Source organism: Acipenser ruthenus, chromosome 4, assembly GCF_902713425.1.
Source record: "Acipenser ruthenus chromosome 4, fAciRut3.2 maternal haplotype, whole genome shotgun sequence".
NCBI lineage: Eukaryota > Metazoa > Chordata > Actinopteri > Acipenseriformes > Acipenseridae > Acipenser > Acipenser ruthenus.
In genome coordinates this window covers 8,690,214-8,762,302 of record NC_081192.1, presented here as the reverse complement: position 1 = coordinate 8,762,302, position 72,089 = coordinate 8,690,214, and the positions used below count along the sequence as shown (strand labels likewise).

Sequence of the window (72,089 nt, the reverse complement as noted above, 5' to 3'; positions counted from 1 at the left end):
TAGTGTACAGTACGAGTATATAACCCTACAACAGGTACAGCAGTTTGTGCTGTAAAATGTATATGTATGTGACGTACTTGTTTACTTTTCGGTATGGTATCGACAATAACACAGTGGGAATAAAGAATACACACTTTTTTAAGCTTACACGGGTGTCAAGTCGGTACCTTGTTGTAGGATACAAACAATAATTTGTTTTATAGATTACGAAGAACTGTGAAAATAACCATCTCCATGTTTATCTTATCTGTTTAAACAGTGCAGGCACACTCAAACAAGAGTGACCTGTTCTTGTGCAGTGGTGTGGCAAACCCCATTACAGATAGCTCCATTAATTAAACACAAATGTATACACAGAAACTTTGTTTTTCCTTTGCATAAATACAGCATGTTTCAAAACATGTATTATTTGACTACCACGTTGCAGAATTCCAGGACATTGTTTCAGTAACTGTTGTATATATGTATTCGTGTTATCTTATGTAATAAAGGGGCCAAATAAAAAGCTGCATATGTGAAATATATTGTATATATTTATTATATTATATTATTATTATATTAGGCCTATATTGTATAATGTCATATATATATATATATATATATATATATATATATATATATATATATATATATATATATATATATAATATTCGTGTCATATATACACAGGATTTTCATGTTTGGATAGTCGCTCATAATTTAAATATTAATTCGGATATTCGTTCGTTTTTCAAAAAGTAACAAAAGCCATATATATATTGCTCTGAACGCAGGCAGACAGCCTAGCGGCAGGGGCGTGGCCCTGGCCCTGTGTGTGTACCTTTATTTTACAGATATACCTTAAACACGTTAAAATAGAAAAATATCCAAGGAGTAAAGAATAAGTTGTGTAGGCCTTACTTTACCCCAGTGAATTAAATACAAAACAAAGGATGCCAAATAGCAGTTCAAGTTAAACATTGTTTTGTTTATTCCCGAAATAAATAGTACATAAACTTGACAACGCATTTTATTTATTTATTTATTTTTATTTTTTTCATTCCTTGCCATTGCCGTTTCTTCACAGTAAACAGTGGCCATCGATACGTTTTCATAAAGTAATAACATGAGGTTTACTTGTGCCTTTTTCTAGGTGAACAAGCAACCGAAAACTGAAATCTAACTTTAAACAAGTCAAATAAAAAAAAACATGGAAATGGCGTTTTACAGTGAAGGGGGAACAAACTCGCCGTTTTGGTTCTCGTTTATTACATTCCACATAACAAAGTCGCAAGTAGATTTTTAATATATATATATATATATATATATATATATATATATATATATATATATATATATATATATATATATATGTATATATATATATATATATGTATATATATATATGTATATATTTATAACGCTACACAACATTTTCAGGAAGTTGGGTACTGTTTAAGCAAGGCATTTCAGAATGCTTGCCATTTTATCTGTCCCATAAGATTCTGGCTAGCTCTAAAGCATCTGGTTTATTTACTTTTTAGTGTCTAAAACTTTTAAATAGGCTCAATAGCTGCTGTGTTGATTCTGTGTTTATTTTTACATATATATTATTATTATTATTATTATTATTATTAATCCCACATATCACACAACACTTTTTCATTTGTCAATTTTTGAAACGGCCATGCAAATTCTGGTGAGACAGTTAAAAAAGCCTTTCTCCAAAAAATAAACAAAGGTTTAGACACAGTTTACCTATTTTTTTTTTTTTTTTTTTTTTTATCATTTAAGTTAGTTACATGTTAACTAGTGATTCTTCACCCAAGGATAGATTTTGGTATTTGCTGTGTTTTCATGGGGAGCATTTTTATAATGATGTGGTCAGTTTTGAAGTATTGAATTTATGGTAGCACAAGGGCAGCTTTGCTAAATCATTATGTAGCCATTACTTTCCAATGTGTCTCAGTGGTTCTTGACACTAACACACATGTGGGTCGCTGTAGTTCTACATGATGATACATGAAGCAAAGATTATCATTAAAGGTTCTACTGTAGACCTTACTCTACTGTAGTGTGAACTGTCTAGACGGGGATAGTCACACATTTTACATCTAGCTCAACCAATTGGAATGTGATGGCAAAGACACTGATAAGCACAGTAAATTGACAATAACAGAATCTGGGGATAACACCAAAGGCATTGATATATATATATGTCAGACGTAGATGTGTTCATGGGGTTATGTATGTTATACTGTAGATGTACTTTGTTTTTATTACATAAGCATTGTAAATTGAGTTTTAAAAATGTAATGTACCGTGATTTAGCAAAGTTTACCAAAGACTTGGCAATCGAACAGTAAAATAGCCATGCAAATGTACTACGGGAAACTCCTATAAAGGTAGCTACATTAATCGATATGTTTGACCTTGATATTCAATCAGATAAAACTATGGGCAAGTGTAAACACATGCTGACCCAGTTAAAATGAATCCCTATAATATCTGAAGATAAAATACGAACAGGGTTATTTTCAAAAGACACAGAATAAAAGCTAGGATGTGAACTAGTTTTTAAAACCTGGTATATTGTATTTTAAAAGCATCACAAGTTGTGACCATAATTTTGACTTTATTACCATCAGTGATCCAAACCGGGTGTTAAAAACATTTAGCAACCAATTCTTAAGACTGAATACTGCCACCATAATAATAATAATAATAATAATAATAATAATAATAAAATGATCATAGAGGGCAGTATTACAAAATTGTTATTTTGTCCCTTAATAATGTTAAGTGAAGTAACTTGTTTTTCATTTATGTAAAATAACATTTTCAAGAGCATACATTCTGAGTATTAAAAGCTGTCATACCATCATGTCATCATGACGTAGATTGGTGAAATATATAGACCCAACCTTAACCTGTTATTCTAAGTATGAATGGAAACAAATCACTTTTTTCCTCACTTCTCACTTTCAGCCACAGTACAGTATTGAATGTCATTGTAAGTTACACCCACGTAATGACCTTTAGTTATGGTGGAAAAAAAAAAAATGTTCTCCAGCTGTGGCCAAAAGCTCTGCATCACCTAGAATTTTAGAATTGAGACATAATTTAAAAAAAAACAACAACATATGAACATAATTTAGAACTTTTACCATGTAATCAAAAAACTACAAAATGAAAAAAGTCTACTGGAAGCCATAATAGTAGTACAGTATTTCATGTTAGATGTCACTTTTTCCATTTTTGTCAGTTTTTCATTAAGTGTATGGGAAAACTACAAAGCAGTACGTAATTCAATATGTTACTGTAACATTATTGAGCAGGTTTCATTCGACTTTATAGGGTGATGCAAAACTTGTGGCTGTAGCTGTACGATGGAGCGGCTTGAGTAGTAATGTTGCTTGGGGATGTCAACCACTGAATACTGATACCTGGAGATTAATTAACGCACATTAATCTCATTGCTGTGTCTTGAGCCTTTCAGCACACTGTAGTTCAATCCCGGCCGTGGCAGCATTGGATTGAGTGCCTGAGTGCAGTTATTGTTTAAATAGAAAGTTAGTCACTGAACCACGTAATGGTATTAAAGCACTAAAAATGAATGGAAGTTTTTATGTTCTGACACCGCAGACTAGATGTACTCTCACACACAAGTACATCTAGTCTGCTGTGTGCTGAACATGCTTTCACTTCTCTAAATACACTAGCAGCTCTTCTGCTACAGACAGCAACAGTACAACAACAAATTAAACCCACCAGTTTCGACAGGAATTCAGGATCTCCGCAAGCCCATGAATTAAGCTAAGAATGATCATATAAGACACTTTATTTTTTAAAGGAGTAGGCTGGTTTTTTTGTGCGTAGTATGTAAAGCCTTCCAATTTTTCTTGTTAGTTTGCAGTTTTTGGATATGATGACAGTTTTTTTTTATGTTCTCTTCACAATTAACAGTTAATTTCCAAGAAGGGCTTACTGTAGCTACATATTTATAATTTTATTTTTAAAAAAAACTAATTTATTTCAGTCTATTTAAAAATAGGTACTTATTCTGTTTTCTGATCTCTGTGTGCTGCTGATCAAGCTTGAACCGCACATTTTATTGTGTTGGTTGTATTTGTAATTTCTAAATTATTGCCCCAGGTAAATTGTGGTGACTGTCTCAATGGGTACATTTCCTGGTTAAATTTTCTTTACAGTTAAGGATAATAATATTAATAAGTAATAAAATTAATTTGAAATTAGTTGCATGTAGTAATTGTATCAATTTAATATATGATTAAAACTGAGATTAACCAAGATAAATGTTTTTAATCACAAGATTAATCACAATTAATTATTTTTAATTGCTTGACAGCCCTAATGTATATTATTATTATTATTATTATTTATTTCTTAGCTGACGCCCTTATCCAGGGCGACTTACAATTGTTACAAGATATCACATTATTTTTACATACAATTACCCATTTATACAGTTGGGTTTTTACTGGAGCAATCTAGGTAAAGTACCTTGCTCAAGGGTACAGCAGCAGTGTCCCCACTGGGAATTGAACCCACGATCCTCCGGTCAAGAGTCCAGAGCCCTAACCACTACTCCACACTGCTGCCCTGTGCTATATGTTAAGATCCCAATCCGAAATACGCCACTATCTAGATCGAGTCGACCAGATCGGGTTGGGGTTAATTCGTGTTCATGGTGGGGTTGTCTTGCAGATGACCCAATTGCAATGCAGAAAATTTGCTTAACCTGAACCCGATCTGCAGAATGTGATCCGAAAACACAAGCAGTGAGCAGCAAGGTCACAGTGCGCGCCGGTCTTCCAATGAAAGCTACAGTACCACTTTAGCGGCGCAGTACACAACAGAGTACCATCATTTGTACTGTATTCAGAATAAAATAACACATCAAATAGCAACCTAAATATTCTACATTTGTTTAATTCTAACAAATAACATTAATAAAATAACCTGAATAGTGCAACTGGTCCAAAGTGCTGTTGCTGCAAGAAGACTAACAAGTACGGCGCTATATAAGAATACATTGATTGATTGATTGAAATATTGTAACCTGGCCAAAACAATAGAAAGTACATTCCAACAGTTGGAGCATATCGTTGGAATGTATTTTCTATTGTTTTGGCCAGGTTACAATATTTCAATGACTCAATCAATCAATTAATGTATTTTTATATAGCACCTTTCATGGCAATGCCTTCCCAAAGCGCTTTACAGGGAAAAAATGTATTACAAAGTACAATGTCATAACTACAGTACAAACATGTTTACAAACATTACAATATGATTTACATAAAAAAAAAAACTCCCTATTACCAAAAGCTAGGAAAAACAAATCTGTTTTTAGGAGTGTTTGACATTTCGCAAGAGAATGAGAGCCTCTAACAACTAGTGGCAGTGAGTTCCAAAGTTTAGGAGCACTAGTGGAGAAACTCCGACCTCCCAGAGTGACACACTTGGTCAAGGGAACAACCTGGTCAAGGGAACAGCCAGCAGCTCTGAGCTTGAACAGCGTAGCTGACATGTAGGGATGCGGCAAGGCCGATAAATATTTAGGGCCAGTTCCCCACACAGCCTTGAAGGTCATCAGAAGAATCTTAAAAATAACCCGATAGTTGAAGGTATTCAATGCAATGTTTCCAAGACAATGTAATATAGTCAGTTTGTTTTGTACTTGTCAGTATTCTTGCAGCAGCAGCATTCTGGACCAGTTGCACTATTCCGATTATTTTATTAATGTTACTATTTGTTAGAATTAAACAAGTACAATATTTAAGTTGCTATTTGATGTGTTATTTTATTCTGAATTCAGCAAAAATGATGGTACTCTGTTATGTACTGTGCAGCTAATGTGGTACTGTAGCTTTAATTGGAAGACCGGCACGGACTGTGAGGTTGTAGCTTTTTAATTAACCCCAACCCGATATGGTCGACCCAATCTAGATGGGGGCATATTTTCAGGTTGGGGTCCTAACATATTTCTCGCCTAGTAATAGCAGGTATTCAAACTGAGCAGTGTCTGGAGACGAGTCATATGTTTTAAACATTTACTGGTATGATCAATTCTGTTGTACAGAAAATGATACTAAACTAAAATGTCTGGATTCAGACGATTTGTGTATCTGCGTAAAATTCCATCATCTCTTGATGGACACCTTAAAGTAGCATAAAATGTGAATGTGCTTGTTCTGCATTCTGATTTCTGATAAAAGGTTTTTGGTTATTGTGAAGCACAAATAAAGCCATCTTGAGGGCACCTCTGAAAAAAATTCAGAATATCTAATATGTATTACCAGCAGATTGGCAGGTAAGACAAACTACATACAAGCACTCACAGACCTACAATGCTGTGGAGTACTGAAGTGCCTGGCAGCATGTCACAGTACTGCATGTTAATTTTACAGGTGTAACAATGGCAGCTGTTAGAACACATTCATTTCGCACTGAAGGTTTGGCTCGGACCATATCTGAAGGGACATTGATTGATTTGGATGATGAAGGACCCTTCAACAACAACATTTTGAAAGGTATATTCTCTTAACTATTGCATGGACTTTCATTTAATTAAAACCCCAATACAAACTAATTGAAGTCTCATATGACATAGTTCCTGTTAAAAAGTCTATAGCAGTATTCCTTGAGGTTAGAGGATAAATTAAAAGCTCTGAAGTCTAACATTACTGGTGTACTGTATTTTCCTTTTCACAAAAATTCTACAATCTACTCCCTGCAGGTAACAATTCTGAAAAATAGTCAAAATTCCCAGTCAATAGGGTAATCAGTAATGACTTGTTCTGTAGTTACGTAATGGATAAATAATGATAGGTGTCGAATCGGTAAAATAAAATCTCTGTTTTGAGTGCCGTTAGGAAGAATCGTAGAATAATCAATCAAAAGATGAAAAGGTGACATCAGAAAAGGCTTTAAATACAAATAGAACCTATCATGACTCTTCAATATCTCATTCATATATTCCGGAACGTTATATATATATATATATATATATATATGTACATTCATTAATATACATTGTTTATATTAATCTTTCACTTGATGTAATCAGTGAAGTAGTATTCTTTAAACATACACTTTTTCTCCACAGGAAGTAATGTTGATGGGTCTCAGGCAGGAAATAATTTAGACTGGCTTATTTTAAAGGCCGATGATAAGCCTGCCACTCAGAGCTCCAACCCATTTTGGCATGGACTCTCAGGCTCAAATCCGTTCCTGGATGATATTGTCCATACAAATGAAAATGAGAAAGCAAATGCACACGTGTCTATATTGAAAGAGGATCCCTCTGCAATATTTGGTGATGACAAAACAGAGTCAATCGGCTCTTCATCTGATGAAATGGATGTCAATTATCTGCTGAATTTTCAAACAGCCAACTCAAAGTCCGGAAGGTGCAAAAGCACTTCTGATCTCTTGGATATCCGAAACGAAAAAGAACCCCCTAAACAAAGCAACATTGCTGCAAGCCAGTTTTTGACTCCAGATTTTGAGTGGCTTCAGAATGACAAAGAAGCATACAAAATGGCGTGGCTGAGTCACAGGCAGCTCACTAGATCATGCCTTGATTTGGGAGTGATAAGTCAGAGCCCTGGTTGGGCTCAGACCCAGGCTGCAGAGACACATGTAGTCTGTAAAGTTGGCTATAATGGAGGGTCTGTACAGTTACCTGACTCTGATATCAGCGCCCATATACCTCAAGGCCACGTTGCACCAGGAGAAATTCAGGAACTTGCCTTAAAGGCTGTTCTTGACCCACCTCAAGGACTAAACAATGATTATTCAACAACAGTGAGCCCGCTTTTGGAAGTCAGAGTTAGCAACCTCAGCACAAAGGAATGCATTTCATTAGAGATGAAAATTGCTGCTGAGATCAGGAATGACCCAATGAGCCAAGTCATGACTGACATTGTCTGTCTGTGTGGCCAGAAAAAAGAAGGACCCTATGAAAAAATGCAGAACTGTTACATTTATAAAGACACATTGCAAGTGAAGTTGGAAACATTAAGCCCATGTATGTATATTATTGCAGCAGCAAAAGCAACATGCCTTCAGCCTCCAGCTTCGTCGGTTTGGGATTACATCTCTAAACAAATCACAATTGGAGTTTATGGTCCAAAGCACATCCACCCATCTTTTACAGCAGTATGCGCAGTTTTCAGTCATAATCAAACACCGGAACAACTTGCTGTCTCAGACATGAAAAAGGCTCACAAAAATTTGCCACCAGTTGTGCTGCAGCTTTGGGGGAAGAATCAGTTCCATCTTCAAAAACTCCAAGATCTGCAGATTGAAGCTTTCCCGCTTGATTCTAAATTTGAAGTAAAAGCCACGGAGCAAATTAAACAGATAAAACTTGTGCAGTTAAAAATGGGAAGAGTACTTCGTCCCCAGTTTCCGTTGTCTATGGCTGGCACAGGAGAACATGGCTCCTTTAACCTGGCAATCCAAGTTAAAGATTTAAACCATGAAGTGTTGGCGCAGTTCAGTGTAAAAACCCCTGGTGCTGCACCAAAATCTGCTGACAAATACCACCAGAGACGAAAGGAGGTTGGACGATCTGCTCCTATACCTGAGACAACAGTTTTAAAATGCCCCAAGTTTCAGGATAGGGCAGTTAAGATATCGCGCTATGGGGTTGCCTTGAAATCTGTGCTTAGGCAGCCAAAGATTGAATACCTATTGGAGTATTTCAAAGGAGATACAATTGCACTTCTTGGATTAGAAAAGGTGAAAGCAATAGGAGTAGCCAAAGTGAAAGAGTGGTACATTGGGTTTCTGCGAGGGAAGGTTGGCCTAGTGCATTGTAAAAATGTCAGGGTAATTTCGACAGATCAAGTCATTGACTTTACTGATGTGACACTCGGCACCAAAGTTCTCCTTGATCAAATCGTACTTCCATTTAAGAAGCTGACGTATATGTACTCTACAATTCAGTCGCTGTCTACTGAACAAATCCCCAGTTGGAAGGCCTTTGCTGAAGCACTCGGGTACCCTTGTTTGTCGCTTGATGACATTGGCAGAACTCGGGCACAAAGTGAAGCAGACAAAGTGGCTTGCGTTCTAGAGAAGTTGAAAGAAGACTGTCATTCAGATAAAAGCAATAGGAAATTCCAGCATGAGCTTTTAACTGTAAGTACTGTAGCTCATGTTTAATATGTTGTTTTTTCTGAAGACTCAAAATTCAACTGAAGTGTCATAGTACCTTAATACATACATAATGTCACAATTTTGCCACAAATTAAATGTACAATACTGAAAAATGTTAATCAAACTTTAAGATTTGGAGAGGGAGGTGAGGGACAATGGTACTGGATACAGTCTTGTGCTTTACTTCTCCAGAAAATCACATTACATCTCCATATTTGTTTCCTGTCCTTATTTGTTTTCTCTGTGCATAAATATTAGTATTTTTTGTTATGAAATATGTGACAGTTCATACATCTGCAAGCAATATTACATTACAAAACATTACTTTGTGTTGTGTCTTTTATAGGCACTTTTGAAGATAGATTGTCAAGGACTTGTTGCGCGTCTTACTCAAAACACAGTCATCCTGACAACTGCTGTAGAGCTTGGAATCCGATGGAGGGAGCTTGCTGAAAAAGCAGCAAGACTAACAAAAGCTCAGATTGATGGTTACGAAGCACCTCACCAGGGAAAGAATGGAGAAGTTGGCACTGAGGTTAGTCTGCCCCTTTATGTACGTAGTCTGAATCTGTTCAATTTGTTGCATGCATTAAGAACAGCAATGGCTTGGCAAAATTTGCTTGACAATTGAAACGGGGGTAGAGCTCTTTTTATTTTTCTATCAATCGTTTTACCATCCCTGCAAGGCTGTTATTTTGATCTAACCCAGTCATTTAATAGTGCTGTTGCACTGCCTTTTCTTTAAAAAAAATGAATAGATTTCAGATGCCTTACTGTTTGTATTCTTCTTTTCTTCGTAGGCAATGTGGAAACCTGCTTACGACTTTATGTATACATGGAGCGCACATTATGGAGATGGATACAGGGATATGTTGCAGGATCTTCACTTGGCATTAGACAAAATGAAAAGCCCCATCACCAGGCAATGGAGACAGCTCACAGGAGCGCTTATTTTAGTGAACTGCATGGACGTACTTAGGGCTAACGCTTTCCCCACAACCGATGATGAACAGCAACACACCCTTCCCTTATTGTAGGGTGGTGTACAGCAGGCTGGGATTATTGTTACAATTCATAGCTTATTCTTTTTTTTTGGTAAGGGATTTGAGAGAAAGAAACTTCAAATGGTTTTTGGGAGGGGAACAAATATGTATTAAAAAAAGCATTTTTATTTTATTTTTTTCTCTTTATATAGGTGTTAACTGCAAATACACTGATTTGATCAAATATATTAAAATGCTATTTTTATTTTACTTTAACCTTTTACGATGTTTGCAGATCTTCAGAATGGCTCTGATGTAATGTTAATTTGAACTACTGTACAAAAACTTGGTCCTCCTTTTTTCCTGCTTTTCATAATATTATAGTGCAAGAAGTTGCTACTCTCAATGTAGTTAGCTACTGCGTTCACCAAGTCTCCTCCCACTAGTACGTTACTGAAAAAAAAGTGTCTGTTAATTAGTGTTCTAGGTTGTAGTGAAGCTGATCACTTACAGTAATATATACTGTATGCTCTTGATGTATTTTTAATCATTTTATTTTAGACATGGCATTTGGCTAAAGGAAATGCAAACGGGCAGTCCAGCTCAAAAGAATGTCAGATTAAAAAGTGTGATTAATAGATTAATCGGTCGTAGAGCGGAAGATTAATCGATCAATAGAAAATGCCAACATTAAAATATACAGTAGAAGCCTGTTACTTCGAACCCCTTTGATCCGAATCGCCTTATTAACCGCACTGCAAGCACGTCCCCGACAAATTCTAAATGGTTGACAAACGAAAAAGGGCAGTACTTACTCTAGCAAAAAAATTATTGAACGGTTGGAAAAGGCTTTTCAACTTGCTAAGGAGTATGGTTGACTTTCCCACACCATTACTGACACAAAAATTGGAAAACAAAAGCTTGAGAAATTGTCGAGTACCATGGAATCAATCGCCACCACAGCACTGAGAGAACTATGTGACTCTGTCAAGACAATGCAAGAGAAAAAGCATGCACATGTGGTTCATGCAAGAAAGGGAAAAGGGCTCTCCGATTTCAGGACCAGCACTTCAAGATAAAGCATTGTTATTCAATAGTCAACTACATCCAGAGGACATGTTTTAAAGCTAGTGATGGATGGCTGTGCAGATTTTCTAAAGACACGGCATCGGGCAGCTTTGCTTAGCAGGGGAAAAACTCGGCGCAGATACAACAGAGTTAGAACCGTTGAGTCAGAAAATGCTTCAGTGTAACACTAAGGAAACAGGGTGTTTGGGGCTTGAGAATAATGCTAATGTATAAATAAACTTTTAGAGTACAATATACTGTATGTACATGTATTTCTGTTTTTTTGTAAACTTGCGTTCATTCGAATATTCATTCATGCAAACTATTTCTATGTCCCCTAAGCTGTTTGGATGACCAGGCTTCTACTGTATTTCATTTTAATTGATGTTTTTAATATAAACATATTAAATCTAATTATATTTACATCACTATCCCATAGAACAGTCTGATTATACTAAAAAAAAAACTTAACTGCTACCTGTACCTTGGGAAGCACTCGTTAGTGTGATGAAACTCAGTATAAATATCTGTTGCACAAGTGCTTGAGGATGTCAGATTCTAGGTCACTGCTCTTTCAGTGGACCGTTGTACAGTACAGTACAGTAATGTATATACGTGGTGGGGAATAAGAATGTTACCTTTTAAACATACATATATTATTTTATTTATTTTCTTCACAATGGTGGTGTTCCTCTAATGAATTGAGGCAAAAAAGTAAAATGTAATCTGTTATTGACTCTTGTTTAAGGTTTTAATCACAGTGAAGTTAGTTTCATCAGTGTGAGCAGCTAAACAATCAAGATTTGTAAAACTAAAACAATAAGGTTGTATAAAAGTATACGCTGTATATAATGGTTTTATCCGATAGGTAAAGTTAATATTGTGTATCTATTTAAAAAAAAAAAAAAATTTAAATTAAACAAAATCAGTAGATGGGGAAAAAAAACCTCTAATCTTTTATAGATGTAAATTATTTTGCATAATGTTATTTTAAAAAGTATGTGTGAATGAAGTATTTATTTTATTTTTATTCTGCTTTGTTTTTTTGGTTTTTTTTACACTGTTCAAAATGAATAAAGTAAGTTTCGTTAATGTCAAACCAGTAGCAAGCCTCGTCTGAGTGTGTACCACTGGAAAATAAACACGGAAACCTTCACCTGTTGAGAACGGATGTGGTATGGACCTAATTGCTGGCTCCAGATTTAATTTAGCAACATATTTTATAACAAAACGTTTGGTTGGCGCGAACCATCCGCTTCAACGTGGGCTTCTGTTGCTACCTGCTCCTGGTGCATATTTTCTCCCTGGAATATCGTTAAATTGCATGTCTCTGTACTGTATTTTTAGCCTACTGTTTAAGTTCAGATAAAAGTAGCTATAGGAAAAATTTGCTTGCCTTTCATGCTGTTTACTGTACATCTTTAGGGATGTATTTCAAATATCTATTTATAATTTCAAAAAGCACTCAGTACAATATTTTATAAGGTAAAACTCGTAAGACAAAATGATCAGTTAAAACTTTATTTCAATTTCTAGTAATAATAATTTTTTAAACAGATATTCCCATCACTTTGAGGAGAGCTTTAATGAACTTACACATTTGCTGTTGTCACTACTGAAACTGCTGATGTCACTAATCCATTCCAGATATACTGTAGAAACTTCATATCTTCTGTGTTATTGAAACTACTCAGATAAACATCTTCACTTAACCAGTGATCTAGGGTGGCTGTCATTTTGGGTTCATGTGACTTCCAGTTAGCAGATGCGAAAGACCAAACGCTTCAAAACACTAGCTTCATAGATGGTATACAACTGAATTCTGTGATTTTTTTTTTTTTTTTTTTTGTGGACTAATTCATATAGTGGGAAACCAGAAAAATTACCCCTTTTTTCTATTAAGCTGAAATGAGTTTTACTTTGAAATGTATGCCCTCTGCGTAAAATAAATTTCATATAAATTATCAAACCATGCTCTTCAAAGCAGGTAGCATAGACTTCTGTTAAATAGAGTTTTATATAGATATAGGCCCAGATATTCAAAAGGTTTGCACACCTCACAGAGGGTTATGCGTGTCGCAAATGGCCGTTATGCGCAAAATGTGCCTGTGACAGGATGGTCGAGTGGTGACGTCAGGCCAGACTGCAGGAAGAAACACAGGCGCTGCAGATACGGTGCAAAGGCACTTGCGCCGTTTTAGTTTTAAATAACAAAAATAAATAAAAGGTTTAAACAAAAAAGACACTTGCTCACAGAGCGAAAATAAATATTTAAACAAAACAAGTCTCAAACACAAACAAAACAAAACACAGGTCAGGCTGGGCAATTGCTGTCACTGTTCCTGTCTTAAAATTTTTTTAAGTTTGGTTTTCTCTCTCGCTCGCTCCTTGCTCTCTTGTTCCTCCTCTCAAACACCCACCCTGAGGGTAGAGAGCTGCAGGTTTATATACAGGTGACCATCTCCCGATTTAGCAACAAATGAATCACTTAATTCGGGAGATGGCCACCTTCTGCACAAGGTTTTTTAATTATTCCTGGCAGAGGACGAGTACCCACTCTCGCCTCTGCCAGAACACATTTTAAATAAAACAATAACAAACAAAACGCACAGATACGCCGTCATATTTACAAAACAATAAATCAATACAAAAACAATACCGACGGCGCTTTGCCATCATATAAATACAATAATAAATCATAACAATAATCATAATAATAATAAACCACAAATACAAAATAAACTGCACAGGGGCGGAGGGGGAAACCCTGTTTTAAAAATAAACAAAATTCATGTACAGGGCTCCTTGCCCTGTTACAGTGCCATATTCGAAACTTCTTTTTGCGTGCCACAATCCGTTTTGCGCTGTGCACAAATATAATGTATGCATAGCACAATTTGGCAGGAGTAGCCAACAATTTGCGAGATCCTGCTATGTTCAAAAGTATGCGCCAAGCACAAAACCAATTTTGTGAGGCACACAATAACACCTTTAGAAAGCAAGCCTTAACTCCGCAAACATCACTCCAGCACTCACTCACCCAATCACTGAAGTGAAATGCAGGCGCTTTCCGAGGTACTACAACAATGGAAAACACCCAGCGATCATACAAGGTTCCATCCACATCTATATAGTGATTATATTCAAAAGAACGATTGTGAAATCAGCATCACTAGTGTTAATACATGTTTAAAAAATAAACAGGGAAGCTGCAATCATGATCGTTATTTCGGACCGAAAGAAAACTAATCACTCTCCCAAGCACGCTTTCTTGGTGCTGAAAGAATAACTCCCAAAACAGAATCACGAGTACAGCACGGTATCACAGTGCATACTGTCGGTGTGTAACATAGACCGAGACGGCAGATACTAAACAACTACCTGAATAATGCAGGAAAGCTTTAATAGACACATACAGCAATATTGTGTCTGTCTCTTTCATGCTGACACTTATCCAGTTAGCAAGTTGCTACAATATATTTTTATTTAAGTTATATGTTGAATAGCCTACACTATCACATGGTCCATTGTTTAATTTCTCCATTTAGTAGCTTATTTACATATTTGTGGGGGTGGGCAAGCAACTTCGGGGGGGCCAATGCTACCGTGTTGAACTGTGATTCTGCATTCAATGGTTACATTTGAATGTAGACTCATCTGAGGAATATTGGTATGTACTGTACACCTATAATAGCTGCTTGGCAGGGTATTGTTAACAGTCTGTTGTTATGTAGTATTCCAATTCTGCACATTCAAGCGTAGCTGTTGTGCATTTCTGCTATATTGGTAATGAATGCACAGGTGGTTTTGCAACACACAAATACATTTGCGAATTGAGCAAAAAACTGCTATTTCCCAACTTCGCGCAACTGTTTTGTGCCATGTTGGAAAATATCAATTTTTGGTCAAAAGCACAAATTTTTGCGAGGGGATTGCACATCGCTTTGAATATCTGGGCCATAAACTTGTCCCCGGAATACTCAAACTAAATTTAAAGTTTATTTTCTGTGCTCCCTAAATTATTCAATAATTAACAGTTTCTATAGGTTTGAAAGATATGGTATACAGGAACTATTTTTTTTTGTAACTATGTTACACCCTAACATGTATAGGTGTGTAAATGTACATTGATACCTTTTGAAATTAATATTTTAGAATGCCTAGTATTCTTCCGTATTGTTTCCAAGGTACTATCCCCAGAGAGCCTGTCATTAATGAGATACTGCAGACATTGCAAAACCTTGCTGTCATCATGCACTGGAGGTGCACTGAAGACCACTTTGCCAGAGAATACAAGGCATCCTCACTAAATCTTGTCAGTTTCCTGAAAAGGCTAACAGCAGTGTTTGTCATGGGAATTCTTTCAGCATTGCACATGACTATTCATCAGAGGAGCTCAATGCAGTCCTTAAACAAATGCATTCTCTACAAAGGAAATATTCTCTCATTGCATTAAGAAGCTCTGTTTCTCATACATTCGTTACATTTTTACATTGTCTACAATTTGGTACCTTTTGCAACTAGTATGCTGAATATAAGATAGATGAATAAAAAAAACAGCATCTATGAATGGGATCAAGCTACATGGTTACACACTCATAATATGTGTAATATAGCAGTCTTGTAACTAAAAGAAAATGATTTTAAAAGGTTTGCTTATTTTTTAAGTCACTAAAGATAGATGTATTGCTGCTCAACCCCTTCTATGAAATTGTTTTTTTTTTCAATACTGTACTTCCAGCTTACAGGTATTGTCTGTTTCCGATAATAGATTGTTCATACTGCCATTAATTATTATGTTGTTTTTTTTTTATAATTGTTGGTGCTTAAGACATTAATAATAAAAAAGATATATCTGCACAGTACTCCTTTGCAGTACCACCCCCCCTCTCCTGACTGTCAGTTACATCCTGTCTACTGTTATTAATTCTTAATAAGGGTACTTGTTAATGCAGGTGTAAAGAGACTGACACAGCAGCTGATATTTAATACAGTGCCGATAACATAAAAAGTCAATGAGGTATAAACGATTCTGTAACTAGATTTTACTAGCACCGTTGAGCTGACAAATGGCTTCATTAAGAATTCATCTGTGGGTTGGCATCAGTGTTAACCTCATCACATAGAGTATCAAAAGGGACTGTATCATCTGTTTTGTGAATTCATTAATTTTATATTTGATAATATGCAACTAAAGGTATGGAATTACACACACACACACACACACACATATATATATATATATATATATATAGGTTTTTATTTGATTATACCAACCAATCTAAATTGTACACACATATATTTTAAGCAGGTTTGTAGTATGTAAAAAAAAGAAAGCACAACTTCTATCTTGCATTTTCTTGCTTATTTTTTTCATAATATGCTAAGTCTGTTAGGTAACTGTCATGCAACACAACTAACACACTGGAATGATCTACCCGGGTCATAACCTACCTGGGCAGGACCCGGGCTCATACGGGTCAGGTATGCGATCTCACACTGCTTTTGATAAAACAGGGCTGACCTGGGTGACAGACACAAGTGCACAATACGTGTATTAATGCCCCGGAAACAACTTGTTACTGACGCTTCCATCTAATGTTTCTTCATCCCTACTGCAATTTGGCTCATGGTGTGTCTCAAGCAACAAAAATATGGCTAAACAGAATAAACAGAAATGTTCCTTGCGGAAGTCGTCAAGCATTTTGTCTCGCTCAACCCGGGTCAAAGCAAGTTAACCCGGGTCTGACCCAGGCACGTGGTTTCACACTACGTGGAATTGTGACCCGTGTCCGGACCCGGGTAGGTGTGCTAGTGTGAAAGGGGCTTAAGTAATAACTAATGTAACTGGTTTGTAATGGTGTAGGCAAAAGAAGGAACAATAGAGGTGGATAGAGGAGGCTGTGTGGTCCAGTGGTTAAAGAAAAGGGCTTGTAACCAGGAGGTCCCCGGTTCAAATCCCACCTCAGCCACTGTCTCATTGTGTGACCCTGAGCAAGTCACTTGTGCTTCGTCTTTCAGGTGAGACGTAATTGTGACTCTGCAGCTGATGCATAGTTCACACACCCTAGTCTCTGTAAGTCACCTTGGGTAAAGGCGTCTGCTAAATAAACAAATAATAATAATAATAATAATGGGGCAGTTTCCATGGAAAAAGAAAGTCTCACCTTTTTCTCACTCTATTCTGTTAGTACTTTCGGGTTGAGTGTGTTTCCAATGTAGTTTTCTTTTAACCAGAGAAATTCTCCTTCCAAATGCAAATATTCTTAAATGTGTTTTGACTGAGATGTTAATGGTTGAAGACTTTAACATAAAAATAAAGTTGAAACCATAAGTGTCACTATAATGTTTAAGAAAAGGAAGCAGATTTATAGCACTGATTAAGTAGTTAATCAGTATTTAAAATCGCTATTACATTTTAAGTAACAGTTTAAATGAAACAAGTGAAGATAGTGCTTAAATGTTGTCAATTAATTTTATGTATATGGCCTGTTTGTGTTGCTATGGCTGCCGGAGGATCAAGAGGCAGAGAAACTGTCTGTGTAAAAAAGGCTGCTGGGCATGGCAGGAGAGAGAGGAAGAGAGACCCGAAGCTGCTTCACTGAATAGGGATGGAAGTCTGCAATGGCAGGCATAACATGTAGTTCCATTATTCTTGTATGAAAAAAAATTACAAATAAATTTAATTGTGTATATATATATATATATATATATATATATATATATATATATATATATATATATATATATATATATATATATATACACAGTACTGTGCAAAAGTTTTAGGCAGGTGTGAAAAAATGCTGTAAAGTAAGAATGCTTTCAAAAATAGACATGTTAATAGATTATATTTATCAATTAACTAAATGCAAAGTGAGTGAACAGAAGAAAAATCTAAATCAAATCCATATTTGGTGTGACCACCCTTTGCCTTCAAAACAGCATCAATTCTTCTAGGTACACTTGCACAAAGTCAGGGATTTTGTAGGCATATAGTCAGGTGTATGATTAAACAGTTATACCAAACAGGTGCTAATGATCATCAATTCAATATGTAGGTTGAAACACAATCATTAACTGAAACAGAAACAGCTGTGTAGGAGGAATAAAACTGGGTGAGGAACAGCCAAACTCAGCTAACAAGGTGAGGTTGCTGAAGACAGTTTACTGTCAAAAGTCATACACCATGGCAAGACTGAGCACAGCAACAAGACACAAGGTAGTTATACTGCATCAGCAAGGTCTCTCCCAGGCAGAAATTTCAAGGCAGACAGGGGTTTCCAGATGTGCTGTCCAAGCTCTTTTGAAGAAGCACAAAGAAACGGGCAACGTTGAGGACAGTAGACGCAGTGGTCGGCCAAGGAAACTTACTGCAGCAGATGAAAGACACATCATGCTTACTTCCCTTCGCAATCGGAAAATGTCCAGCAGTGCCATCAGCTCAGAATTGGCAGAAAACAGTGGGACCCTGTTACACCCATCTACTGTCTGGAGAAGTCTGGTCAGAAGTGTCCTTCATGGAAGACTTGCGACCAAAAAGCCATACCTCCGACGTGGAAACAAGGCCAAGCGACTCAACTATGCACGAAAACACAGGAACTGGGGTGCAGAAAAATGGCAGCAGGTGCTCTGGACTGATGAGTCAAAATTTGAAATATTTGGCTGTAGCAGAAGGCAGTTTGTTCGCCAAAGGGCTGGAGAGCGGTACATGAATGAGTGTCTGCAGGCAACAGTGAAGCATGGTGGAGGTTCCTTGCAAGTTTGGGGCTGCATTTCTGCAAATGGAGTTGGGGATGTGGTCAGAATTAATGGTCTCCTCAATGCTGAGAAGTACAAGCAGATACTTATCCATCATGCAATACCATCAGGGAGGCATCTGATTGGCCCCAAATTTATTCTGCAGCATGACAACGACCCCAAACATACAGCGAAAGTCATTAAGAACTATCTTCAGCGGAAAGAAGAACAAGGAGTCCTGGAAGTGATGGTATGGCCCCCACAGAGCCCTGATCTCAACATCATCGAGTCTGTCTGGGATTACATGAAGAGAGAGAAGCAACTTGGGCTGCCTAAATCCAGAGAACTGTTGTTAGTTCTCCAAGATGTTTGGGCCAACCTACCTGCCGAGTTCCTTCAAAAACTGTGTGCAAGTGTACCTAGAAGAATTGATGCTGTTTTGAAGGCAAAGGGTGGTCACACCAAATATTGATTTGATGTAGATTTTTCTTCTGTTCACTCACTTTGCATTTTGTTAATTGATAAATATAAACTATTAACATGTCTATTTTTGAAAGCATTCTTACTTTACAGCATTTTTTCACACCTGCCTAAAACTTTTGCACAGTACTGTATATATATATATATATATATATATATATATATATATATATATATATAATTTGTAATTTTTTTCATACAAGAATAATGGAACAACATGTTATGTAGTTCATTGGCTGCTGTTTAAATTCCTTTGGTGGATTTGGCTGTACTAAATCTACTTACCCTTTTGTCTGTTTATTTCTACCTCAATCTGTTGTAAATGGTATGCTGAGAAGTGTTGATTATCTGAATAATTAGGCTATCACAAGACTGTGTGGTTGGTAGGGCCCCAACAGTGGGGATTTTAGGGATTCCATCTCCAAGAGTTACATTAAATTGATCTTCTAAATATAAATTCAAATAAAGAGCAATTAACTGATGAGAATTAAAGCATTTTAAACTGTAGTAATTTGGGATATAGGCTATACCGTATCAAGTGACCAATGTAAGAATGTAAGTTAAAGACACAACTGTTCTTATTATGTTTCTTTACAGATTCTGGTTTACCATTGGGCCTTTACATGCACAATTTGAGAATACATCTCAATGCATCTAAATCTGTTTGTACGCAGAATTTGCATTACCTAATATACGGTGTGTTTTATCCTACAGGTGTTTTTTAGAGTGTGTTTGTAAAGATGTTACAGATTGCTTCAGATGTACAAGTAAACAACAAAAATAAAAATTAAAGTTTTTATGTAGCGATAGAAGTAAGTGATTTTTAATAGTATGTATTTTTTTAAACAGAAAATGTTATAACAAACAATGTGTGTTTAAAGAAATATATTTCAGAGAGTATTGCTGCTGACACTTCAGTGGTATTATCAGAGAAAGTCTGAAGGCGTGTATATCTTAACTAAATATTGTATTTGCATTTTATATTTATAAAAAACATGTAGAGTATAAACAGATTGACCTGTTTTGAGATTATTCAGAGAAGTCTCTTGTTAAATTCCTAAGACTGTACTTTTGACAATTGTGGGGAAGCACTGATGTAGCTCTGAGCCCTTCCACTGCTCAGCATTCTTGTTTATTTACTTTTTGTATGAAGTTTCATTGGCCTTATTATTTATTATTTGTCCTGAAGTTGTGCAATAGCAATTTCTTAACACAATATTTGCAACAGGATAACAGTAGATAAGGAAGTCTATTTCTGTCTCAGAGGATGATTTTTCAATTTGTCCCTGGGATGTGGCGCATTTTGACCCATGAAACAATCAAACCAAATTGGCACTGTATACAAGGTATAGGCCTGGACCAAATCAAATTACAAACCTGGTACTGATGGCATGTTTTTTGTTTGTCAGAAGGTTATTCCTTCTACCCCAGAAGGAACCCTCTATTAATGCAGGGTTTGTAATTTGCAATTAGCAGGTGGGTCAAAGTTTTGATTTGGTCCAGGCCATAGTCCACTGAAAGTATGATGACATCAACATTGTAGAAAAAGAACGTTCCATTCTGAGTATCAGAAGTTGTTTTAAGCATAGCCAATGTCTGTTAAGAAGTGCTCCAGTGCATGTGATTCAGTGTATGTAAGTTAAGACCACCGAACACATAATATTTCTGCTCTTCCTAATCTACATTAATGACTTAGATTCTGGTATAGTAAGCAAACTTGCAGCAGCAAAGGTCATTCAAAATGATATAGACAGCATTCAGAACTGGGCAGACACATAGCAAATGTCATTTAATCGAGAAAAGTGTAAGGTACTGGTATTTATAATGTCCATTATAAATACCATATGGGAGATACTGAAATTGAAGAAGGAATCTATGAAAAAGATCTAGGAGTTTATGTTGACTCAGAAATGTCTTCATCTAGACAATGTGGGGAAGCTATAAAAAAGGCCAACAAAATGCTCGACTATATAGTGAAAAGTGTTGAATTTAAATCAAGGGAAGTTAAAACTTGAGAATGCATTAGAAAGACCTCATGTAGAATGTCGTGTTCAGTTCTGGTCACCTCACTACAAAAAGGATATTGCTGCTCTAGAAAGAGTGCAAAGAAGAGCAACCAGAATTATCCCGGGTTTAAAAGACAGGCTAAAAGAATGGAATCAGTCTTGAACAAAGAAGACTACGCGACGATCTGATTCAAGCATTCAAAATCCCAGAATGTATTGATAATGTCGACCCAGGGGATTTTTTCAACCTGAAAAAAGAAACAAGGACCAGGGGTCACAAATGAAGATTAGATATAGGGGCATTCAGAACAGAAAATAGGAGGCACTTTTTTACATAGATAATTGTGGGAATCTGGAACCAACTCCCCAGCAATGTTATTGAAGCTGACACCCTGGGATCCTTCAAGAAGTTGCTTGATAAGATTTTGGGATCAATAAGCTACTATCAACCAAATGAGCAAAATGGGCCGAATGGCCCCCTCTCGTTTAACTTTTCTTATGTTCTTATGTTCTTACTTGTGTGACCTGAGCTGGATTCAAACTCGCCCTACAGGCTAGTAAATTAACCCAGTGCAATACCTAGTTCTGTTTAATGTTCTGGTCAGGAGCTATCTACAAGTGAGTTTCAAATGCATTCCATTAATGAAATACTAAATATGATAATGAACTCTTTATAAAAATAAATAAATAATTTCACTCCAGATTGAATCCTCTATTTCCTTCATTCTATTTTCCTTATTTCTATGTCAAAGTCCTGAAAAACTTGATTGCTTCCCACTGGATCAGAATGTCTATATCCTTACTGACTTTTCAAAACTCCTAACGGTGTTAATATAACAATGAGCATGCCACTATTTATTTTTAGCTTTTACCATAAATAAGCTTTTACGGCTTAATAATATATTTGTATCACATTGTTGAAAACTTTGATATTTTAGTCCTTTTATGTCATACAGTAATAAACTAGATTCATGTTTCATACTTCATTTTGAGTGATATTATTTTCAGAAGGCTAGTCTATTAAACATGTCACTGTCACACCTAAACCCAGCAAGAGTTTAGAAAAATAAAAAGATGCATAGACCAACTTCCTTAATTAACACAGATTATAATTTGTTTTTAAAGTCCCACAACCCATTTTATTACTATATTAAAAACATTTTAATCAAAATCCATCTGGGTCCCTTTCTCCACAACAATAATGATATGTAATGCTGTAATTGGATCAGTGGCCAAATAAATATAGTGTTCAAGAATATATATATTCTTGAACACTCAAAAATATTCTTGCATGCCAACTTTAATAATTACAGTTACCATTCTTGTCCCTTCTTGCTTTTCCCCAGTGTATGTACTCCATAACAATCACAGAGCTCATAAAAAGATCTAATTTTAAAGACTCAGCATTCTCTTCATAGAGAAAATAGAACCCTCTAATTTGGAGATTCACAATGCTTAAAGAAATATGCATTCTTTGATTAGTATGTGTTATATATTTATTTGGTTATATCAATTGTATTTTTATTTGTTATAATTTAGTAATTCATATTTTTACTATAACCTCGGTATCTTGATAATATAAAATTGTGTTTATGTTATTCAATTGTGTTGCCTAAACATTTTAAAAACAACCCCTAAAAATGTACCTTCCCCTGCATCTTTTCAAAAAAATAATAAGTACAGTATGTGATAAAAACATGAAACAACATGCAGTGTTTAAAACTCACCAGCATGTGCAAAACGAGTGACGACAAAAGAACCATATTGTGCACATTCAAATTTAATATGCTTGCATAAGGAATTCTTTCATTGATAATTTCATTGACAATAAAAAAAATGTGCTGAAACTGCCTTATCAGAGAAGAAAACAGCTAGTGACTTTATTAATGGAAACCTGCATGACCCTTATGGAACATGCAATGAAATCATGCTGTCCTTTTCACTTAATTAAAAAGAAACAGCTGCGGTTGGAATTTTAAGAGTGCATGCATTTCACATAGAACTATTTACAATTGTTTTGCTTTCGCTGAAAACACCTACTTTTACTTAATGGCTGCACATCTGAGCCATGTTTATGAGGTATGTACAGCTTACCAGAGATAAACACTTTATGGATAGACTCTGCTTCATACTTTGTTTCTTCAGCTTTCCTTTTTTACAGTGTTGGTTAGTACCCTCTGGTGTCAAAGGAATGCATGTCTCATGTACATGTTACATATAAAATGCTACTTGTTTTTTTACTGTAAGCACTACAGTACTATATCATTCTTTGTTAAATCAGTACAAACAAGGTATAGTGTTTTAATTAAATGTCAATTAGGAATTTAAATAAATCACCAAGTAGCTGTCAGTGCTAATTAATCAATTGCAGAATTGCATATTTTAAACTGGTCAATTGTAACTAAATTAGACTGAAGGATCTTGCTGATTGTTTGATTCATTATTTCTGTCATTCAGACACAGTGGAACGAAAGCTAGAAGAAGAAGAAAGAATATTACTGAAAACAATTGTATTAAGTTATGTTTTTCATGTTGGGGGGGGTTAATGAAAGGTTAACTCAAAGAAAAGGTAGTTTTTCTCAAGTGTTTACAGAAAGAAAGAAAACACTTCTTGTGGGTATTTTGTAAATGGTATACTTTTTTATTGATGGAGGGGGACATTGCATTGGCCTCAGTCAGATACATTCAGTGACGTGCACGGGGGGCCAAAAGTGCCCTTTTCTCTCAAGGAGCCCCTGCCCTTTTAATATCTTCTGTTCAGTGCACGGTACTGTAGACCCCGCATAACCCAGTGTCTCAAGTGAAAGGCATCACTAAAAGGTAACAGAATACAGAACAATATACAATATTTTAAATTATTATATGAAATTGACAATTGCACTATGTACGTTATATAATTACCTTGTATCGTTGATACACAATATTAAGCAATTATACATTTTCTAGGTAGACTGAGAATGTAGAATTTAAATATGCTGCATCTTTTTTCGTTGTTCTCATTTATTATGGTTGAGGAACAAAATGCAGTATTCTGTAGAGACTGGTTTTGTTTTATTCATAAAAATGTTGCAAAAACTGTAATAAAGTGCCACACAATAAGATACTCCTATATTTAAATAATAATAAATAAATGCACATTTGATGTATTCAATTTACCTGACTGAAAGGTCATATGTATAATTAGTATTATATTAACAACACATTTAGAAAACGTTCAGTGTCAATGCAGCACTAGGGTACCGGTGAGTTAAAACGCATGTATGATCTGCTAGTGTGGAATGTGCACAAAAAGATAAGTAGGCCTACAATTAGGCCTATCGATATAGATGATGAATATGTATTTTAAATGTGTTTGCCCGAATCACGCCTAATGTAGCCTAATAGGCCTATATGTATTACTGTATTTGCTTTTTTCATATTTCTGACTTTTTTGCCGCTGCTTTCAATATCCTCAATGTTTTTAATCAAATGTTTGTAATGACGATGTACAAGATGTCGGAGTTTGTCTTTACAGCTTAAATTGTGAATTTCCATCCTCCCTTGTAGAGCCTTATTATGGATTAGTCCTCATTGTCTGGGACTAAGTCACTGGTACGCTGCAATCAACTCACTGTGATTAAACATTGATTTGCTTATTTTATAGTATTCTGTACATACTTTGATATATGTCATGGTCATCCACTTTTTTGTCTTATTGATAGCTCTGTATTTGAATTTAAAGACATGACCAGGGATGTCTGATACTGAGATACTTTCATTTAGCACTGAATTATCTTCTAAATATAAATTATCCAGAAGTAAACACTTGTAAGTCAGCCAAGTGTAAACAGATCTTTCAGGGAAAATAAAGTCCTTGAAGAAAGGGGAAGGCATGTTTTATCAATGGTGTTTGAAACTTGAACGATACATTTTGGGTCACTGTGTTCCTTATAAAAAAAAAACGTTACACAAAAACACCACATTTGTTCAAAGCTAGTGAGAAACAGCAACATCTTAAATTGTACTGTAGCCCCTTTTTATTTTTATTCTTTTTAAAACAGTGGCCTGGTGTTGTAGGATACTGATATGTGCTGCTGACCAAGAGATGATGTTTATTATTAATAATAATAATAATAATAATAACAATAATAATAATAATAATAATAATAATAATAATAATAATAATAATAATAATAATAATTATTATTATTATTATTATTATTATTATTATTATTATTATTATTAGAAAATAAAGTTGTGTACTCAGTGCTACATGATTCTTTTTTTTCCTGCAGTACTAGGAGAATTAAAAAAAATGTTAAGATGATTGGAGTCTGTGAAATAAAGCAGAGTAATCATGGGCCACTTCAGCTTTAATGGTGCATGTTGTGTCCTTATTATATTATTTTATTTGAAACTACACAACATTTACACAGTTTCAAGTTTAACATGGTTATAACTGTATTCACAAGCAACAGCTCTATTTAATTAACAACTGAAGCTGTTAAGTCTCCTTAGCCCAAAATAAACTGCAAAGAGAAACTACATATAAATATAGTATCACCATAACTGTTTTCTATCTGGCATATGAAGTGGTTTTAAATAGCTGCTGCGTCCTCATTGGGAATCCCCTGAAAGGGAAAGACCTTTGTCACTTGTGTCATCTTCTGTGAATCTGAATAAGGGGCTTGTAAGCAACAGCAAAACAGTCTACCTTTGAGCAGCAAAATGTCAGTAGTTTTTTTTTAGTTTTGAAATGTCACAGTTAAAAAAATAATTAAATAGACACATTTAAAGTAAAAGTTAGTCAGACTGGTATTTCACCTGATAATACAGGCACCACCAAAATGTGAAAATAAATATCTATATCTATCTATCTATAACAAGCATGCCAATGACATTCAATCCCCCCATCACTGTAAAATTACCTATACTCACTATTTGTCCATGTAAAAAGTTTGACATACATATGATCATAAGAAACTCTAGAATGAGAAAAGGCCATTCGGCCCAGCTATGCTCGCTGGCTTAATGCAAGCATGGTCCATTAACACTCAAGAGAGGAAAAACAAAAAAACCCTAACCATTTAGTTAGTAGGTCAAAGGAAACCTCTGGGAATCCGTGGCTAAAATGACCGCCCTTCCTCCAGGTGGCTAGCTAAAGGTCTTATTATGGTCACAGAGATGGTTATACAGTATTGTTCATGACAGCATCCAGTCTATTCTTGAAGGATTGTCTCTGCTTCAACAACTCTGTCTGGCAGCCTGTTCCAATGGCTCCCCAACCTTTCTGTGAAAAAGCTCCTTCTCCCTTCTTCCACCTGTGGCCCCTGGTTCTGTTCTCTGTGAAAAATAATTCTCAACAGTTACTTTGCTAAATCCCTTGACTATTTTAAATACCTCTAGCTCTTTCAATCTATCTTCATATGACATACCCTTCAATCGTGGAATTAATCGTGTTGCTCTCCTCTATACTCTCTGTCCAATGCCTCAATGTCTTTCTTATGATATGGGGACCAGAACTGGATACACTATTCTAGGTGTGGACGTACCAGTGCATTGTAGAATTGTAATATAACCTCTCTTGATTTGAATTCAACTGGGCTATATAACCTAACATTCTATTTGCCTTTTTTATAGCTTCTCCACACTAGTTGGCTTAAGAGGTTCATCCACTACTACCCCAAGTCCTTTTCATAAATACAGTGCCTTGCGAAAGTATTCGGCCCCCTTGAACTTTGCGACCTTTTGCCACATTTCAGGCTTCAAACATAAAGATATGAAACTGTAATTTTTTGTGAAGAATCAACAACAAGTGGGACACAATCATGAAGTGGAACGAAATTTATTGGATATTTCAAACTTTTTTAACAAATAAAAAACTGAAAAATTGGGCATGCAAAATTATTCAGCCCCCTTAAGTTAATACTTTGTAGCGCCACCTTTTGCTGCGATTACAGCTGTAAGTCGCTTGGGGTATGTCTCTATCAGTTTTGCACATCGAGAGACTGAAATTTTTGCCCATTCCTCCTTGCAAAACAGCTCGAGCTCAGTGAGGTTGGATGGAGAGCATTTGTGAACAGCAGTTTTCAGTTCTTTCCACAGATTCTCGATTGGATTCAGGTCTGGACTTTGACTTGGCCATTCTAACACCTGGATATGTTTATTTGTGAACCATTCCATTGTAGATTTTGCTTTATGTTTTGGATCATTGTCTTGTTGGAAGACAAAGGTCTGTCCCAGTCTCAGGTCTTTTGCAGACTCCATCAGGTTTTCTTCCAGAATGGTCCTGTATTTGGCTCCATCCATCTTCCCATCAATTTTAACCATCTTCCCTGTCCCTGCTGAAGAAAAGCAGGCCCAAACCATGATGCTGCCACCACCATGTTTGACAGTGGGGATGGTGTGTTCAGGGTGATGAGCTGTGTTGCTTTTACGCCAAACATAACGTTTTGCATTGTTGCCAAAAAGTTCGATTTTGGTTTCATCTGACCAGAGCACCTTCTTCCACATGTTTGGTGTGTCTCCCAGGTGGCTTGTGGCAAACTGTAAACGACACTTTTTATGGATATCTTTAAGAAATGGCTTTCTTCTTGCCACTCTTCCATAAAGGCCAGATTTGTGCAGTATACGACTGATTGTTGTCCTATGGACAGAGTCTCCCACCTCAGTTGTAGATCTCTGCAGTTCATCCAGAGTGATCATGGGCCTCTTGGCTGCATCTCTGATCAGTCTTCTCCTTGTATGAGCTGAAAGTTTAGAGGGACGGCCAGGTCTTGGTAGATTTGCAGTGGTCTGATACTCCTTCCATTTCAATATTATCGCTTGCACAGTGCTCCTTGGGATGTTTAAAGCTTGGGAAATCTTTTTGTATCCAAATCCGGCTTTAAACTTCTCCACAACAGTATCTCGGACCTGCCTGGTGTGTTCCTTGTTCTTCATGATGCTCTCTGCGCTTTAAACGGACCTCTGAGACTATCACAGTGCAGGTGCATTTATACGGAGACTTGATTACACACAGGTGGATTCTATTTATCATCATTAGTCATTTAGGTCAACATTGGATCATTCAGAGATCCTCACTGAACTTCTGGAGAGAGTTTGCTGCACTGAAAGTAAAGGGGCTGAATAATTTTGCACGCCCAATTTTTCAGTTTTTTATTTGTTAAAAAAGTTTGAAATATCCAATAAATTTCGTTCCACTTCATGATTGTGTCCCACTTGTTGTTGATTCTTCACAAAAAATTACAGTTTCATATCTTTATGTTTGAAGCCTGAAATGTGGCAAAAGGTCGCAAAGTTCAAGGGGGCCGAATACTTTCGCAAGGCACTGTATTATTGATGTTAAACTTGTATGTAGTTCCTAGGGTCAGATTTGTCTCCCTTCTTAAATATAGGATCAACATGGCTCCTTTATTTATAGATTTATTGAATATATAACATATTGGTTTAAAAATCTGTTCACTAGTTTCTCTAAGGACTCCTGGACAGATTCCATCAGACCCTGTGGATTTGTTTATTTAAAGTGCTGCTAGCTCCCTTAGTGCTTCATTCTCTTCTATAACAAACTCTGGTAATGATGTTTGTGTACATTCTGTTAACCTTGGTATATTGTATAAATCCTCCTTTGTAAGTACTTGTAGAAAGTATTGATTAAGTACATCTGCAATTTGGTAGTCTTTAGTCACTAAATTACCACTGCTGTCACGTAAACTACTGACTTCCTTTTTCACTTTCCTTTTAGCATTAACATATTGAAAAATGATTTGGATTAAGTTAACTATCTGCGGCTACTTGTCTCTCTAGTTCCCTTTTCACTCTCCTGGTCTGCTTTTTAAGGTCGACAGGCCTCTCTGTAGTCTATTTGTGAAGCTGCTCCCTTTGATTTAATATAAAGATATAATTTTATTTTATTTTTTAATACCTAGCTTAATAGATCGATGAATCCATCATGGTTTCATTTTCTCAAGTTTACCTTTTCTCATTTTTGGGATAAATTTATCCAGCATTTCTAACATTATATCCCTAAATGTAATCAAATTGTTTTCAACTTCATTATATATTGATGTTCTACCCCAGTCTATTATTATTATTATTATTATTATTATTATTATTATTATTATTATTATTATTATTTGTTTATTTAGCAGACGCCTTTATCCAAGGCGACTTACAGAGACTAGGGTGTGTGAAATATGCATCAGCTGCGGAGTCACTTTCAACTACGTCTCACCCAAAAGACAGAGCACAAGGAGGTTAAGTGACTTGCTCAGGGTCACACAATGAGTCAGTGGCTGAGGTGGGATTTGAACCGGGGCCCTCCTGGTTACAAGCCCTTTTCGTCTATGTTTAGAAGCTCCTGTTGCATTTCTTTGTAATCTGCTCTCCTGGAATTGTAAACCATTGTCTTTGATTTATGTACTGACCTTGATTTATTTGCCACAAACTATCATATTATGGTCACTTATTCCTAGTGCTTCTATTACCTGTAAGTTGTGTATCCTTGCTTCATTGTTTGTTACTACCAAATAAAGACATGAATGCATTGTATCTAGTCGGGGCATTCACCATTTCTGATAAGAAACAATCTTGCACTAACTCTATCATTCTCATGTCTGAACTGTTGTCTGAGGTCATGTGGGCCCAGTTTATATTTGGGAAATTAAAGTCTCCCATAATTAGGGTGTCCCCTTCCTTACTTATTTTTTTGATGCTTGCATATAAGTTTTCATTTAGTGATTCGTCCGAACTCGGGGGCCTATAACAGACTCCCACTATTAACCTTTAGATTTGATTTTATTTTATTTAATCCATATTTATTCATCGTTGTTACCATTACTTTCCAGTATTTCCCATTCTAAGACGTTTTTAATGTATATTGCGACCCCTCCCCCTCTTTTATCGTGTCTATCTTTCCTAACTAACCATTAGACATTTTTAACAACTGTAAAAGCATTTTTCTTGATATATGCAAATCTGTAGTGTGAGATACTACAGTATGTACTTTCCTAAGCACAATGGTCCTAGCATTTTACTTTCCTTTGTCTAATGGATTTATATATAAATAGATAGCTGTAGGAAAGGCAAAAGTATATACAAAATTAAAGTTACACTGAATGCACATGTGAAATTTGGCTTGAAAGAAGTGAGATTTTGTTTCTGGGAAGGTCATTTGTGACTTCAAATAGTTATACAAATAAATTTATACTCCCAAAATTACTTTTTAGCAGGATGTAGAAATACTCACTAACTGATATAGAGAATCTAGTTATTATTATTTATTTCTTAGCAGACGCCCTTATCCAGGGCAACTTACAATTGTTACAAGATATCACATTATTTTTACATACAATTACCCATTTATACAGTTGGGTTTTCACTGGAGCAATCTAGGTAAAGTACCTTGCTCAAGGGTACAGCAGCAGTGTCCCCTACCAGGGATTGAACCCACGACCCTCCGGTCAAGAGTCCAGAGTCCTAACCACTACTCCACACTGCTGCCCTAGTTTATCATTGCTGTTAAGTCTTTGGAAAGACATGAAAAACATGATACAAATATAGTAAGTCACATTACCCTCTTATTTCTGTACCAAATTGACACAGTTTTATTATACATATCATTGCTTAGATGTACAATCATGTTAATGTGTTACTTATTGTTCGTTTCAAGGTTTAATCTATCAACTTTGGAAGTTTACATAATGCTATTGCCCAACACAAAAAGAACGACCAGTAATAAAACTATTTGGTTGTCATATTACCAATCATTCTGAAGTCATTTTCAAACATAAAAGTTGGAAAATCCCTAGAAATGTACGTTTATAATGTATAATTTATGGTTGAATGAAATGCGTGAACTAAATGCTTACAATTCTGTCATCTCTAACCGAGCACTGACTTGCTGACAATCAAGAGTACTACTTTAATGGGAATCAAGACACATGTCCTACCATAAGATTAAATTGCACTGGTTTGCGGTGCAAATAATTGTAACAAGTCTTCTCTCAAGTTTTGTACAGCAAGCCTTGGCCTCCACCTCCTGATTGCTTTCCTGTCTTTTCTCTTCTTTTCTTTAGCTTTGTTTTATCTGTGTGTGGCCGTAACAATATTTGATCAATTGAACAGTATCTTATCAATCAAAGGAAGGAGGTAGGATGGGTGCGATCCAATAAGCTGAAACAAGATGGAATACAGAGACTTAAAAATCATCATTAGGACCAGTACCTGTCTTTTCAGTCCAGTTTCCTGGAAACCTAAAGTGTGTATAGGGACATTTCCAAACAAGGTTGTAAGCTGATTTAACTTCAGAAACCCCAAACCCAATGGAACCAAATAGTGCTAGCCACTGGGCATGTGACCATAATAACAGGAAATTCTGATCAAAAGACACATGCATGCAAATAAGGGTAGCGTAATGAAAGATAAACACTTGCAAAGCCCTGGTTATTCCTAGCAGTCCAACCCAAAGCCACACTCAGTGCTTTTTCCCAGCAGCTCTGTATACTCATCCCAAAATTTCCACTTCCAGTCCCACAATCTTCCTTCCAGCGATTCTCCCAGAAGCCACAATACCATGTGTTGTCATTTGTAAAGTAGCAGTTTGGTGTTAAAGAAACCAGGTTGGATTTTAATTGTGCCACATTCCTTACATTTTCTTAATAGGGTTCAGAGCAAGCATGAGAAGATAGGCATGAGACAAGGTCAGTGAATGCTAATTACTAATTACTTTTATGTTGCCAAGGGAAAACAAAATATACTTACTTACTTACAAATGAACCAACAGGGAAACCTATTCATATGATTTAGTCTTTAGAAGAAGATGATTTCTGGTTGTGTTTTTGCTATTTAAGTAAAATTGAAAAGAACGGGTTGAGGAAAGCACCAGCAGCTGAGGCAGAAAACAGAAAACAAATTTATCAGCAGCTGCCAAGACATCTGGCAGAAAGACAGACTTTTATTAAAGCACACTTTGTTGCAGTATGAATGCAATCATAGGCCAGAAATCTATACTAGCATTTTGCATTACTCGCATAAAAACCGATAAACAACAGTATAAAGTATTTCACAAGTGATATAAAATGATAGCTTTTTTGTCTGTTTTAATATGTGTTGTTGTAAAAAAAAAAAAATACAACCAGAAGCAGTCAACATACAACCCCCCCCCCCAAAAAAAAAAAAACATAAAAAAGTGCTTTAACTGAGACCCATAGCCCCTAAGGGGACAGTCTTGTAGTCTAAATAATTCCATACGTAACTTTCAATAGGTGATAACTGAAACAAAAATGTTATTTAACATACTTTAAATTGCATATTATATTGATATAAATACTGTACAGATTATCATATTTATGACCTCGTTAACCACAGAAATTATAATGTTGCACTTCCTACAATCAATACTACCGAGTATAACATCTATTTACTGTACCTAATATAAATACAGAAATATCAGCCATCAATATGATTCTGCCATTTATTTATTTTTATTTTTTTGGCATTGTTTTGGTAAAAATTTAAATGAGAGAACCATTTTTGTCCCACAGAGAAAGTGGGAGGGGGCAGAGTGAGAGCACAGGCTAGGGAAGGGAATCGAGGGGAACCACAGCAGTACACAAGTGCTCATACTTCTTCTAAAAAATATACATAATTATGGTCAATGCATTGGGCATTATTGGTCTGTTTTCTAGACATCACAGTTCTGAAAACTTTGGCCAGTTATCTCTGGATTGTTGGTGCTTTTTCTTTTATATCTCAGCTGCTGGTTAGGTTACTGGAGGCTTGATGGTCCAGTGGGTAAAGAAAAGGGTTTGATACCAGGAGGTCCCCGGTTCCAATTCCCATCTCAACCACTGACTGTAAGTGGCCCTGAGCAAGTCACTTAACCTCCTTGTGCTCCATCCTTTGGAAAGTTACTGCAGCAGTTGTCGGTGCATAGTTCACCCCCTAGCCTCTGTAAGTTGCTTTGGATAAAAGAGTCTGCTAAATGAATGATTAGTAATAATAATAATAATAATAATAATAATAATAATAATAATAATAATAATAATAATAATAATTGTGAGGTGAGTCATTTACAGGGTCTTGATCTCACCTACTGCATCACTGGCAAATTGATGTGGTAGTACAGGAACTCCAAGGCCTGAGAACTACTCTGCTTCAGGTACAGAGTTAATATTACATTTGTTGACTGCTTTTGACAGTAATGACACATGATACATGATTTCAGGATGTATGGTGTACCACTGTTGTCCAGTGACTTGTCATTTTATATCAACATGACAAAGTAATGGGAATCTTCGTCAGAGTTTGACCAAGTCTTAGGTTACAGTCTTTTAGAACAAAGAGGGTGCATTTGACCACAGTTTTAGGATACACTGCCAGCTGGCCTACACCTCTCACAGCTGCAGTTGAAGTGAACTGGGCTAGGATTCTATTTTTTTTGTTAACTCCTCAACTCTTAAAATGTCTATATTAATGACTTAGATTCTGGTATAGTAAGCAAACTTGTTAAATTTGCAGACGACACAAAAATTGGCAAACACTGTTGCAGCAGCAAAGGTCATTCAAAATGATCTAGACTGCATTCATAACTGGGCAGACACATGGCAAATTACATTTAATAGAGAAAAGTGTAAGGTACTACACGCAGGCAATACAAATGTGCATTATAAATATCATATGGGAGATACTGAAATTGAAGAAGGGATCTATGAAAAAGACCTAGGAGTTTATGTTGACTCAAAAATGTCTTCATCTAGACAATGTGGGGAAGCTATAAAAAAGGCCAACAAAATGCTCGGATATACAGCTCTGGAAAGTACAAGGTTGTCCTGGAAGAAAACTTGCTTCCTTCTGCTCTGACAATGTTCCCCAACTCTGAGGATTGGTTTTTCCAGCAGGACAATGCTCCATGCCACACAGCCAGGTCAATCAAGGTGTGGACGGAGGACCACCAGATCAAGACCCTGTCATGGCCAGCCCAATCTCCAGACCGGAACCCCATTGAAAACCTCTGGAATGTGATCAAGAGGAAGATGGATGGTCACAAGCCATCAAACAAAGCCGAGCTGCTTGAATTTTTGCGCCAGGAGTGGCATAAAGTCACCCAACATCAATGTGAAAGACTGGTGGAGAGCATGCCAAGACGCATGAAAGCTGTGCTTGAAAATCAGGGTTATTCCACCAAATATTGATTTCTGAACTCTTCCTAAGTTAAAACATTAGTATTGTGTTGTTTAAAAATGAATATGAACTTATTTTCTTTGCATTATTCGAGGTCTGACAACACTGCATCTTTTTTGTTATTTTGACCAGTTGTCATTTTCTGCAAATAAATGCTCTAAATGACAATATTTTTATTTGGAATTTGGGAGAAATGTTGTCAGTAGTTTATAGAATAAAACAAAAATGTTCATTTTACCCAAACACATACCTATAAATAGTAAAACCAGAGAAACTGATAATTTTGCAGTGGTCTCTTAATTTTTTCCAGAGCTGTATAGTGAAAAGTGTTGAATTTAAATCAAGGGAAGTAATGTTAAAACTTTACAATGCATTTGTAAGACCTCATCTAGAATATTGTGTTCAGTTCTGGTCACCTCGCTACAAAAAGGATATTGCTGCTCTAGAAAGAGTGCAAAGAAGAGTGATCAGAATTATCCCGGGTTTAAAAGGCATGTCATATGCAAACAGGCTTAAAGAATTGAATCTATTCAGTCTTGAACAAAGAAGACTACACTGTGATCTGATTCAAGCATTCAAAATTCTAAAAGGTATTGACAATGTCAACCCGGGGGACTTTTGCAACCTGAAAAAAGAAACAAGGACCAGGGGTCACAAATGGGGATTAGATAAAGGGACATTCAGAACAGAAAGTAGGAGGCACTTTTTTACATAGAGAATTGTTAGGGTTTGGAACCAACTCCCCAGTAATATTGTTGAAGCTGACACCCTGGGATCCTTCAAGAAGCTGCTTGATGAGATTCTGGGATCAATAATCTACTAACAACCAAACGAGAAAGATGGGCCGAATGGCCTCCTCTCGTTTGTAAACTTTCCTATGTTCTTATGTCCTCTTAAATACCACAATAAACAGGAAAAGAAAATCAAAGCAGGCACAAATATTTAATTCTGAGAAAACCTCAGGAAATAATTACCATTTCAGAAAGGATATATCCACCAAAGATTTGAATTGACAATTCTTTATTGCATTTGACAGAGCCATGCCCATGAGGAACGTAATAGATTTTGGCCCATGGCCTTGTCCATTGGAGCTCTATAGCCACCCTGTGTGATGGCTGAACTGTGATGTAATGACAATTGATTGATGACAGCTATAGCCAGCGGGCAGGACAAGTGGCACTCTGGGCCATGACCCCCCGCCATATGTACTGGCTGAACTGTGATGTAATGATTATAGATTGATGATAGTTATAGTCAGCGGGCATGCAAGAAGCACCTTACAAGGTGTGCTGCAAGGTGGAGGCAGGGGAGGTGGAGAACCAAACAAAAAAATGACAAGGAGGCGTAGACGAAAGGGCTATTTATAGGAACAGTTGATTATGTATGTGATTAGAGGGAGGACCCTTCTTCAGAAACACAAAATAGTTTCCAATTACGGCATATAAAGAGTGATGAGAGACACCTCTATCTACAAAAAGCAAACACAAAAATTCCATAAAAACAAGTTACAGCACAATATTCTGACTGTCAAATACGTAATGTACTTGTCTTAAGGAAGTGAGAAAATATATATATCTTCCACTTCAGACAAAACATACATAGCTTTCCTTTCATGACTCAACCCAGATTAGTGCTCTGAATCGACCTGCACTGTTTCATAGACGACTCTTGCGTGGTTTACCACTATTTGGCGTCTCTAACAAAGGTTGGCAGTGACATCAGTTATTCCATTCATTAATAAAGATACTGGTAATTGGAAATAGTCTAAAAAGCATTACTGAGTACTGTAATTTGTTGACATTTGATTTTATATAATATTCAAAATGAAAGATCCTGACTGTTGTTATTCTTACTTGGCTGTTTTTGTTACCCTGAAATGCTTTGCTTAGTCAAAGTATATAGCCTTTAAAGTACATGTAATGTAGTACTATTTAGTTTTTTATTTTTTTCTTGTGAGATCTGTAAAGTTTTGACTGATGGTTATAGAGCAGGTACAGTAAATGTCTCGTAAACAAAAGAAAACCTTGTAAATGATCACATGTTGTGAAAACCTCTTCCCATTGCTTGTTGGCTGCAAAACTGTAACATCTCGCCCTATGATTAAACTTTCTAAAACCTCAAGCTGTCATTACTGTGGGAAGTAAAGTTGTAACATGTGTCAGCCGGATATTTGCGATGTAAAGTGATGTTAGTGTCAAGATCTGTTCAGAAACAGACGAATAATGGCGTTCCAACATTTTAAACTGCTAGATTTGGCAAAAGTTTATATAGTCACTGTAGTTTTTCTCTGTCATTTATTCTAAGTTGACTGGGATCACTACAGTGAAATTATGGATGTGCCACGAAGTTCTACACTAGCACTGTCCACAGATAGGATATGCCATTCACATACATTTGAAAACCATGTGTGAGGTAGTAGTGTTAAACATCAGTACAACAAATAGAAAAAGAAAATGAAATGAACCCAATGTTCAAACCTAACCTCTCTCCTGAGGAAATAACCGTTGTTGATGGCAGCTAAAAAAAAAAAAAACAGAAGAAAGCCACTGGTCTATCAAAACCCTAGAAAGATAATCTAATCAATTTACCCTTGTTATACAGCAAGATAAATGAATGCTAATCAAAAGGACTGTTAGCAGGCTCTTAAACTATACGTGAATGTATAGTATACTTAAATTACAATGGCCTAACAAGTGTAAGTCAGATATTAGAGGATTATTATTTTGTGGGTAAACGTGATGGGTGAATATGACTCATGACAAATACAAATCTAAAATTCAAACCATATGTCAGGAGAATAGGCAACAATGGTTTGAACAAAAAGCTCATCAGACCAGTAAGATAAACATAACTATTAGAGTGGAACAAAGCAGAAAATTCAGTCATCTGGTTAATTAGAGAGACTATTTACAACATTCTCTATATTTAAGTCAATTCGAATGGCGTTATTTTAGGTGAGCTCTACTTTCATAAAAAAAAAATGAATATCTAAAAATAACTGATATTGCAAAAATCCTGCAGTAATTTTACACTGACTAGATAACTAAGTGCATTTTGAACCAAACCAAAGGTGGTCTAGAGGAAGATATGGCTATGAAAAACTGCTAGGCTGACAAACCTTCAAAGTGATTTATTAGAGTAACCTAATGTAATCCCTCATTTATGAGCCATTTCATTTAAATGTAATATCCAGACTAATGATGAACATTCATTTACTTTGTCATTAGCAGGTTATTTATCCAGTATTTTTTTTTTTCATTTCTGGCATTCCATGGAATTGTTTAGGAAACTGGATATTGGCAAATACTATTCCATTCCTTTGCTTTGATAGTTTTAGTAGTGTAAGTTGTGGTTTTGTTGCCCATGTATTTGGGCATTAGTTTTCCAGCTGGAAGACTGGTCTGCAATATGTGTTGTTAACCACTGTGTTGTGTTCAAATATTCTCTTTCAATAAAAAGCAAGCACATTTTCTCAGGTCATAGGAAAAGCCTGCATGGAAAGATCTTGTACAAAAGCAAAGGAATTCTCTGCAAGGGGATGAAGTTTACTGTGTACATATAGTTTATGGTATGTTTGTTTATGATAAACATGTGTCACCTATTTGTTATTTGAGCAATAAGCTGACGTGCTACAATGCTAGGTTGAAATGGTGTGACCTCCAAATTTCAAAATGTCAATAGCTTGATTTGAATGTGGCTCACATGTACAAAGCTTTCTTTTGACTATAACGAAGAGGCTGCACTAGAGGTTCATCTACAGAGACATGTCAAGAGTAAATAGACACCTACTAGATGGCAGTCTTGCAGAATATTCCCTGCATTAAGTGTTTAAATACTGAACATCTATCTTCAGAACATGTGAGAACTGCCAGGTGCTAAACCACTTTCAATTGGCAATATTATCCAACCAAAGCAACATGCCTCAAAAGCCCTGCACCTACCCCATTTCTGTTAGTGGTCATCATGTGAGGGTCTAAAGAAAGACTTTGGGGGAATGTTCCCATTCACGCCTGCTGTCCAAAATAAAATACAACTTTTGGTGTTGGTGTGGAGAGAAATGTGGTCTCCTAGTTGTTCAAATGACGGAACAGACACAGCAGCCTGATACATCCAGATGTTGACCACAGGGCTTTTGAGGAAACTCAATGGTACCGTGGTCGAGACAATCGGCCAATATGAATCGGAATGAAAGTGTTTGGTACGTGCTGCTGTCTTTGAACTATGCAACAACATACCCCAGGAGAATATTGCCACTCTCATTCAGGGGGTGCCTGATCAGGACTGGGTTTTACATAAGGCTTACAAATGACCCACAAGGTATTAACAAATACCAGTGATGTTGCCTTTGGTGCTCAGAATAACGTATACATATCACACGTTCTGGGTGTCTGGTCACCTCTGTCTCTGTATATCCCAGTCCACTAGCAATGTGTTCAGTGTTTATATATATTTGTTAATAGATGGAAAACTTCAAGGCTAAAAAACTGTCCATAATCCTTCAAAGCAGATCTGAACTCTCATCACCAAAAACAGTTAATAAAGAAACAGTTAATAACATCCCTAGTAATGTGTTTAGAAATTTTAAAAATATATAACCAGAAACTATGTTGTTGAGTAAATAAGCTGAGAATGTATTATTATTTGTGAGGTAAAAAGGGAATAATTAGATTAACAATTGACAATAATTTTCCAAGAACTTAAATAAAACTTTTGGGGGATATAAAAAAGTTAAAATAACAAAGCTCTGAGTCTTGAACGTGAAAGTGAAAGTAAATGCAAGAATAATGTAGTATTGACCATGCTCTAAGGCTGCAGGTGCTTACACCAGATGATCATATCAGAAACATTATAAAATCCCTCTTACTACTTCATACAAAAGGGATGAGTATTATTCAGCCGTATTTACAAAGGTTAACTTTGTATTTTTTCAGTCTGTTTTTATTCATTTTTTAAAAAGTTGTTTTTTATGAAACCATTATAAACTGTCAACAGTCTAGAGCCATTTCATAAATATCAAACTAAGAAGAAATCACTCACATGTTCCACCTGGATAGGGTGATCATAACAGACTATCTTTAGTGTCTCAAATTTGACAGGCACTGCTGCTCTTTTTTGAGCTGGTCAGAATGAGGGAGTTTACAGTATTATATTTTGAGTGAATTAAATGACATTCTTGCAGCACAGAGTGTGAAACTATCATGTGGAGAATGTCAAATGAATTTGGTGGTGTCTGACTCATGACAATGTTCTTTATTAAGGTTGATTTATATGCACATCAAAGGGTTAAAACCATGGTTACTAATTCATATCATCATTCATGCGGACGATATGTTGTGCAGAGGTAGATGCATGAGGATCTATAGAGTGATGACATTGTTGCTGCCTGGTTCTGGTCAGGCACATATGAAGTTTATATACATATATAATCTTACGTACTACAGTTGTGGTACATACGATTATAGATTTAAGGGCAAGAATGTGGCAATAATGCAAACAGAATAATGTATGTGTCAGAATATAATGTCGGTCATTGATTTTTGGCAGTATTGCATGAGTGGCACAGCCATGTGTGCATTACCAGCCCAAAACCAATGGTAGACATGCATTATTGTGTGATAATATTTTCAGAACCATATGCTATTTTACATATTTTATGTTTCTTAAAGCATACAAAAGTGAATAACATTTGAAAACAAACCACCGCCATTATCGCTCTCACTACAACAACCTTGCACCTCATTTTTATCCTTGGAGGGAATAACCTAGACAAATAATGTAATGCCTGTTTCAAAGGCTTTCCACCAAATCACAATTCATTAACCTAAATCTTGAAGCAAGCGGTCAAGCAACTCCCCTGGGTCCACTTGAGCAACAATAACCCAACTGCATCATGCATTAAGCTTGTCTGCACTCCAGTTTCTATACAACATGTTCAACCATGTAAATCCACTAAAAACTTCCCAAAAACCAACCCCAAAGAAAACTGAATACCTGTAAACTGCAAATTATTTCGTTCAGCCATGAGTACACGAAGTACATCATTCATAACTGAATCATAAAATATCCAGTAGTAATCACACAAACATCAGATATACAGATATATTAAAATTGTTCAGATTATCAGTGTCTTTTGTGTTATATACCTAATTATACAACGCAAATTAAATCTGAGTAGATTTATGTTGATGTCTTGTGTGCTAAACAAACTAAAAAAAGGGAAAGTAATAATAATACTGAGTCTCCAGTTCAGAATTAATACAAGCCCTGCTCAATTGTCACATGCTGTTAAGTAGCCTCTGAATAGTCTTGAATATTTGCCAGTCTGCAGCCAAGCTGGTTTGGCCCCTGGATCACAGCTAATCCCTTAGAATTCTGATGGGTCAGAAGAATGCAAAGGCCATGGCAGCATCTCCTCTTCCATGAACCCTCTTCTAATATGTGCAGTGTCTGCTCAGGCATTGTCACAGCAAGCTCTTATTGGCCCCAAACACTGAGAAATAAGACAGCATAAATCAACCAAGCTGAAAATCCCAGGAACTGCTGGTAACCTGGTGATCAGCTGTGTTAGGAATTGTAATAAATGTATCTTGTTTGATGCACTGATACCACTTTTGTGTTAATCCAATGTGTAAAACTCTAGTTATTGTCATTTGTCTTACCGCCACCCCTACATTTTGTTTTTACACCGCAATGAGAATGAAGTACCCACCCTAGAAGGATGTGGTATAGGGATCTAGTCTTTCCCAAAAACACTAGAGAAATAATCTCTACCAGAAGTCGAGGTTCACCACTATATGTGGTGCTCATATAAAAGCTTAACCAGTTCCTGTAACAGAATGACCAGTGGGTAAACACTAGTGCAGGTTACAACAGTACTTTACATCAGGGAAAAAATAAAATCATGAAATTAAGATATAATTAATGAAAACAGCAGTGTTAATATGTACTTAAACAATGGAACAATTCTGGGAACCTACATTCAGACGATAGTTTGCCCATCGAATGAACATTGAATGTAGTTGGTAGCTTAACACTTTACCAGAATTCTTCTTGTATTGCGTCACGTTTACAGCAAACAAGTAACAAGTAATGAGGAACTAGGATCTAAATTGTCCCCATTTTCCCACAGAGCAGAACCATTACAAAATACTAACCCGTGGGCATGTACACCTGCTAACTCAACAGACAACAGTATATTAAACCAAATACAGTTAAATGTAATCCCTTACGACCAATAGATAAATAAATAAATAAATAAAATAAACAAAAAAAGCTTTTTTAATTGGGCAATGATATCACTTCATTCTTTATACCGCCTACACAGCACTAGAGCACTTTTATTCATTAAATTGTCAGTGGGCTGCAAGCGTTGCCATGGTATTAACTGGTTCACCACTGCAGCTACAGAGACGCGTAGACGGATTTCAAATTCGAACAAAGCGGTGAAACAATACAAAAGCGTGATTATCCCGAAAGGAATTTTGAAGTTCAAGGACGACTTTGGTGTCTGGAGAATGAAAGACAAAGCACAACACCTGCCGGCTGAGTTGAGTCGAAACAAAAAAAATTATATTTTCCTGAAAAAATAGCGGGTTGTACAAACAAATGAGCCTTGTTTTGGTACGTGCTTAAGCGGGTCTGAGAAATGCGAAAAGGATTACCAAGGTTATTTGGTAAATACGAGAACGTGTAAAAAAAATGTCAGTGAATTCCACTTCCAGTTTCTTTTCTTTGTTAAGCTGCGGAGATCTCCTCTCTCCCAGGGGATTTCACATCAGTGTTTGATCGTCTGGCACTGAAGCAAACTGTAAAACTCTCCTCTCAGCTGCTATGATTTCCTGCTGTCTACGTAAATACTACCAGTTTCTAATGAAGATGGTCTGCACTGTATACATCCTCACTGCTACGATTGGAACGTGTGAGTCTGGTAAGTGTGAATATTACATACATTTATTCCTTAATATAAGCATAACAACCTTACATTTTTCACACTTGTTTATTTATTTTCATATAGTGCCTATTTTCATATAGTGCACAGCACTAAATTGTATTAATCGTACAATAGTTTCCTTGGACAATGTTAGTGTACACCATAGGGTGAAGACGCAAATTATATTAAACTGGAAATAGAAAAAAAAAAAAATATTGCATGCACTTGTATGTAACTTGTGAATAGTATCTTCTGGTTAAGTGAGGGACACACACATCTCTTTGAAAACTCTGTAAGCTATGGTAATACAGTATATATATACACACACACACACACACACACACACACACACACAGGGGTGAAATGCTCCATCAAAAAAAGAAAAAATGCAGGTAGTCATGCGCAACCGAATGTAAACATTAAATAAATGAATAAATAAATAAATAAGACATGAGTGACAATGATTAAACACTTTTAAAATGTATGCATATCGGTGCACGAAACATTTATTAATACAAAAGAAGCCTTAAAAAATAAAATATAACCAGTTCACCATTAACAACGAATCTGAAAATACTGAAAGATTTGTAGCCTCTGCATGCATCACTATGTACTGTAATATAACGCTTAAATTAAACCTTAAATGATAAGTATTAAGAAATGTTACACGATGCAGTACCTGCTGCACAGAGGGGATTCTTTTTCAAGATATCCTAAAAAAAAGTGTTGATGTTCTAAAAATGTATATATATATATATATATATATATATATATATATATATATATATATATATATATATATATATATATATATATAAACTGTGTTATGAACAAATTATACAAAAAGGTGTAAGTCAAACAATGCAAAATACCAGTATGTCCTTGACTTGGCAATTTCAAACTCCATTAGAACATATATCCCTGATATTTATTTTATGTTTTATATATATATTTTTTACTTATTACTTATCCTACAATAATACATCATGTGTGCTTCTCTGTTGTGTTTCTGTGTAGATGAATTACCATGATCTATTCCAGAAAAAGATTAGTGTATTTCAGTTAGAAACAGTTTAAAAGTAGACATCACAGGTTTTTTTTTTTTGTTTGTTTTTTTTATTCCCTGGCATTATGGTTCCTACACAAGCAATCTTGCAAAAGACACATTTTCAAAAGTGATATGATTACTGTGGTTTACTTATGCCCTTTTGTTTTTTGATGTACATGCAAGTGAAAACTCATATTTAACTTAAATAAACTCTTTAAAAAAAGGGGGGCATTGTACGTTTCACAGTTTATTACAGTTAGGGTTGCCAAGACAGGTCAAGTTTTTTTTTTTTTTTTACCTCACCTCTAAACCACAAATGAATTGATTTTAAATCAACGAGTAAAATGGGTGTGAATTGCGTGAGCAGCTTCAATACATGTGTTGAATTGTTGAATTGCGACGGCGATTCTATCCAGAGAGCATCATAACAACATGTATTAATCTCGTATTCCTTGAAATGTTATATGGTAAAAAATATCTATCAAAATAGTGCAATTCTGTAGTTACAGAGAAGTTTGCACTCACTCTCACTCTTAAGTTAAGGTTCTATTTACTTAATATTTCTTCCTGCTTCACACAGCCCTGCCCCAATCAGACAAATACAGCAAATCAAAGATCCCCACAGGAAGTAATTCCCGCCCCCGGACAGGTGTATGCTTTTGGTAACTAGTAAGCAAAACAATTAAATTCCTTTAGTGACAGGTCACGCAATTCACACTCTTACATGTTCAATAAAATCAATTCATTTGCTGTTTAGAGAGGTGAGTTGAAAAACCTGACCTGGCTTAAAGTGTCCCAGAATTATGGGGCCAGTTGGCAACCCTAATTACAGTCCTCATAACAGAAAATACTAGGATCACAACAAAACAAAACTTTGATCACTGTACTTAACATTTAGCTTGCAAGTTGGGGCAGTGTGAAAGCATGACTCACATCTGCATCTGTGTCCCTGACTCGCCAAATCTGAAGCAGCACTTTGCTGATCATGTTTTTTTAATGTTAATCCCTAATGTCCCACACATCACTTGCCATTTTAGAAACTTTTGTGCAAATTCTGGCAAGGAAATCTGCAAGACAAAACACACTGATCATTATTTCTAATATTTATCAATTATGTAATTTATGACATGAATTTTTGCCTTTAATTCTTGTGCAGCAATGTTCACTCCAATATTCACATAGTTTATCCGCACAAGAAAATAATAATTACTTCATGCCACTGTTTTCATGTCACACTGCTAAAGTCTTCTCTCGTTGATCAATCAATGAGCATTGACACAAAGCAGAATGGGCAGAGATTTGTGATGCATGTCAAAATGAAATCTGATCAGAATGAAAGCTCAGCTAATCAACATACAGTGATTGTAATGACGTTAATGGTGGCCAATAGCAGCTAACAGAAACAGCAGCAGTATGAGGAAACAGAATGCAAGCAGCATTTGAGAAACGTTGCACTAGTGGACTGTGTGAGTGGATGAATGCATCCGTGTTGGATGAAAAGCAGATGAAATAAGTCCCGGTACCCAGTACCAGCATTAAAATAAGTCCCGGTACCCAGTATATATACAGTCGCAGAGAAAAGTATTTGGGCAGAAAAACCACAAAGAAAGTGATTTCTATAATTTCTAATTGCTCTATTGAAAGATAGAAATTAAAGTAGAGATTCAGCTTTATAATAAAACAGAAAATTATGACATAACATGCATAAAATGAGAAATAACATACACAAACTAATTTCATACTTTGACAAAAGTTTTTGGGCAATCAACATATTTCATATGAAACCCTTTCGTTGCTAATTATTGACAATTGCCATGATTGAAAACCAACACCTGATGATAATTATAGAATAAATAAATACATAATCATCAAGGCTGAAAAATAAATTGGAAATTTGTGATTCAAAACAGCAACAAAGATGGTTACAACTAAAGAGTACAGCAACAATCTCAAAATGGCAGTGATACAACTAATAGAAAGGAAAAACTACAAGAAAAATAGCAGAAAGATTCGGTTTACTGAAAACCACTGTGTGAACCGGAACTACTGCAACTAGCTCCAGGTGTGGAAGACTAAGAAAGATTTCTGCAAAATCTGGAAGAAGAATCTTTCGAGCAGCCCGGAAAAAAATCCATGGATTACTGCAAAAGATTTGACACAAGAATTGAGAGCAGATGGTCAAGAAATTAACAATCAAACAATTCAATGATACCTGAACAAGATGAATGTCCATGGGCGAAAACCAAGATGCAAACCTTTGTTAAAAACAATACACAAAAGAAAGCGATTGGAGTTTTCCATTGAATACTTGAAGAAGCCTGATGATTTCTTCAACCAGATTTTATGGTCAGACGAATCTAAAACTTTTTTCACCAAGAAAGAGCAATATGTTTGCAGGAAAAGAGGAGAAAAATTTAAAGAAAATTTCATCATGCCCAGTGTTAAACATGATGGAGGTTATGTGATGGCATGAGCTTGTTTTTCTTCCCCAGGCACTGGCGATCTTTATATTGTAGGATCAATGAATGCTGCAAAATATCAATACATTTTGCACTCTCATTTGTTACCCAGTGCTAGAAGGCTTATTGAAGTCTACAAAGGAATTTCTGGAAAAAAGGAAGATTACAGTTATGGATTGTTCATTTCATCTTGAATCCCAAAGAGATGTTGTGGATTGACTTGAAGGCTGCTGTTGCAAAAAAGAAACCAAAATCAATTGCAGAACTCAAAGTTGTATGTGGTGAAGAATGGGCAAAAATATCTCCTACATGAAGACGTTACACACTATTGTTATGCTTATGTGTTTATAATGTGGATCTACATCGGCCACGTGAAATTCACCTGTCAGATTAAAAGGCGACAATTTGTTTTTAATTGAAAGCACTTTGTAGATTATACACCCAGCACATCCTAATTGTGTGATTTAAAAGTTTAACTGGCTTTCAATTGAAATGTGTCGGTTCAGTGAGACCTTAAAGGAAAATTATTCGAAACCGCTGTATTCGTCCCATCCCTAATGTGTGTGTGTATATATATATATATATATATATATATATATATATGTGTGTGTGTGTGTGTATATATACACAGTGCCATGAAAAAGTATTTGCCCCCTGTCTGATTTTCTGCATTTTTGCATATTTTTGACACTGAATGTAATCAGACCTTCAACCAAAACCTAATATTAGATAAAAGGGACCCTGAGTGAACAAATAACACAAACATTTGATACATATTTCATTTATTTATTAAAGAAAGTTATGTAACACCCAATGCCCCTGTGTGAAAAAGTAATTGCCCCCTTAGACTCAATACCTATTTACGCCACCTTTAGCAGCAATAACTGCAACCAAACACTTCCTGTAGTTATTGATTAGTCTCTCACAGCGCCGTGGAGGAATTTTGGCCCACTCCTCCATGCAGAACTGCTTCAACTCAGTGACATTTGTGGCTTTTGGAGCATGAACTGCTCGTTTCAGGTCCTGCCACAACATGTCAATGGGGTTTATGTCTGGACTTTGACTAGGCCATTCCAAAACTTTAAATTTCTTGTTCTTCAAGCATTCTGATGTAGACTTGCTTGTGTGTTTCGGATCATTGTCTTGCTGCATGACACAGCTGTGCTTCAGCTTCAGCTCATGGACGGATAGCCTAACATTCTCCTGTAGAATTATCTGATACAGAGCAGAATTCATGGTTCCTTCAATGATGGCAAGGCATCCAGGTCCTGATGCAGCAAGGCATTCCCAAACCATGACACTACCACCACCATGCTTGACCGTTGGTATGAGGTTCTTACTGTGGAATGCAGTGTTTGGTTTTCGCCAGACATAACGGGGCCAAAAAGTTCCACTTTTGACTCATCTGTCCATAGAACATTGTTCCAGAACTCTTGAGGATCATCCAGGTGCTTTTTGGCAAACTTGAGATGAGCATTCATGTTCTTCTTCGTGAGCAATGGTTTCCGCCTTGCTGCTCTGCCGTGAATCCCATTTTTGCCCAGTGTCTTTCTGATGGTGGAGTCATGAACAATGATCTTAGCCAAGGCGAGAGAGGCCTGCAGATCCCTGGATGTTGTTCTAGGGTTCTTTGTGACTTCCTGGACGATTTTACGCCTTACTCTTGGAGAGATTTTGGCAGGACGGCCACTCCTAGGAAGATTCACTACTGTCCCAAACTTTCTCCATTTGGACAATATGGCTCTGACTGTGGTTCGGTGGAGCCCCAGAGCCTTAGAAATGGCTTTGTAACCCTTTCCAGACTGATAGGCATCAACAACTTTTTTCCGGAGGTCTTCAGGAATTTCTTTTGTTCGTGGCATGATGTGCCTCAAGAACCTCTGTGCTGATAACTTCACTCCGATGGTAAGGGCCAAAGTTAGTCAGATTTATATTGGGCAGGGCTGGCCCAAATCAGGCCTGGTTGTAAACCAAAGTACTCAAACAGCTGATCCTAATTATCCCTTTAATTGGGTTGAGTTAACTAGAGGGGGCAATAACTTTTTCAGATTGTATGTTTGATTACCTTGCACACCAAACAAAGCACCAAACTTTGGTGTCATTTCTTCTCTCAGACTCCCTCTATATACCACTACAACCCACAAAAAAATCTGACCAAATACAATGTATTTGTATATATATATATATATATATATATATATATATATATATACAGTACTGTGCAAAAGTTTTAGGCAGGTGTGAAAAAATGCTGTAAAGTAAGAATGCTTTCAAAAATAGACATGTTAATAGATTATATTTATCAATTAACTAAATGCAAAGTGAGTGAACAGAAGAAAAATCTAAATCAAATCCATATTTGGTGTGACCACCCTTTGCCTTCAAAACAGCATCAATTCTTCTAGGTACACTTGCACAAAGTCAGGGATTTTGTAGGCATATAGTAAGGTGTATGATTAAACAATTATACAAAACAGGTGCTAATGACAATCAATTCAATATGTAGGTTGAAACACAATCATTAACTGAAACAGAAACAGCTGTGTAGGAGGAATAAAACTGGGTGAGGAACAGCCAAACTCAGCTAACAAGGTGAGGTTGCTGAAGACAGTTTACTGTCAAAAGTCATACACCATGGCAAGACTGAGCACAGCAACAAGACACAAGGTAGTTATACTGCATCAGCAAGGTCTCTCCCAGGCAGAAATTTCAAGGCAGACACGGGTTTCCAGATGTGCTGTCCAAGCTCTTTTGAAGAAGCACAAAGAAACGGGCAACGTTGAGGACCGTAGACGCAGTGGTCGGCCAAGGAAACTTACTGCAGTAGATGAAAGACACATCATGCTTACTTCCCTTCGCAATCGGAAGATGTCCAGCAGTGCCATCAGCTCAGAATTGGCAGAAAACAGTGGGACCCTGGTACACCCATCTACTGTCCGGAGAAGTCTGGTCAGAAGTGGCCTTCATGGAAGACTTGCGGCCAAAAAGCCATACCTCCGACATGGAAACAAGGCCAAGCGACTCAACTATGCATGAAAACACAGGAACTGGGGTGCAGAAAAATGGCAGCAGGTGCTCTGGACTGATGAGTCAAAATTTGAAATATTTGGCTGTAGCAGAAGGCAGTTTGTTCGCCGAAGGGCTGGAAAGCGGTACACGAATGAGTGTCTGCAGGCAACAGTGAAGCATGGTGGAGGTTCCTTGCAAGTTTGGGGCTGCATTTCTGCAAATGGAGTTGGGGATTTGGTCAGAATTAATGGTCTCCTCAATGCTGAGAAGTACAAGCAGATACTTATCCATCATGCAATACCATCAGGGAGGCATCTGATTGGCCCCAAATTTATTCTGCAGCATGACAACGACCCCAAACATACAGCGAAAGTCATTAAGAACTATCTTCAGCGTAAAGAAGAACAAGGAGTCCTGGAAGTGATGGTATGGCCCCCACAGAGCCCTGATCTCAACATCATCGAGTCTTTCTGGGATTACATGAAGAGAGAGAAGCAACTGAGGCTGCCTAAATCCACAGAAGAACTGTGGTTAGTTCTCCAAGATGTTTGGGCCAACCCAACCTACCTGCCGAGTTCCTTGAAAAACTGTGCAAGTGTACCTAGAAGAATTGATGCTGTTTTGAAGGTAAAGGGTGGTCACACCAAATATTGATTTGATGTAGATTTTTCTTCTGTTCACTCACTTTGCATTTTGTTAATTGATAGATATAAACTATTAACATGTCTATTTTTGAAAGCATTCTTACTTTACAGCATTTTTTCACACCTGCCTAAAACTTTTGCACAGTACTGTATGTATATATATATATATATATATATATATATATATATATATATATATATGAGAGAGCGAGAGAGACTTTGACTTTTAACTAGGCAGTAGTGTGGAGTAGTGGTTAGGGCTCTGGACTCAATCCCTAGTGGAAGACACTGCTGCTGTACCCTTGATCAAGATACTTTACCTAAATTGCTCCAGTAAAAACCCAAATGAATAAATGGGTAATTGTATGTAAAAAATAATGTAATTGAATGTAAAAAAAATAATGTGATATCTTGTAACAATTGTAAGTCGCCCTGGATAAGGGCGTCTGTTAAGAAATAAATAATAATAACTATCCTTTATTGAACATCTCAGTTTTTAAAATGCTACAATTTCATAAATAAAGTAGAAGCCCAAAATAAATAAATAAATATTCCTACTGATTCCGGGATATCGGCCAAAGCCTCCTCAGCGCATCAGCATTAAAAGCCAAAAAAATATATATATATAAATATATATATTAAAAAAACAGACTATGATTTAAAAATATTTGTTTCTATAAAATCCCAGTGAGCTCTCCCTCCCCAATGACCGAGTAGATAGCCTCTCCCACACACCACCTGTCCTGAGAACTCTGCACGTTATTAAAATGTTTAAAATAGGCAAAATCAACCTTTAACCTGCTAACCACCAGCACTCTGAACAGCCTTACCATATCCACCTGTCCTGTGCCTGTCGGCCTATTCTTCCTGGATTTTAAAACAGCCAGCTTTGCCTGACCTAGAAGAAGATCAGTGTTTTTGCCTGTAGGGGACCCCGAAAATAAAAATGTTCAATGTAAAATCTGCTCCCAGCTCCTACAGCCTGTCCTGCAGGAGGCTGAAGAGGAGCTCCAGTCATCAGCCCCTCCTCCGGCATCGGCTTGGGGTCACCTCCGCTCTCCGCAACTTTCACGCCACCGGAGGACCGAGTCATCTCTCCGCTGCCCACAGACACTGACCCAGCCCTGCTTTGGTTCTCCTCCCTCTTGTTCTGAGGCTGTTTGCACTTAGCTATGGCTGTGTCTCTTGTGTTGCGGTGCAGACTCAGCTTCAGGCTCCGCTGGCTCAGGCTTCTCGGGCTCTGGGTCTGGGAGCTACTCCTCCTCCTCTCCAATCGCCCCCAATCTCTTCCCCGCCAGGAGCTCCCTGTCCCTTATTCTCAGACAATAAGGATCTCTCTGCAATTAAAACACCTCATTGTACCTGAACTGGCGAAAACAACGCAATTTGTCCCTTCTTCATTAAAATTCCATGCTACTTCAATAATGCATTTGGATCATTTTGTATAATAAACGCTTTGTCTTCTAAATGACAATACATTACACTGGGGTTTTTGCATCCTAGAGGGATCGTCTTAAAGGTGATTTTATTTTATTAAAGCCCACAATCTCTCCCACAGTTACTAGGCACTCCTCCAGCGACACCCCGGTATCGGACACACGGTGGCAGCCGTGTCGGCGAGTCAGTACCCCCGCTGCATTCGAACTACACGCCATATCTACGATCAGCAGAACAAACAACACTAACTCACAATTACACTAACTGTTTATATTTACTCACCAAAAATGTTCACACATTTTACATCAACCACAAAAAAAATGAACAAAAGCTTAGACTCTCCTGAATCACAACTCCCGCACTCCACTTACTTCCTGGCTTTTCCCACAATCAGAGAGAGAGAGAGAGAGAGAGAGAGAGAGACTGTGACCTTGCTTATTTTGCATGTCAAGCTGGTGATAGCTTTTTTATTATTATTATTATTTGTTTATTTAGCAGACGCCTTTATCCAAGGCGACTTACAGAGACTCGGATGTGTGAACTATGCATCAGCTGCAGAGTCACTTACAATTACGTCTCACCCGAAAGACGGAGCACAAGGAGGTTAAGTGACTTGCTCAGGGTCACACAATGAGTCAGTGGCTGAGCCGGGATTTGAACTGCGGACCTTCTGGTTACAAGCCCTTTTTTTAACCACTGGACCACACAGCCTCCTTTTCCCTGACCCACTTAAAAACACTACTGTCAAAATCTGTTTAGTTTGTCATTAATGGCTGCAGGACATTATGGCCTGTTGGCACGGTTCCTAGGTCAGTGATCAACACTGGCTTGTTACATACAGACAAGAATGTCACCCACTTTTAGTAGTTTCCACTGCCTTTACAGTAAAGGATGTATGGAACAGGTATGATGGATACAAATGCTTGTGAAATGCTTATTTATTCATAAATTGTCCAATTTGCCCACAAAGCCGCAATGGACATACTATACCTGTATATAAATCATGTAGCTGTAATTACTAAGTACAATGTTAAGTCATGTCTGAGTACTTATATAGTATTGTGGATCTATGGCTAATGTAGGCCTACTGTTAAAAATATATATATTTTAAAAACCAAAACTGTGATTATACAATAAGTAACACATAGTTGTAAATCCATGTATAGGGACGCCTTGAAGACCTTATTGAATTTATACTCCAGGTCAAACAGTGGGTTTGAAAAAAAAGAAAAAGCATAAATCATAAATCATGTCTAAGGTAATAAAGTAGTCCCATTTATAACTTTGAACTAAGTAAATTAATTTAATTGAAACATGCAAAATATTGTATTTTGACAGATTCCCCAGTTTTGTTTTCATTCAGGCAGCGGTTTATTCCAGCTTGAAGACTAATGTAGCTTGAAATGTTATATTGTTCTTCATGGGCATTTCTTACATTTCCATAGAAATCCCTTAGTATTGTATAAAGATTTTCTTAAGATGTGAATTTTCCACAGTAGAGACAATTTGTTTTTGTTTCAGCCAGTCCTGAAAGACAGTGATTTCTTTTTTTTTTTTTCCCCGTTTTGCTATCTTCCAGTCTTTTTCATTGTTCTTCGTCCAAATCGGCATGTCTACTTACTACTTTTGGAATTTATTTTCTGGTAATTGGTCACTCAGTTTTATAGTTACTGTACATCTGTAACTGTAAACAAGATGGCTACCAGTATTTTAAATTCTGTGAGGCAGCGCAGTGATTTCGAATATGTGACAAGGCTCCAACTGTCCGTATCCATCCAATATACTGGAACCTTGCTCGACCAATCACATTGCTTGTTTCATGTTCCATTGCCAGACCTGGATTATAAATTATATTATGCAACAACCAGACACTGCTCTCCCATTGTTTTATGAGGAGTCAGCCCTTCTGTTTTTACTCAGTAATGTAAAAGATGCACTGATTAACAACACCTGTTCTAAAACAACTGCATACTGATGAAATGCTTCAGTGGGATGCTCAAGCCTGCTCTCAAAAATTCAACACAGTGAATATTTCAGACAAACAAAGGTAAATAAATACAGTAGAACTCTGTTTATCCGCATGCTTGGGGGAGGACATAAGTCCATGGATGTGTGAAATTCACAGACAAATGAGGTGTCATTGCAGAAATTCACAGACAAATGAGGTGTCATTGTGACTAGAATGCATGAATAAAATACAGAAACTAGTAATGTAAACCAAATGAACCTTTCCTGTGTTACTCCTAGCAAAATCTTTTCAAAATGCGATATACCACCAACTCTGTTTCCCTAGCTTTTTTCTGTTACCAATAAATAAATAAAAATAATAATGACAAATAAATAAAAATACTACAAAGCTACAAGATATTAATACGTTTTATGACGGGAATAAGCTATTCAGCCCATCAAAACTCACAATTTCCCTATAAACTAAGTTGTGTGTCTAGCAGCTAGAAATTTCACAAGGTATTATCGTTAATTTATTCCACGCATTACTATTAAATAATGGCAGCTAAGTGTTGCTAGTTTTCTGGGATTTCAAACAAAAAATACAATTCTATTATTAATATTATAATTTTTAACTAAATAAACAAGCCTGTTGTGTAATTTAAACTTGTCTTACATTTCAACAATATACGTACCAACAGAAGTGTTTTTTGTAACAGCTTTTTTAAACAATCCACTGCTGGAAGTTGTTCTTTTGAACCTTGACAAAATCCATCATAGGCTTTTGTTTCAGTCAGGGAAAATATGTTTACTGGGCTTCACTAAGTAACTGCCTCAGGAGAACAAATTTTACAAGATCGGCATTCTTCTGCTGTTCATACCAAGAAATGAATCCTCACATCTGTAGAGCTGCTATCTTGGCGTCTACTCTTCTTCTGCATTGCCACTGTCATCATCACGGTTACTGTTGTCCAGTTTGGTGCTAAGTGTGTGTGTGTGTGTGTGTGTGTGTGTGTGTGTGTGTGTGTGTGTGTGTGTGTGTGTGTGTGTGCGCATGCATTAAGTCTACATTAGTAATATTGTACTGTATTTCAGAGATAAAACTCGGCAGGGAGCTACGGATAATTGAAGTCATGGATAATAAATGAGGTTCTACTGTAACTTTAAAATATTGTAGTATAATAGTTATAATGCCATTACTGTGATGTGATCCTCAGTAATAATGATACTCCCTCATTCAAATAATTGGCTCAGGACTACCATTAATACCTTGTAACATGCCACAGTAATGGCATTATCCATTAAATATATGAAGCAGAGAACATTTTAAGTAAACAAATTCTGATCTATTACCATTTTTTCCAAACATGGATGGAAAGTTTGTTATACCAAAAGAGGATAACATGTGCATCATCAAAGCATATGTACTTTAGTCACTGATATCTTAATTTCTTACCATTTAATATTTATATGTACAAAGACCACTACTGCACGTTGTGATGTGTTTCAATAGGTACAACGTTTACCAATGCAAGCATATGTTGTTGTTTTTTTCAGCCAGTAACAGGTGTACCTCTTCCTCTATATCAAGCTGCAATGACTGTCTGTACCGTGGGCCAGAATGTGGGTGGTGTTTTCAAGAGGTACAGTGCTCTTCCTGTTCTGTGTACTACTAATATTAACAAAACAGAGGCAAAGTAATAATATCATGTACCAAATAGTTATTTCTGTAAAGGAATACACAAACACTGTAAAGAAATAGAGAATACAGAAAATCTGTTACTTACTATATCAGAATATAACCTTGAATTTTAACATGTAAGTTATTAAATCATGAGAGGATCATGTTTGCTTTTTCTATTTCCTATTTTTTTTTTAAACTGTGATGATAAATAATGAAATGTAATCATGCTCTTGTCTCTTCCACATAAATAAAAGCTCTAGATAATATAAACAAAGACCAGCTTAGTAGATATTTAGCTATTGTTTGTGTTGGTTTATTCCAGTATTTGAAAGCACATTAGGGGTTTTCCATTACTAGGCCATGGTTGAATGGCCAAAACCAATGTGGGGGCAGTTTTCAAAGAAGCACAGTGAATAGAAAGGAAGGCAAACAAAATAAAAAAGAATAATTAATAAAATAATTTAGCTGCTTGTAATAAGCCAAAACTTCATATTCAGATAATTGTATTCATAGGATGGGCAAGTGAAAAAAGTGTTTGTAATAATTTTAAATCAAAACTCACAAGATGGTACAAGTCTAGCAGTATACACCAACTGTTAAAGCTTGTAATCAATCTAATTTCTAATTATCAGCAGGAGATCCCCCAAATACATTTTACTTCAGGTTTTTGTTTCTTATTTTGCTGCTAAATAAATATCATCAGTGAAATGTGCAGCTATAGATCATGGTAGTATAATCTGGTGCTTTAGGCATCTCCTCAAATATGTTTCACAAAACCGTAGACGTGGAGTGTCGCATATGTACCAAGGGACTCCTCTGTTAACACTAGCTTTTGCATACCACTGTAAATTCATTTTGTCTTAGTAATGTAGCAGTTTTAATGCCATTATATTTAAGTCATTCATTAATGTGTTCTATGCTTCAACAATTTCAACAGGATTTCCTGGTTGGAACAGCACTACATGAAAGATGTGACCTTGTGTCCAACCTAATTAAGAAAGGCTGTATATCAGATTTTATTGAGTCTCCCTTAGTGAAGGTAGTGGTGAATGCCACCTCAACCAGCTCACAGGTCACACCAAGAGATGTTTTATTACATCTGCGGCCAGGTTGGTATTTCCAGTTTTAAACGATTTTTCATCATGTATTGCTAAGAAGGCATCTGAGTGACTAACTTAAACAACTAAAAGCCCTTATAATGGTGAACGCTGTAAAAGAATATGCTGTTAACTGTGGACCAAATATAGATTAATGGTTTGAGTCTCACTGGGAGGGAGGGGGGAGTTGTAAAACAAGCATTTTATTTAGCATTGCATTACTGTACATTTATTAAACATATGAATGCAGGGATGATCAGTCCTCAAACACTCTTGAGGTGGATTTTGATAATATAGTTGCTATTTTCAAAAATAATACTCTGTTTTTCTTGTTTTTTTTAATGTATATGATCATCTCAGTGGTTCTTTTAGTAGTTATTATGACAAAAAGATACATTTATTATTTTTAATCATGTAATACAATTTAGATGTGTACTTTTGAAGATGCAAACAAACATACCTAATTAAGTATCCATGTAGACGGGGCTTCTAATGACCCTCGGGGAGCAACATGGGAAGTGAGATGCCACATGGTGGCTCACCTAGCTTTTGGGGATGCGACCACCACTGAAACTGTTATTCCATCTGCTACTATTGTTTTTATACTTTAATATGGGGTATACAGATGTTAAAAAAGTGGCAGATTTTCTGTCAATGAAATGTGATCTATTGATAATGACTTGGTTATAACTCCTTTAAGAGGAACATGTACTATATATAAATTGATTTATTTATTGTTTTATTTATTTATTTTCAATTATTTAATGCATATATTTCCACTGATGCAGGCAGTGAAGTAAATTTTATTTTAGAAGTACACCAACTGGAAAGATACCCTGTGGACATGTACTATTTGGTGGATGTATCTGCATCGATGCAAGAAAGTTTAGATAAACTGAAGTCTGTTGGATTTTCTCTGTTGCAAAAAATGGAAGAATTTTCCAGTGACTTTCGGCTTGGTTTTGGATCATTTGTGGACAAGCCGGTTTCCCCTTACATTAATGTACATCCACCTAAAATCGCGAATCCCTGCAGGTGTGTATTGCTGACATTTTGTTTACCAGATTCTAAACTTTTAGACAATGTTTTACTCATATCTGCTTCCTACTGTATGTGAACAAATTCAATTCGTGTGGGAGACATGGTCTTATTGTTTCTTCAAATTTTAAAACAAGTATGTATTGCATATATAAATAATATTGATATGAATCCTTTGTCTCTTGTGCTATGCAGCCTGTATAATTATGATAAACCAAAACATGACTTATGTTTCTTCTTGCCAATGCTTTATTACACAGTGACTATGATATACAGTGCAGGCCAGCACATGGGTATATCCACGTGCTTTCTCTTACTGAAAACATCACAGAGTTTACAAGAGTGGTTCAGCAGCAGCGCATTTCTGGAAACATGGACACACCAGAAGGAGGTTTTGATGCAATGTTCCAGGCAGCTGTGTGTCAGGTTAGTGCTGCATGTGTCACACTTTCTGGTTTAACAGCTGGGAAGATACAAGATTCAGCAATAGGGTTTTACAGAATATCTGAGTCATATAGCTTTCTGGGAGAACATGTCTTTGGAAATTGAATAAAAGTAGGGTATACTATATCACATGGTACAGATCTATGTGCCAGTTAACTTTTCTTATGCACCTGTGGATCTCCTCCCTATTCCTTTGTACCCATCTCCTGAAAGGTTACTTTTGTGTCCTTAAATAAATTATTCCTAGCGCTTTTAGTGGGTAAAGCAGTGGTTGGGCTTTATTATTATTATTATTATTATTATTATTATTATTATTATTATTATTATTATTATTATTATTATTATTATTATTATTATTAATAATATATTTATTGGGCAGATGCCTTTATTCAAGGTGACTTACAGGGCAGTACAGGGTTACAATGCAAGCTTAATATTTAAATACAGTAGTTTACAGTAAGTGCAATAGTACGACTAAAATGGACTATGAACTGGGAAGCAACATAATAGTATTGCAAGGATAGTGTATTAAGTGAGGGTCCGGAACATGATGCTTAGGTCAGGCAAGTCCAGTGCATGGAAAGAGAGGTAGATCAAGAGATCTACAAGGGCAATCTAAACAGGTGGGTCTTGAGGAGGCAGCGGAAGGATACAGAGGAGATGTGTTGAGAGAAGGAGAGGGAGGGGTCAAGAATAACACCTAGGTTTTTAGCAGGAGATGCAGTGAGAGTGATAGTTAAGGGAAACTGAGATAGAGAGTGCAGAGGAGGGACAGCAAGCAGAAGGAAAGTAGAGGAGGTCAGATTTAGAGTTTGAGTTTTAGGTGGTGAGAATGCATCCAAGTTGAGATAGCCAGGAGGCATTCTGAGATGCAGGAGGAGATGTGGGAGTCAAAGAAGGGAAAGGAGAGGAAGATCTGTGCATCATCAGCATAAAGGTGGTAAGAGAAGCCAAAAGGAGATGAAAGTGCCTAGTGAGCGGGTGTAGAGAGAAGAGGAGGGGTCCCAGGACAGATCCTTGAGGTACACCTGTAAAGAGGGAGTGAGGAGAAGAGAGAAAGCCACGTCAGGAAACCTGGAAGGAGCAGTTAGAAAGATAGGAGGAAAACCAGGCAAGAGCAGTGCCTGAGACCAGGAGAGGAGAAGAGCATGATCAGAGGAGGAGAATTATGATGGAGGAGAGGATGGCAGCACGAGCAGAAGACTGAGTCAGCTACAGAGAGGATGGCAGTTTCTGTGGAGTGGGCAGGACAGAACCCGGATTGAAGAGGGTCAAGCAGAGAGTGCTCGGTGAAGAAGGATGCCAGCTGGTGGTGGACAGTTCGCTCAAGAGTTTGAGAGGAATGGGAGGAGAGAGACAGGGTGATAGTTCTGGGCGGAGGAAGGGTCAAGAGAAGGTTTCTTAAGAATGGGGGTGAAGCAAGCAGTTTTGAAGGGAAATGAGCCAGAGAGCAGAGAGGTGTTAATGAGATAAAAGGAAGAAGAGCAAGGACAATGGATTGGAAGAAGCGAGTAGGAAGGGGATCCAGGGCGCAAGTAGTTGACCTGAAATCCAGGGGCAAGGAGCAAAGGTCAGAGTCGGCTAGAGGTGTGAAGGTTGAGAATGATTCATTATGGCTCATCATAGCAGTGTTAAGCAGCTATGCTTTTCTGTTGACAATGACAATGTTTTTTTTCGTTTTTAGTTAAACTGCTAGAAACTATTCAGTTTTCCAAAATTTTTAACTGACAGCTATTGTGTTAACAGTGAAACAGTTTACCTGTGACGTGTTTGTATTCCGAAGATGGATAAATTTAACCACTATTTTTTTTTGTCCACGTACGCACGGGTCTGGGTTGAGAGGAGGTCAGTCAAGAGTCTGAACATTCAAAATGATTAAGGGTATTGAGAGTAACAAATTAAACCTTTTAATTAGAACAGTGGTTTTGTGTTTCTACCTAGCAACATGACCTAAATGCTGTAGATCCTGAAAACATAAATCGGGTTGTTGACAGTTAAGTTTATGTGAGCTATAACCATAGTTGTAGTAATCGCATTGTGTCACCGGTACAGTAATTTAACATTACACACACCGGCACATATGTCGCACATGCTCCCCCCTTTTAAGGGCCCTGCAAAAATGTCTAGAAAATCAACTTATACAACATTTTTCCGGTAATTGCAATCTAGGTCAAAACTGGTATCATGGGAGCTACACGTCTCTTTGGAAATGTCTTTAGTTTTATACTTCATTTGACTGACATAAAAGTAATTTCAAGGTTTCATGCTGTCTACTTTTTAATCAGCATTTTTTCATCATCATATCGAGTGGCTGAATGTACCTAAAGGCCTACCATTTGAGATTTCATACATGGTATGAGGTTTCTTGTGAACTTATTTATCTAGGCCTGTCTCTTCCATCCAGAAGTGATAATAAGATCCAAAATAGGAGGAGTGGCAAACACTGTTGCAGCAGCAAAGGTCATTCAAAATTATCTAGACAGCATTCAGAACTGGGCAGACACATGGCAAATGACATTTAATAGAGACAAGTGTAAGGTACTGCACGCATGCAAAAACATGTGCATTATAAATATCATATGGAAGATACTGAAATTGAAAAAGACCTAGGAGTTTATGTTGACTCAGAAATGTCTTCATCTAGACAATGTGGGGAAGCTATTAAAAAGGCAAACAAGATGCTTGGATATATTGTGAAAAGTGTTGAATTTAAATAAAGGGAAGTAATGTTAAAACTTTACAATGCATTAGTAAGACCTCATCGAGAATATTGTGTTCAGTTCTGGTCGGTGATCTGATTCAAGCATTCAAAATTCTAAAAGGTATTGACAATGTCGACCCAGGGGACTTTATCAACCTGAAAAAAGAAACAAGGGCCAGGGGTCACAAATGGAGATTAGATAAATGGACATTCAGAACAGAAAATAGGAGACACTTTTTTACACAGAGAATTGTGAGGGTCTGGAACCAACTCCCCAGTAATGTTGTTGAAGCTGACACCCTGGGATCCTTCAAGAAGCTGCTTGATGAGATTCTGAGACCAAAAAGCTACTAACAACCAAACGAGCAAGATGGGCTGAATGACCTCCTCTCATTTGTAAAGTTTCTTATGTTCTTAATATCTATACGGGCAATATGGGTGGTATACCACAGTAAACTTTTATAGGGGATTAAAGGTCCTATATATTGAAAGTCCTAAAACAGCATCAAACAAACAAAGCTGTGTGAGGCCTACAGTTAGCACTTGTGCTGAAAAAGAAAGGGAAAATGAAAATTCCAAGACCACTCACTCTTCATCAGTTTCATTCACTGTAGGCGTCATGAAAACCCTTGCTGATATTTACATAAAGTAATGTGGAACAAACTGCTGGGACAAAGTGTATCCAATAATAAGATGCATTTTAAAGATAAGTCATACAGATGGTTGGATTTAATCCTGGTGTCCTTTGTAATTCTTAAAAAAAAAAAAATACTTTGTTGAAAGAACAGTGAATCTCTTTATTTGCATGGTATACTGAATTCTGCAATGATGCCAAGCTTCTGACAGCCAGGGCTCTATTGTTCCAGCATGAGTGGATGTTGATTTGGACCAAAAAATATGCATTGTCAAGGCATTCCAAACACAGGATGTGGTCCAAGGCAAATGAGGCAGCACATTGTTGTGAAATGTATCTTTAGTTTTTTGCAAAATGGTACAATTCAATCTTGCATGTGATGTAATGATGACATGTTATATGGTTATTTGAGATTGTGGGTTCCAGATGTTAAAAGACACAAACAACTATTGACTTCACTAAATGTGAAAAACATTTTTTAATTCGACAAACATTTTTATTATGTGTTTTAACAAGCCGGTAAAAACATTGCCTTTTTTGAAGTCAAGTAATTACACTGATGAGCATTGAAACATTTGTCTGTTCATATAGCCCATTGTATTTTTGTCTGTTTTTCTTTAAAGCTTACAGTGGCTCTCAAAAGTATTCACCCCCCTTGGATTTTTCCACATTTTATTGTGTTACAACATGGAATCAAAATTGATTTAATTAGGAGTTTTTGCCACTGATCAACACAAAAAAGTCCATAATGTGAAAGTGAAAAATAAAATCTACAAATTGTTCTAAATGAATTACAAATACAAAACAGAAAATAATTGATTGCATAAGTATTCACCCCCTTGAGTCAATATTTGGTAGAGGCACTTTTGGCAGCAATTACAGCCATGAGTCTATTTGGATAAGTCTCTACCAGGTTTGCACATCTGGACACTGCAATTTTTGCCTATTCTTCTTTGCAAAATTGCTCAAGCTCCATCAAGTTGGATGGGGACCTTTGGTGAACAGCAATTTTCAACTATTTCCACATATTCTCAATTGGATTGAGGACTGGGCTTTGACTGGGCCACTCCAGGACATTGACCTTTTTGTTTTTAAGCCACTCCAGTGTGACTTTGGCTGTATGTTTGGGGTCATTGTCCTGCTGGAAGATGAATCTTCTCCCAAGTCCCAGCTCTCTTGCAGACTTCAGCAGGTTTTCCTCCAGGATTTCTCTGTACTTTGCTGCATCCATTTTGCCCTTATCTTCACGAGCTTTCCAGGCCCTGACGCAGAGAAGCATCCCCATAACATGATGCTGCCACCACCATGCTTCACGGTAGGGATGGTGTTCTCAGGATGATGTGCAGTGTTAGGCTTGTGCCAAATATAGCGCTTAGTGTTGAGGCCAAAAAGCTCTATTTTGGTCTCATCAGACCATAGAATCTTCTTCCACTTGGTCTCAGAGTCTCCCACATGCCTTCTGGCAAACACCTGATTGGTGCTTTTGAAGAACCTTATTCCGGATTTGCTTTAAATGTTCCTTCGTCTTCATGATGTCATTTTTGTTAGGAAATGTACTAACCAACTGTGGGACTCCATTCAACTAATTATGTGACTTCTAAAGACAATTGGTTGCACCAGAGCTTATTTAGGTGTGTCATAGCAAAGGGGGTGAATACTTATGCAATCAATTATTTTCTGTTTTATATTTGTAATTAATTTAGAACAATTTGTAGATTTTATTTTTCACTTTGACATTATGGACTTTTTTTGTGTTGATCAGTGGCAAAAACTCCTAATTAAATCCATTTTGATTCCATGTTGTAACACAGTAAAATGTGGAAAAGTTCAAGGGGGGTGAATGCTTTTGAGAGCCACTGTATCATTGACACAGGCACTTTCCTTTAAAGACATATCTCTGGTTGCTAGTTACAATTGTGTATTTTTTTAGCCATCAAGGATTATTTGTAAATAATATTAAAATGATCCTAACGAATCATTAGACAACGCTCCTCATTCTTGTACCCATTGTAATTGACTGGCTTTGGATTGCTGGTAGGCTTTCATACCTGTTCCTCCTGGGAGCAAGCTAAACTTATTTTCTATGTCTTCTTTTTAGAGCCATATAGGTTGGCGTAAAGAAGCAAAACATATACTACTTGTGATGACTGATCAACCTTCTCATCTGGCACTTGACAGCAAGTTAGCAGGAATCGTTGTACCACATGATGGAAACTGTCACCTGGTTAATAATACATATAGTGAGACAGCTAATATGGTAAGTTAATCTTTAATTTTTGGAGCGTGCAGCAGGAATGATCACATGCTGTTTGAAAAAGTTTTTTCCTTGTGTATACAGATATCTACTCACAAACATGCAGCTCCCCCAGGTCACAAAACCTAACTGTGGAAAATGAGCTGGGTTTTTATTTAGTCCAGCCGAATTGTCTCTTCAATCAGGCTAGCCCTGATTGCCTTCTGCAGACTCTCATAATTGAATTAAGAACTCGAAACACCTGTTTGCTGGAGAAATCTAAAACTCTGCCGCTCTTCATAAGCCTATCTGAGGGAAAAAGGCTCTCTCCAAACGAAGGCTAGCATACTTTACTTCAGTCACCCTGTAACAACATGTATACTGTTGTTTTTTTTTTTTTTATGGCAGCTTGTTGGATTGATTAGAAAATGCGTATACACCTTAAAAATGGTGGGGAACAAACAAATGAGTGATAGTGACTAGTTCATATGTACCTTTTATAAAACAAACAAACAAAAAAAACATAATAGAACTATAAATTTAACTTTAACATATGGAATATAATTTACTATTGACTATAGGATTATATGTTTGGGGGGGATTCGTTGATGTTAATTTGAAATGGAGTTTCAATAATTCATGGCCACCAGGGGGCTTGGGAGTAAATCCCAGTGTCCCCTGAATATACTTTATTTTATGTTACCTATTCCATTGACTACTATCCATGACATATATTCATTCACAGTGTTCATACATGCATGTACAGTGGAAGACAAAACTTGATGCTGTCTTAGGGTGCCTGTCCTTCTCAATGAAGGTATCTCTGTTTAGTGGCTGAAGGATCAGTGAAGGCTCCATGGTTCTGTACCTTTTGTTTGCACCTTTTCCAGTTCTCTTCAACTGCAGGGATATTCATAAAGGGCTGTCTTTTTACTTTATTTCCAGGAACACCCAACTATAGGACAACTGGCTGAAAAGTTATTGCAAAACAGCATTTATTCTATCTTTGCCGTAGAAGGACAACAATATACGTGGTATGAGGTAATTCATCTCATACAACATTGAATGTATTTAAGCTTGATATGCTCTTGCTGACGTTAAAATACGTTAAAAACGATTATGTTTTCCTACATAGGATCTCATTCCATTACTGCCAGGTACTGTGGTTGGAAAACTTGAATCAAAGGCATCCAATCTGAAAGAGTTGGTGGTAGATGCATACAAGGTAAAACAGTTTGTATTTACTTTTCAAGTTCAATGTTGTTTAACCTACTTTCTAACTGAATATGAATTATCGTTCGTTTTGTGTGCAACATAGTAGCCATGTGCAGACTCCAAGTGGTCATATTTTAAACTTTTTCATTTCAGAAGTTAATCTTTTCAGTTGTTGAAAAATGAAATTTAGTAAGCCTAGTAAGTAATAATATAAGCAAAAAAAGCATTATAAAATGATAGAGAAGATTCATACTATAATAAACAGGCAAGAAGACGGTATAGTATCTCTTCAATGTTATTATAAAAAAGATTGGTTTGGTACTGTAGTCTTTTTCTGCAAACGTGAATGATCCGCTCCAGTTCTTACTACAGAGAAAACAACAAGCGATTGTATTCTTTTAAGCTTTTGAGAAATCCCCAGAAAGCTTGCTTTTACACAATGATCCATTATGAAGATTTCTGTCTTACTAGGCCTGATAACAAATCTCTTGTTTTTAGACAATTCTTCCTTTTTCTGTTTCTGGTAAAACCCTGTGTTAAACAGAAACTGTTGTATTCCCTAATGACATTCTCTTTTACCAGAAACTCTTATCTGAGGTGGAATTGCAGGTGGAAAGCCTGATAAAAGGAGTGTCTGTTAACGTCACTGCCATCTGTCCTGAAGGCTCAACATTTCCAGGCCTGAATAAATGTAGAAACGTGAAACCAAATGAAAAAGTATGTTTTATCTGTTTTTACAGTCTTCGAATTTTGTATACACTTTTATATGAATATACTATTTTAATAAACAACATGCATTATCCTTTTTCATTATGAAAACAAACTGAATTCTGGTTGGTACCTGGTGCTCGATAATTGGTATAATGGTGAACATTATATATTAGGTTGTAATTTTCCTTGAAAAAATAGAACCCCCTATTCTTATCCATTGATTTTTATCTAGATTTTATCATAGCTGTGGATGGAAGTGACTGAATTAATTATGGGGGATTAAACTAAAAGTTATTGATTTATACATATTGAAGTTCCAAGAGAAACAAATGTAAAATGTAATGCATTTCTAATGTTGTATAGTGTGTATTGTGTGTATAGTGTGTACGGGTGCAGCTTATCAGGCAATAGAATCTATTTTCGTTATTAATATGATAATTGCTTGAAGATCATATTGGCTTTAATTATAATATACAGTAATCTTACTTCATGCAAGTTATAACTATTGTAAACCCTCCAACTTCCACAACCTACATACAGTGTGATTAGAAAGTAACTTTACCACATCAACACACCATGCGTTGATGTGGGAAACTTACTTTCTAATCACACTGTACTTTAATATGGGTTCTACAGTACTATCATTTTTTATAATGAATCAAAGATAAGGTTGCAATGGCTCCTCCTCCTTCCAGTCTTCAATCAGTTAGTTGCTAGTTAAAGTACAAAACCACTCAAGCACAATCATATCTGAGATTTTACAGACATTGCTCCTGTCCAGTGAATTTAACTGTGTAACTGTTACTTTTTCAGGTTCTTTTCAATATAAAAGTTGGAATGCAAGAGTGTCACGGTCTGGGAGATGAAGCGTATATATTCCTAAAGCCTTTTGGGTTTAATGAAACCACCAAAGTGAGAATCCAGAGTCAGTGCTCGTGCCGGTGCGGCAGTCCAGCAGCGCACGCTCCTGGAAGGTGCCTGGATGAAGTGACTCCTCAGGACTGTGAAAACTGCAAGTGCAACCATATGGAGAAGACAAAGGATGACCAGCTTCTAAGAGATTGTCAGGCAGACCAAATGCAGCCCGTCTGCAGCGGTCGGGGTCTTTGTTTATGTGGAAAATGCTTATGTGACCAAAGCAGCCTGGGAAGAATCTATGGCAAATACTGTGAAAGGGATGGCTTTTCTTGCCCCTATCACCAAGGACTTATTTGTGGTGGTAAGATTTGAACCAATATGCTGTTGTGCCATTCCTTCTTAATGGTATGTTAGTTACACTGCTAAGACATAGATATCAGACTAATAGTGAGCCTGATAATTTTGTGACGATGGGTCTGTCCTGATACATGGTGTTTGGGTATGCCAGTGGTTAGTTATTGAGGACGTATCAAATGCTACAAATTATATTTAGAAGACATGCTGAGTATAGAAAGTGAACAAGTGTTTTTATTATGGTGGGTTCGTTGCGCTATTAGTTTTTGTAAAACACATATAGAAAGCAGTACAGACATTCTCAACCAAGTGGCAGAGCCTAATAGGAATGCATAAATAGGCACTTGTGCTGCACTCAATGCTGATAACATAATTTCCCTTGTTAGGTCATGGTCAGTGTATATCTGGCAAGTGTGAATGCAGCAGCGGCTGGGAGGGTGAAAACTGTAACTGTTCTGTCTCTACTGAGACCTGTTTGACACCAGACTCTCAGATCTGCAGTGGAAGAGGGAAATGTGTCTGTGGAAAGTGCCAGTGTGAAGATCCAAGAAGTTCAGGTCAATTGTGTGAACTCTGTCCAACCTGCGAAAGCTCGTGTGAAACAAACCGGTAATTAACATTTTATTAATAGATTAATAGAAGGATCACTGTATTCAGAATATCAGCAAATACTGTACACGTGTGGCATACGAGTGAATACAAATTGTCAATCCAACTATCCAAGCAACTATTTATACTAATTTTCTATGGTCATGTAGGCAGGTGAACCAAGTTTTACAGTGATCCAATTATCACTATAAGTGTTGGAAATTGTGTATTTAAATTCTATCAGTATTATTATTATTATTATTATTATTATTATTATTATTATTATTATTATTTTATCTAAATCTATTAATACAAACTGATGATAATGTTTTAGTATTAATATGTAAATTTACCTCAACAATGAAAAAAAAGATCTTCTGAAATAAAAGCTATTTTTTTTTTTCAGGAAATGTGTACAGTGCCACTTGTTTAATGACTTTTCTGAAACTAAAACAACACAGTGCAACACAACCTGTTCCCCATTGGTACATTATGTCAATCATATCTTTGGTATGTCTAATGTAATTGTATTTACTACATTTTCAAAACAGAAACAGAAATATGTAATATCAGCATTGTGGCAAAATGTACTGTGTACAGTTGCTGGTATGTATGTAATGCATTGTTTTTAGGGTGTGCCTTATTGGCTATCCACATTTTGAATTTCAAACCAACAAATTAAAAATTAAAACTGTTAATGTATGGACCATAGATCAGGGCAATGGCAGTGAAGGAAACCATCATGAATTAATTCATGTGATTAATTTAATTAAAGTAGTTACAGCTATTTGTCTGTCAGTATTTTGAATGTTTAAAATGAAGCTATTAACTGAAATCAAAGCACAAATTATGTTTTATTATACTGAAGCTGTGTTTCTTTCCTCCAGATTCAGAAAGTGAAACTTTTAAATACTGTCTTTATCTAACAAAAGAAAAATGCCACTATAAATTTCAAATGGAACCTACCTTTGGAGAAAAACAGATTCAAATCTTCAGATACCCAGGTGAGATGTTTTTCAAATGTACTGTATTTCAGTGTTTTATTATGTATCCTAAATGTGTGCAGCATTATTTACAGTATATAGATTTAAATATATACATTTTACTTTACAGACATAGTGGAGATTCTTTAACGGTTCACATTTGACTTATTATGTAATGTTGTTGGTCATTTTTTTTTCAACTTGACATTTTTTTTTTTTAAACTCTAAAGTAATGTCGTAAACCAGCTAGAAATAACTGAAGTTCAAGAACACTGGTTCGAAAGGGGAAAGTGAGATTAGACTCGCTCACAATATTCATGTACTCGACTGTTATAATAAATACAATTTAGAAGTCACTCGCCTATGACTATCATCTTCGAAATGTCTTCAGCGCTTTTTCCATAGTTGATTTAACAACTAAAACTATGTTAAAAAATAACAATCTTGGTTATGTTTAAAAGTATATTTCAGGGATACGTATCGTGTGGGGCACAATAAAAAATAAAAAAAAGACTACAGTTGTAAACACTACGGTCATTGGTCTTTTGTACACTTTAACTATGGTACATTTATAAACCTTGCCTGCTGTATGGGGTCTCACAGCTTGCAGGATAACGGGTTTTTTTTTTTTTTTTCTTGTACATTGTTATAGCAGTCTACAATACAATAAGAACCACGGTTTCTTTTCACAGAATGTTTAACTGAGCAGAGTTACTTTCCTACATTTATCCTGTTCTTCATTCTGACGGTGGTGATTGGAGTAATGGCAATAGGAATCTTGAAATGCATTGTGATGCGAGAGAACCATGTGAAAGGCGAGTCTCCTGTTGAGGCCTATAGTTTATCAACAAAGAAGGTAAATGTGTCTTTATTTCCAACATAGGTGGGTGGGGGGCTGGGGTTAAATCTAAAAAAAAAAAAAAAGAATCTCCATTAACATAATGTCATTTTACACTAAAAGGACTACTTTCCTACTGCAAATGAGAAGACAATAACGTACAGAAGGGACAGACCAGGAGAGATGCATATCCACATCCACAAAATGCCATTGAATGATGTCTGACAAGAAGTAAATACACACTGGTGAACAGTACAATAGGGGAAGAAGCATCTACAATGTGAATGGATTTCCCAACTATTAATAACATTTTTATTTGTATTTTTTATTTTTTTTAATTATGTATTTGTACTTTATGGCTAAAAAAATCTACTCAAAGCATACCTATCAACAGGTATGAGATTTCAGTTTTGTAAAGTTATGTGAACTTGCCTCTCGCACTGAATGCATGCCTGCCACAGGGCTCCCCTGGGTCCTAAACCCTGCTATGTATTATTATTATTATTATTTATTTCTTAGCAGACGCCCTTATCCAGGGCGACTTACAATCGTAAGCAAAAACATTTCAAGCGTTACAATACAAGTAATTTGGTGTACAGACAGGGATTGCAGTAATCACACACCGGCCATGAATTTTGTATAAAAATAAGGGGGGTTAACAGTAGAATACAGGAGAAAATCTGTCCCGGGAGGTGTCCAGGAGAAGGGTTTAAAATACAGGAGACTCCTGGTGAATATGGGACAGTTGACAGGTCTGAAGCCACCAAATTGAGAACATTTGAGAGAATTCTCATATTAAATAAAAGGCTACATGTTTAAATATGTGAGGTAATCAGCACACATATTTGTATTTTTATTGATGTTTTTGTTTATAGTTTTTTGTATGTTTTAAATTTGACACCTCATTGACGGTATTTAACATTTTTTGAACTTTCAAAAACAACTGCAGGCTGTTTTAATGTATAGCTTTGTTTTGTTTTTTTCTTTTTTGTTTTTTGCAAACAATAACTTGAATTGAACAACAAGTTTGTTTTTTTTCTTTATAATTTTAACAAATAAAATAGATAATAAGTATAAATAACAAACCGGACCAACAGTGTAAAACATGCTTTGAAATTTGCACTATGAAGTCTACTACAACAGAAAATACCAGCTTTAGTTAGACATTTACTTACATGCGTGTTGTGTGTCAATATTTACAAACTCTGATCAGATTTTTATCACAAAATTATTTTACAGTGTACTGTTGTAGTCATGCAGTAATGCAATTGTCTTTCAAAGTGTTAGTGATGTCATTCCTTAAAGGTTCTTGAGTTTGCTACTCAACAAGTATTACAACTGCTTATGTTTGTGAATTTGCAGTGAATACGTTTAGCTGATAACTGAGTGTACAAATCATTTTAGAAACTGTTTGTTTTATTGTGCATTAATACTGTTTAAAAACTGTACCTGTGAAACACTGGAGAGTATTGTTGACAATAGCTGCTATCACACTAATACAGATACATAGTTATTTATTAAGTTATAACAAGTGTAACATAGAAAATGGTATAGTTTATTTGTATAAATAGAATAATACATTTTGTATATGTTTTTGTGTTAACATTGTTGTTTTAACTTAATATGTGTGAATAATTTCCATGATAGACTGCTTTTTCAGATACCTGCTGTATGGTACTTACAACTTAATTTCCACCCATGTGTAGAATTGAAAATCTTTGTACTGTAAGTAGTACGCTGCACTTTTGTGCTGTTCTTAAACAAACCATTACAATAAAATCTAATAACTGAAGTCCACAGTTTTTTGTTTGTTTGATTGATTGTTTTTTAGCACGAGATATAACCCCTCGAATTTAAATGAAAGGTAATTTATATATATATATATATATATATATATATATATATATCAGCTATATGCAAAAGAAAACAGTAGTGGAATTTCTTTGACTGAATTTTGGAGAAATGCAGAACTATTTCCCAATTTAGCAATTAAGGCTAAAATATATTTGTCAGTTGTTACCAATTCTGTGAATGCTGAAAGTGTAAGAGGTTTGATTTCCTCTTAAAAATAATGAATCTTCGTTAGGTAAAGTTAATCAAAAATAGTTTATTCAGGAATCAAAATGCAAACAGGCAAATCAAAGGCGATACATCAGTGATCTCACATACAAGTCTCAGCTGATGGTGTTCTGAGCTGGCATCAGTGTAGATGTTATTTACTTCTAAGCCGAGCTGAGCGTTCATGGCATCAGAGATGTTGGCTGTCTTCTGAGCCGGCATGGCACAGAGATGTTGGCTGTTTTCTGAGCCGGCATGGCACAGACACGTTAGTTTCTGAGCTGCCATCAGTGTAGACAGTGCTGGGTTTACAATGGCGCCACAGCGCCAGGCCCACACTCAGAAGAGCCCATACCGACCTATTTTTTTTTTTTTTTTTTTAATGTACACATTGCGATACATTTCCATACAGAATATGTATATTTAAAAAATGTGCTGTCACTGTCAGCCATTTCAGTGCCTGACTCACATGCATGCATGTGCGCTGAATGCGCGGGTGAGAGCAAGTGAACTAGAGTCGCCATCGATAAGTGATTTGCACAAAATCATGAAAAAAACATTTAAGCGTAGCTCAGAAGCGCAAACGTAAAGCTGAAACTACTAGAAAACTTCCTAGTATAAGCAGTTACTTCATTAACAGCGCTGCCACATCATTAACTGCTTTGTGAGTGCGCAGTAACGTTACATGATACTCCGGCCTACACTGACGATGGTTCTGATGAACACGGTGGCTCTTATTATGCTGCTTCTGATGAAATCCTTTCACCACAGTCACAAAACAGCAACCTGACAATTAATAATAATAATAATAATAATAATAATAATAATAACAACACCGTGTAACAATTTTTTTTTTTTTTTGTTCCTGGGTAGTAAGTGTTATTTCCTAATTGCTAATGCCTCAAAAGTATAGAAAATGGCTATTATTCCCCACAAACTTTGCTTTTGTGACCAGGACAGTGATATTTTGAAATTTACCTATTTTCCAGAACATTCCAGATAGATTCAGTGCTGAGTAAACTTGGAGTAACTTCTAGTATTTTCTAGAACTTTCCTGTAATATAAATAGTAGTATTAATACAGGGGCCTTAAGCCCACCAGTTCAGTTTAGTTCCAGCTGCCTAAGTGGATACATATCTGCATTTTTCTGAGATGGCATCAAGAGGCTGCAAGCATCCGGCAGACGCATTTTGCTATGTCTGCGGCCAATTTATCAAGACAAGAGCGAAAAAGTACTCAGTGGAAGCATCTGCTAAGATGTGTGAGGCCTACAAGGCATATTTCGGCATGCCTGTCGGGGATCAATACAAACCCTGGGCACCTCATTTCACCTGCGAGCACTGCAAAAAAACTCTGGAAGGTAAGATGGACAATTGTTGCTCGGAATTTTATGTTATAAAATTTGTTAAAATTTTTAAAATTGTAAAAGTTTTTAATTTTAAATGTTTTACAATTTTCAATGTTATTGAAAAAATATATCATATATGAAAAATGTTGCGAGAATCTCTTACACATAAGTCATGGGTGAAATAAATGTATTTTTGTAGGATGGTACAGAGGGGAAAAGAGA

At 36.4% G+C, this 72,089-nt stretch overlaps 2 protein-coding genes across 2 annotated transcripts in view; both read left to right on the top strand.

Moving 5' to 3' along the window:
• The window catches only part of LOC117399480 (metastasis-associated in colon cancer protein 1-like), a 12,832-nt gene extending 511 nt beyond the window's left edge, over positions 1-12,321 (top strand). The window contains exons 2-5 of the mRNA XM_033998692.3: positions 6,414-6,536; positions 7,112-9,153; positions 9,518-9,706; positions 9,972-12,321. Of these exons, the coding sequence (XP_033854583.1) occupies positions 6,422-6,536; positions 7,112-9,153; positions 9,518-9,706; positions 9,972-10,208 (2,583 nt within the window). The 5' untranslated portion in view covers positions 6,414-6,421 and the 3' untranslated portion in view covers positions 10,209-12,321. The remainder of the gene's footprint in view (positions 1-6,413; positions 6,537-7,111; positions 9,154-9,517; positions 9,707-9,971) is intronic.
• Positions 12,322-41,968: 29,647 nt separating this feature from the next.
• LOC117399441 (integrin beta-8-like) lies at positions 41,969-70,253 on the top strand. The gene is made up of 15 exons (XM_033998596.3): positions 41,969-42,536; positions 54,641-54,726; positions 55,705-55,876; positions 56,653-56,899; positions 57,163-57,328; positions 62,780-62,938; positions 63,860-63,955; positions 64,050-64,139; positions 64,712-64,846; positions 65,654-66,059; positions 66,439-66,661; positions 67,047-67,150; positions 67,528-67,644; positions 68,316-68,479; positions 68,585-70,253. Exons 1-15 carry the CDS (start codon positions 42,440-42,442, stop codon positions 68,684-68,686), a joined length of 2,364 nt encoding a protein of 787 aa, XP_033854487.3. The 5' UTR covers positions 41,969-42,439; the 3' UTR covers positions 68,687-70,253.
• Positions 70,254-72,089: the final 1,836 nt, after the last annotated feature.

What these genes read in the sequence shown, in the direction of transcription:
- LOC117399441 (XM_033998596.3), top strand. Translation starts at nt 42,440, where the DNA reads ATGATTTCCTGCTGTCTACGTAAATACTACCAGTTTCTAATGAAGATG. An exon ending in GATTGGAACGTGTGAGTCTG is followed by an intron (nt 42,537 to 54,640) that starts GTAAGTGTGAAT and finishes TGTTTTTTTCAG; the next exon opens with CCAGTAACAGGTGTACCTCT. An exon ending in CCAAGGACTTATTTGTGGTG is followed by an intron (nt 66,060 to 66,438) that starts GTAAGATTTGAA and finishes TTCCCTTGTTAG; the next exon opens with GTCATGGTCAGTGTATATCT.